General features: G+C 46.4%; 1 pseudogene; it reads left to right on the top strand.

Moving 5' to 3' along the window:
• Positions 1-27,880: 27,880 nt before the first annotated feature.
• On the top strand, positions 27,881-67,163 carry LOC141272655 (uncharacterized; annotated as a pseudogene).
• Positions 67,164-72,089: the final 4,926 nt, after the last annotated feature.

Below are 72,089 nucleotides of genomic sequence, written 5' to 3'. Positions count from 1 at the left end.
GATCCTTGGGTGATTACTGATTTGCAGCTTTTAAATCCCCCTCCTAGCAGAGGAATTTGAGTGCTGTCACAGTTTGCTTAATTAACTCTTCACTTGATGCAATTAAAGTGACCACAGCCAGTGGTCTTATGTCTCCGTTGGCTTTCTGCAGAGCTAGCGCAGAAAGCCAATGATTGCTAGAGCTACTGGAGACCTAAGGATGACCTTCGGTTCTGCCATAGATCAAAGCCTAGTATACCATGCCCGAGTTACTGTTTATTAGGCAGCCTATCGGTGTATAGTCTCAAGACGAGTGCTATCTATGATTTCCACGAATAGCGCTTGTTCTCATGATATTCTTTGTCTCTGTGCACATGTCCAATCTTCTCATCGGACCTAGTGGTCCATGGAAGAAATGAGACGCATACCAAAACATTACCTGTGCCCTCCCCAGTGCATTTAGTGGGAAGGACAGCCTAACCACAAACACGTGGACAAGTGAATGTGGCCAGGGATGGTCCATCTCACTGACGCCTTCACACTGGGTTAATATTGTGGAAGCCGGGACACAGTTGGACACTGGGATGCAACATGTCCTCCAGACATAGAGGATTGCGGGTCCTGGGTCAATCAGGCTTCAACACAAGGTTCAGAAGGTAGACAGCAGCAGTGGTCGGCCTACTACACAACGAGTGAATTATTCATGATCATGAGGCCATATATCTCCTTAGCTTCCTGTTCCTTGGAATGAAAGCGCATGTATGTAGTAGCGGCTAGGCCTGAGGTGGTCAACGTTTTGGCGCATATCCTACCTCCTCCGAGGATTGCTGGATGTTTTCCTGCTACTATCCCAGTTCTATGACTCCTGTTAAAACAAAGCATCAGGTGATAAATGATGGATGAGGTGGTGGCAAAGGAGAAAGAGCAGGAGGAACAGGGACCATTCACATCAATATCAGGCCAGTCAACCACATTTGTCTTGTAGGATATGTTTCTGTACCAAAAGGAGCGGTTCGGCTACACAGTTATAGGGCATACAGTGAGTGCAATGCCTACCAAAAATTTTGAGGCACTCCAATGCCCCTTGGAAGTGACATGGAGGTCAGAGGGCCTTAACTAAACCATTTTTTGCATTTATAGCAACTGGGTCTCCTGTACACTGTTGGCCTAAGCAGTGAATGGAAGTCTTTCCAAAAATTATCAGGAACTGCAATGCCCCTTGAAACAGACGTGGATTACAGTGTACTAAAAACCTTCTACCTATTATTGGGAAGTGGGTCTCCCTTAGTTTTCGCCTATGCATTGAAAAGCAAAAGCTGACTAAAATTAGGAGGAAATGCAATGCCCGTTGGAAGAGTCATGGAGGTTAGAGGTAATTAAAAACAACATTTTAATGCCCCTTGGAAGAGCTGTGGAGTTCAGAGTGGTTTAACCAGACGGTTTTAATGCCCCTTGCAAGAGACGTGGAGTTCACAGTAGCTTAACAAGACGGTTTTAATGCCCCTTGGAAGAGCTGTGGAGTTCAGAGTGGTTTAACCAGACGGTTTTAATGCCGCTTGGAAGAGACGTGGAGGTCGCAGTGAAATAAAAAGACAATATCAATGCCCCTTGGAAGAGCTGTGGAGTTCAGAGTGGTTTAACAAGACAGTTTTAATGCCCCTTGGAAGAGTGGTGGAGGTCGCAGTGGAATAAGAAGACAATATCAATGCCCCTTGGAAGAGTGGTGGAGGTTACAGTGGAATAAAAAGACAATATTAATGCCCCGTGGAAGAGACGTGGAGGTCACAGTAGCTTAACAAGACGGTTTTAATGTCCCTTGGAAGAGTGATGGAGGTCACAGTGGAATAAAAAGACTATCAATGCCCCATTGAAGAGACGTAGAGGTCACAGTAGCTTAACAAGACGGTTTTAATGCCCCTTGGAAGAGCCATGCAGTACAGCATATTAAAAACCTTATTCCTATTATTGGGGAGTGGGTCTCCCATAGTCTTTGCCTATGCCTTCCAAGCAAAAGCTGCCAAAAATTAGGACGAAGGAACTTGCAATGCTGGCAACATGGACCATGGTCACCCGGGTGGTATAGTGGTGGTGGAGGCTGAGGATAAGGAGAAGAGCAAAATACAGCCAAAATGAGGAAGCGTATACCCATGTGTGGATGTGAAGCGGTGCATGGGAATACACCTCCCGAAATAACACAGTGGATTTGACTTTATGTTACTCTGCTGTCATTTGGTGGTGATGAGAAGTCTGGCCCAATCCATCCCTTGTTCATTTTGACAAGGATCAGCTTGTCAGCATTGTCAGTTGACAGGCGAGTGCACTTATCAGTTATAATTCCCCCAGCGGCACTAAAAACACGCTCCGATAACACGCTAGCGGCAGGGCAGGCCAGGACCTCCAAGGCGTACAGAGCGAGTTCATTCCAAGTGTCCAGCTTGGATACCCATTAATTAAAAGGCACAGAGGAATCACGGAGGACTCTGGTACGGTCGGCAAGATACTCCCTCACCATCTTTTGAAACTTTCCACTCCTTGTGAGAGTACCCCGTGCCTCAGGGCCTGTAAGCTGGGCGGGTCTCAGAAAACTGTCCCACAATGTTGACAGTGTTCCCCTGCCTCTGCTGGATTGGAGTTGCATCTCTCTCGCCTGTACGCCTTGGTTGGGCAACGAACTGTGACCTCTGCCACTAGCGTGTTCAGATGGGAATTTTTTTTAACAGTTCTGCAGCAAGGGCCTTCTGGTACTGCCCCATTTTTGTAGACCTCTCCACCTCAGGAATAAAAGAGTGAAAGTTCTCTTTGTAGCGGGGGTCTAAAAGTGACACCAAACAGTAATGACTGTCACCCAACATTTTGACAATGCGAGGGTCACGGTTAAGGCAGCGTAACATAAAGTCAGCCATGCGTGCCAGACTGGTAACCGGCAAGACTTCCGAGTCCTCACCAAGATTACGACTGACCATGCTCTCCTCCTCCTCCTTCTCCTCCTCCTCCTCCTCCCCCCTGTCCTCAGGACACCCACGCTGAACCGACGGTATGACAGTTGTACAGGTACTACTGTCTACAGCGCATGATACCAGCTCCTGTTCTTCCTCCTCCTCCTCTCCCTCATTGTCCCCCAATGCATGTTGGGATGAGATGAGGCTGGGCTGTGTGTAATTGCCAGCTACAGCTTCTTGATCCATCTCATCATACTCTAGCTGCAATACCTCCTCTTTAATTCTCTGTAGAGAGTGTTGCAAAAGACAGACAAGTGGGATGCTCACGCTAATGATGGCGTCATCGCCACTCACCATATTGGTGGACTCCTCAAAGTTTGTCAAGATAGTACATATGTCAGACATCCAGGTCCACTCCTGAGGTCTTATGTGTGGAGTCTGACCTGAATATCGACGGCCTTGTTGTAGCTGGTACTCCACAACTGCTCTCTTCTGCTCACAAATCCTTTGCAACATGTGGAGGGTAGAGTTCCAACGTGTGGGAACATCACACACCAGTCGGTGTGCCGGAAGCTGCAAACGCTGCTGCAACACAGCAAGGGCAGCAGAAGCTGTAGCCGACTTCCAAAAATGAGCTGACAGGCGGCGTACCTTGACGAGCAGATCTGGCAACTTGGGGTACGATTTAAGAAGCCGATGAACCACGAGGTTAAGCACATGAGCCAGGCATGGTACGTGTGTGATCTCGCCTCGCCTCAGAGCCGCCACCAGGTTACGGCCATTGTCACACACGACCATGCCTGGATGTAGGTTCAGCGGTCTCAGCCACAGATCTGCCTTCTCTTTCACAGCTGTCCACAACTCACAAGCAGTGTGAGGTTTATCACCTAAGATTATGAGTTTCATCACAGCCTGTTGCCGCTTGGCGGAGGCAGTACTGCAGTGCTTCCAGCTTGTAACTGATGTGGTGATATCTGAGATGGAGGCTGAACATGAGGAGGAGGAGGATGCGCAGGAGCTGTACACTGTGGGGGCAACTCTGACTGACATAGGGCCCGCAATCCTCGGTGTGGGGAGGATGTGTTCCGTCCCAAGGTCCGACTGGGTCCTCGGCTTCCACGATGTTTGCCCAGTATGCCGTCAGGGAGATGTACCATCCCTGGCCACAAGCACTTGTCCACGTGTCCGTTGTCAGATGGACTCTCCCAGTAACTGCGTTGTTAAGGGCACGGCAGATGTTTTGGGACACGTTCTTGTGTAGTGCGGGGATGGCACACCGGGCAAAATAGTGTCGGCTGGGGACCGAGTACCGAGGGACGGCCACCGCCATAAGGTTGCAGAAGGATTCCATCTCCACCAGCCTAAAAGGCAGCATTTCCAATGTGTAACGGGTCCGGGAGGCGGAACCTCTGAGCTACTATACAAGGGGGCGGCCCTTGTAAGGGAGCGGGTGGCAGTCTCTGGGTGAACGGACAGGGAGTTACGGCAAGTGATCAGGGCAGTCTCTGGGTAAGGGGTAGGTACGACCTGTGATGGCAGAGCCTCCGGGTAGGCTAGCAGGCAGGTGGTAGATGTGTGCTCCCAGGTGAGCAAGCGAGAGTCTCTGGAATAGCTGATGGTCACCGCACGTGACAACGGGACCTCCGGGCTGGCAAGCAGGCAGGTAACGGAGATGCGCTCCCAGGTGAGCGGGCAAGAGTCTCTGGAATAGCTGATGGTCACCGCACGTGACAACGGGACCTCCGGGCTGGCAAGCAGGCAGGTAACGGAGATGCGCTCCCAGGTGAGCGGGCAGGCTGGTCCTTAGACAGACTGACAGGAGAAGTAAGGCAGACCGTCGGACCTCAGACTGGCAGACAGGTAACAAGTATTCAGGCAGGAATCAGGCAGGTAACTGGCAGGTACTGGCAGGTAACTAGCAGGAAACTGGCAGGTAACTGGCAACGGGACCTGAGGGCTGAAGCACAGGTGAGACACAGGTGCAAACAACATTGCTCGGGCACCTCCATTTTGGAGGAGGTGCCTTATATATGATGAAGTCCTCCGGCCATTGGCCGGGGACTCTTTAGGGCGGCGCGCGCGGCCCCTTTAAGAGGAGGGGAGCGCGCGCGCGCGCGCCCTAAGCACAGGGGCCGGGAAGGAGCGCGCGCTGAGAGCAGAGCGGGGGAAGGAAGCCGGGCACGGAGCAGAGCGGTGAGAGGAGCAGCGTCCCTGCCTAGCAGAGGGCAGGGACGCCGGCACTACAGTACCCCCCCCTTTAGGCCCCCCCTTTTTTAGGCCAGACAGAAATTTAGCTAGGATGAGAGGGGCATGGATGTTCTCCCGGGGCTCCCACGTTCTCTCCTCAGGACCAAACCCCTTCCAATCTACCAGGAAAAAGGTCTTTCCTCTTACCCTTTTGGTGGCAAGAATGTTCTCTACCTCAAACTCGTCCACAGCAGAAACCGGAGCAGGAGGCGTACCTGTAGACTTGGAAAAAGAGTTAAGTACCACAGGTTTGAGGAGAGACACATGGAAGGAGTTAGGGATCCGTAAGTTGGCCGGGAGTTTCAATTTATAGGCCACCGGGTTGATCTGACTGATGACCTCCAGTGGGCCGATGAACCGAGGCCCTAACTTATAGGAAGGGATCTTGAGCCGGACATATTTGGACGAGAGCCAGACTTTATCCCCAGGGCGGAATTGAGGAGGGTCCAGACGTTTTTTGTCAGCGTGTCTTTTCATACGCTCGGATGACAGAAGAAGTGCGGACCGGGTACTCTCCCATATGGAGGAAAATTTGTTAACAAGAGATTCCGCAGCCGGATTGTCCGCCGAGGTGGAGACGGGAAACGGGATCCGAGGATGCTGACCGTAGACTACAAAAAACGGGGATTTGGAGGAAGACTCGCTCTCGTGATTGTTGTACGAGAATTCGGCCCATGGCAGGAGATCCACCCAGTCAGAATGGTGGGCATTAACGAAGTGCCGAAGGTAACTGGTCAGGTTCTGATTGATCCGCTCCACTTGACCATTAGACTGTGGGTGGTAAGCGGAGGAGAAGTCCAGGGTGACGTCCAGCAATTTACAAGTGGCTCTCCAGAAACGGGAAGTGAACTGTACCCCACGATCCGACACGATGTGACGGGGCAGGCCATGAAGACGGAAGATGTGGCGGATAAAGTCTTTAGCCAGCTCGGGTGCAGACGGAAGACCTGGCAGTGGAATGAAGTGAGCCATCTTGGAGAAGCGGTCAGCGACCACCCAAATGACCGTACAACCGGCAGAGACAGGCAGATCAGTAATGAAGTCCATCGCTATATGCTGCCAGGGGGCAGCAGGTACTGGCAGAGGTAGGAGGCGGCCGGCCGGCAGGTGTCTCGGAACTTTGTTGCGGGCGCAGGACACACAGGCAGAAACAAAGTCTATTACATCCTTGTGCAGGTTAGGCCACCAGTAGTGCCGGGTAATAAGCTGGAGGGTCTTTTTCTGACCGGCGTGGCCAGCTAATTTAGACGAATGACCCCAGTGTAGAATCTTCTCCCGATCAGGTACTGGTACGAACGTCTTACCAGGAGGAAGACGATTTAGACTCACGGGAGCCACCTGCATTACTCTGGCGGGATCGATGATATGTTTCGGATCCTCCTCGAGATCAGACACCAGAAAGGATCGAGACAAGGCATCCGCCTTGACGTTTTTGTCAGCCGGGCGAAAATGAAGGACAAAATCAAAACGAGCAAAAAACAAGGACCACCGGGCTTGGCGCGGGTTAAGTCTCTGGGCATGCTGGAGGTAAGCCAAGTTCTTGTGGTCAGTGTAAATTATTACCGGGTGAAGAGCCCCCTCGAGCAGGTAACGCCACTCCTCCAATGCCAGTTTGATGGCCAATAACTCTCGGTCTCCTATGGAATAGTTGCGCTCAGAGGAGGAGAAGAGTTTAGAGAAGAAGCCACAAGTTACCATCCTCCCGGAAGATGATTTTTGAGTAAGTACCGCTCCGGCTCCAGAGGAGGAGGCGTCAACTTCCAGGAAGAACTGCTTGTTGCCATCTGGGCGATGCAGCACCGGGGCGGAAGAGAAGGCCTGTTTAAGGGAAAGAAAGGCCTCCTCTGCTTCGGGTGGCCACTCTTTGGGATTAGTACCTTTACGGGTGAGCGCAGAAATTGGGGCCGTCCGGGAAGAGAAGTGTGGTATGAAGAGGCGGTAGTAGTTGGCGAAGCCCAGGAAACGCTGAATGGCCTTCAACCCCTCCGGTCGGGGCCATTTCTCGATGGCAGACAGTTTCTCAGGATCCATTTGAAGGCCGGTCTGAGAGATAATGTAGCCCAGAAACGGAAGCGAGGTCTGCTCAAAGAGGCACTTCTCAAATTTAGCGTAGAGATGGTTCTGCCTTAGCCTGAGCAGGACCTGACGAACGTCCCTCCGGTGAGTCTGGAGATCCGGAGAGAAGACCAAGATGTCGTCCAGGTACACCACTACGCAGGAGTAGAGAAGGTCCCGGAAGATGTCATTGACCAACTCTTGAAAGACGGCAGGAGCGTTACAGAGACCAAAGGGCATTACCAGGTATTCATAGTGGCCGTCCCGGGTGTTGAATGCCGTCTTCCATTCATCCCCCTGACGAATACGAACCAGGTTGTACGCCCCACGAAGGTCCAGTTTGGTGAAGATCCTAGCCCCCCTCAGACGATCAAATAATTCTGGAATGAGCGGAAGGGGGTACTTATTCTTCACCGTGATCAGGTTTAGGCCTCTATAGTCTATACAGGGACGGAGAGAGCCGTCCTTCTTTTTGACGAAAAAGAAGCCTGCTCCCGCCGGGGAGGTAGATTTCCGGATGAATCCTCTGGCCAGATTCTCCTCAATATATTCGGACATTGACCGGGTCTCAGCAGCGGATAAAGGATAGATACGCCCACGGGGAGGAGTAGTACCGGGTAGCAGATCGATGGGACAGTCGTATGGTCTATGTGGTGGTAATGTCTCTGCCTCCTTTTTATTAAAGACATCTGCATAAGACCAATAAGGAATCGGAAGTCCAGGTAGATTAGCTGGGGTAGGAGAGGGACGAACGGGATGGACGGGAACCAGGCAGGTCTTATGACAGTCTTGTCCCCAGCGAAGGACCTCTCCGGTTTGCCAGTCTAGCACGGGTGCATGTCTCTGGAGCCAGGGCAGACCTAGCAAGAGGGCGTGAGAGAGTCCAGGCAGAACATGAAAGGAGATACTTTCAGAATGCAGCATTCCCACCTGCAGGGTAATGGATTCGGTGATGAGTTGAATGGGGCGAGGTAAGAGGCCCCCATCCACGGCAGCGACAGACAAGGGTACAGCCAGAGGTTTGGTGGGGATGCGGTATTTCTCAACCAGGGACTGTGAAATAAGGTTCCCGGCTGCTCCAGAGTCAAGTTGGGCTAGTTCGAAATAACGGTTCTCCCCGTAGATGATCGAAACTGACAACAGCAGGGATGGAGAGGATTTATTCTTGTCTAGGTGGACCTCTCTGAGCGAACCTAGACACAGGCGTTTCCCGACCTCTCCGGGCAGGCACGGATCCGGTGCTCCTTACTGCCACAGTAGAAGCAGCTCCCCTCGGCACGGCGTGAGTCCTGACGGGTTTTGACCATCTTGGTCTGGTCGACCTGCATAGGCTCAGGAGAGTGTACCTGGGGAGAGATGGAGGGAATGACGGATTTCTGGAAAGTAGGAGCTAAACGTGGAATCCTTCTCTCACGGGTGACCTCTTTGGCACGCTCCTGAAACCGTAGGTCAATTCGGGTGGCAAGAGTTATTAAGTCATCGAGAGTGGTAGGAATGTCCCGACCGGCAAGTTCATCTTTAATACGGCCGGACAGACCCTCCCAGAAGACGGAAACCAGAGCGTCGTTATCCCAGGCCAGCTCCGAGGCAAGGGTACGGAACCGTATGGCATATTGGCCCACGGTGAGACTCCCCTGACGGAGGCGTAGCAACGATGATGCAGATGAGGTCTTCCGTCCGGGTTCGTCGAAGACTTTCCGGAAAGCCGTGAGAAAAGCAGGCAAGTTGGACACCAGGGGGTCTCCTCTCTCCCATAGAGGATTCAGCCAGGCCAGGGCCTCCCCGGTGAGATGGGACATGATGAAGGCAATTTTGGCCCGGTCGGAGTTAAACTGGTAGGACAAAAGTTCAAAATGCAGGGTGCACTGATTCAAGAAGCCCCGAGCCTGGACGGGGTCGCCTCCGAAGCGAGGAGGTGCAGAAAGCCGGGGTCCGGGGTAGGATACCATAGTATTAGTGAGCAGCGGAGCCGCCGGATTGCAAGATATGGCACTAGCGGAGGTTGTTGGTGGATCAGACAGAGTGTTCAGGCGAGTATTAACATTCCGCAGGTGACCCAGGATGGCCTCCTGTTGGGACCTCTGACGGGACAGTTCAAGAGCGAGGTCCGAGAGCGAGGGAGCTTGGGTGCCACCGGGTTCCATGGCCCGAGCAAACTGTAACGGGTCCGGGAGGCGGAACCTCTGAGCTACTATACAAGGGGGCGGCCCTTGTAAGGGAGCGGGTGGCAGTCTCTGGGTGAACGGACAGGGAGTTACGGCAAGTGATCAGGGCAGTCTCTGGGTAAGGGGTAGGTACGACCTGTGATGGCAGAGCCTCCGGGTAGGCTAGCAGGCAGGTGGTAGATGTGTGCTCCCAGGTGAGCAAGCGAGAGTCTCTGGAATAGCTGATGGTCACCGCACGTGACAACGGGACCTCCGGGCTGGCAAGCAGGCAGGTAACGGAGATGCGCTCCCAGGTGAGCGGGCAAGAGTCTCTGGAATAGCTGATGGTCACCGCACGTGACAACGGGACCTCCGGGCTGGCAAGCAGGCAGGTAACGGAGATGCGCTCCCAGGTGAGCGGGCAGGCTGGTCCTTAGACAGACTGACAGGAGAAGTAAGGCAGACCGTCGGACCTCAGACTGGCAGACAGGTAACAAGTATTCAGGCAGGAATCAGGCAGGTAACTGGCAGGTACTGGCAGGTAACTAGCAGGAAACTGGCAGGTAACTGGCAACGGGACCTGAGGGCTGAAGCACAGGTGAGACACAGGTGCAAACAACATTGCTCGGGCACCTCCATTTTGGAGGAGGTGCCTTATATATGATGAAGTCCTCCGGCCATTGGCCGGGGACTCTTTAGGGCGGCGCGCGCGGCCCCTTTAAGAGGAGGGGAGCGCGCGCGCGCGCGCCCTAAGCACAGGGGCCGGGAAGGAGCGCGCGCTGAGAGCAGAGCGGGGGAAGGAAGCCGGGCACGGAGCAGAGCGGTGAGAGGAGCAGCGTCCCTGCCTAGCAGAGGGCAGGGACGCCGGCACTACACAATGCAAGTAGTCGTGAAATGTGCGCATTTAGGACTGTGGCCTAGACTTTTTTAAATAGATATATTTGTGCCTGAACAGTGAGCGAGACACTCAAACTGTTTTTTTATGCAAAAAAGGCCAAAAAGTGGATAATACAGAGATTTGGACCGTGGAACTGCAAAACCACAGTTATAGTTATCTGGCCTACACCAGAATCTTTTAAACAGATATATTTGTGTCTGAACAGTGAGGGAGACACTATTACTGTTTTTTTTATGGAAAAAAGGCCAAAAGCAGGATAATACAGAGATTTGAACCGTGGAACTGCAAAACCGCAGTTATAGTTATGTGGCCTACACCAGAATCTTTTAAACAGATATATTTTGTGTCTGAACATTCACAAACACACTTTTTTTTGGGGGGGGGATGGATATTAGTCCTGAGAAGGACTGTTTGTTTGATTTGGCAGGCTTTAGAGACCCTACACTACCTATTTCGCACTATATATCTCTCCCTAACTCAGCAGCACTCTCCCTACACTGTCTGATCCGGAGCTACTGTGTCCAAGATGGCGGCGCCCGGTTTTAAATACTCGAGGTGACGCTGTGCGTCCGCCAATCATTGTAATGCCCACAACCTACATGGCTGCGGCATTACAGTGACTGGATGGCAATCCCTGCATGTTCATTGTCTCTGTAAAGAGCGCCAAATATGCAGGGCGGAGACCCGAGTTACCGCCCAAGTAACCCGGGAATGCTCGGTGCTCACCGAACATCCCGAGTAGCGAGATGCTCGGGCGAGTACCGGGCAGTGTCGAGCATGCTCGCTCAACACTAATTGTGACAAATTAATTCACCGGGAAATGTCATTTTAACATTTTACAAGCTTATCTGGCCATGTGGTGTGTGAGACATCATCAGACACATCCTATTTCATTTATGAAGGAGGGACTCTGAAAGTCACAAAGCCTATTTTTATAGGGCCATCTGGCAGCCTTTACTATTCTTAAAGGGCCAGCAGTCGGCCCTCACTATTCTTAGCCATCAGCCGGGTATGCTTTGCTGTTCCCATTATTAAAGAGTGGGTCTCCTATACTGTTATTGTGTATGCAGTGAGTGGCAGGCCTGCCAAAAATTTGGACGCACCCCAATACCCCTTTGAAAATTTGAACGCACCCCAATACCCCTTTGAAGAGACTTAGAGGAGGGCCTACTGAAAACAATGTTCCCATTATTAGAAGGTGAGTCTCCCATTGTGTTTGCCTATGCAGTGAATGCAAGGGTTGCCAAAAATGAGGAGGCACTCCAATGCCCCTTGGAAGAGACGTGGAGGTCAGAGGGCCTCCTGAAAACAATGTTCCCATTATTAGGAAGTGGGTCTCCCATTGTGTTTGCCTATGCAGTGAATGCAAGGGTTGCCAAAAATTTGGAGGCACTCCAATACCCCTTGGAAGAGACATGAAGGTCAGAGGGCCTCCTGAAAATAATGTTCCCATTATTAGGAAGTGGGTCTCCCATAGTGTTGGCCTATGCAGTGAATGCAAGGATTGCCAAAAATTTGGAGGCACTCCAATGCCCCTTGGAAGAGACGTGGAGGTCAGAGAGCCTCCTGAAAACAATGTTCCCATTATTAGGAAGTGGGTCTTCCATTGTGTTTGCCTATGCAGTGAATACTAGGGCTGCCAACAATTGTGAGGCACTCCAATGCCCCTTGGAAGAGACGTAGAGGGCCTCATGAAAACATGTTCCCATTATTAGGAAACGGGTCTTCCATAGTGTTGGCCTATGCAGTGAATGCAAGGGCTGCCAAAAATTGGGAGACACTCCAATGCCCCTTGGAAGAGACGTAGAAGGTCTCATGAAAAAATGTTCCCATTATTAGGAAGTGGGTCTCCCATGGTGTTGGCCTATGCAGTGAATGCAAGGGCTGCCAAAAATTGGAAGGCAAACATTTACACCTGGGTACATGAACATACTGTATAAAAAATTTTTTTTACAGGCATCATAAACACCCTTTAAAAAAATTATGTGGGTGTTGCGTCACGGACCACGGTCACCCTGGTAATATGGTGGTGGAGGATGAGGAGAAGGAGGAGGACAATAGCCAAAATCAAGAAGCGTATACCCATGTGTGGGTGTGAAAAGGTGCATGGGAATACACCGCCTTAAAAAAATAGTTTTGTTTATGTTATGCTGCTATCATTCGGTGGTGTTGTGAAGTCTTGCCCAATCCAGCCCTTGTTCATTTTTATAAGAGTCAGCCTGTCAGCATTTTCAATTGACAGGCAGATGCGCTTATCAGTTATAATTCCACCAGCGGCAGGGCAGGCCAGGACCTCCAAGGCGTAGAGAGCCAGTTCATTCCACGTATCCAGCTTGGATACCCAATAATTATAAGGCACAGAGGAATCACAGAGGACGTTGGTAAGGTCAGCAAGGTACTCCCTCAGCATCTTCCCAAACTTTGCACTCCTTGTGAGAGTACCCTGCGCCTCAGGGCCTGTGCGATGGGAGGGGCTGAGAAAACTCTCCCGGAATTTTGACAGTGTTCCCCTGCCTCTGCTGGATTGGAGTTGTGTCTCTCTCGCCTGTAGTCCTTGGTTGTCCAATGAACTGTGACCTCTGCCGCCAGCGTTTTCAGATGGGAATTTTTTTAATAGTTCCGCAACAAGGGCCTTCTGGTACTGCCCCATTTTTGTAGATCCATCCGCCTCTGGAATAAGAGATAGAAAGTTTTCCTTGTAGCGTGGGTCTAGAAGTGTCACCAACCAGTAATGACTGTCACCCAAAATTTTGAGAACGCGAGGGTCACAGGAAACATAAACTCAGCCAGACTGCTAACAGGCAAGACTTTCGTGTCCTCACCAAGAGGACGATTGACCATGCTCTCCATCTCCTCCTCCCTGTCCTCAGGCCATCCACACTGAACGAACGGTATGACAGTTGTGCAGGTAGTACCATCTATAGCGCATGAAACTAGCTCCTGTTCTTCCTCCTCCTCCTCCTCCTCCTCTTATTCATTGTCACCCAATCCACATTGGGACGAGATGAGGCTGGGCTGTGTGTAATCACCCTGTATGGTTCCTTGCTCCATCTCATCGTGCTCCGCCTGCAATGCCTCCTCTTTGATTGTGAGCAGAAAGCGTTTCAGAAGACAGAGAAGCGGGATGGTGATGCTAATTATGGCGTCATCGCCGCTCACCATCTTGGTGGAGTCCTCAATGTTTTGGGGGATGGTACATATGTCTGACATCGATGTTCACTCCTGAAGTCTTATGTGTGGAATCTGAACTGAATACTGATGGCCTTGTTGATGCTGGTAGTCAACAAATGCCCTCTTCTGCTCACAAATCCTTCCCAACATCTGCAGTGTAGAGTTCCAACGCGTGGGGACATCACACACCAGTCGATGAGCCGGAAGCTGCAAACGCTGCTGAAGCACGGAAAGGGCGGTGGAAAATGGGCACACAGGCGGCATACTTTAACAAGCAGATCCGGCAGCTCCAGGTAGGTTTTGAGAAACTGCTGAACCACGAGGTTAAACATATGGGCCAGGCATGGTACATGCGTGAGCTTGCCTCGCCTCAGAGCCGCTACCAGGTTCCTGCCATTGTCACATACGACCATGCCTGGCTGTAGGTTCAGCAGTGTCAGCCACAGATCTGCCTGCTCCTTCAGAGCTGTCCACAACTCTTAAGCATTGTGCGTTTTGTCACCTAAGCATATTAGATTTAGCACAGCCTGTTGCCGCTTGGTTGAGGCAGAGCTGCAGTGTTTCCAGCTTGTGACTGATGTGATCATTTCGGAAATGGAGGCTGAAGAGGAGGAGGAGGAGGATGAGGTGCAGGAGCTGTAGACTGTGGAGGCAACCCTGATTGACCTAGGGCCCGCAATCCTTGGCATCAAATGTGTTCCGTCCCAAGGTCCGACTAGGTCCCGGCTTCTACTACATTAACTCAGTGTGCCGTCAGCTAGATGTATCATCCCTGCCCACAAACACTTGTCCACATATCCGTGGTTAGGTGGACTTTCCCAGTAACTGCATTGTTGAGGGCACGGCTAATGTTGTGGGACACGTGCTTGTGTAATGCGGGGATGGCACACCGGGAGAAATAGTGGCGGTTGGCGACCGAGTACCGGGGGACGGCCGCCCCCATCAGGTTGCGGAAAGCTTCTGTCTCCACGAGCCTAAAAGGCAACATTTTGAGCGCAAGCAGTCGCGAAATGTGAGAATTTAATAGTGTGGCCTGTGGGGCTTGACTGCATATTTGCGCTTGCTTTCCAAGGACTGGAGTATGGACAACTGAACGCTGTGCTGGAAAAGGATGTGCCCGATGATGGTGCTAGTTGAGAGTGTGCAACGACAGGTGCAGGGCAGGAGGCATCTTTGCATGCACCATGGACAGGGGATTGGCTTGCATGCACAACAGCGGAAGAAGCAGTGTTGTCACCCGCAGACACTGTTCCTGGACCCTGGGGTTCGGCCCACAAGGTCAAGTGCTTTGCTGCCATGTGCCTTATCATGCTGGTGGTGATCAGGATGGTAGTTTTGCTACCCCTGCTGATGCTGGCCTGGCAGGTGGTACAAATGGCCTTTTTGGGATTATCGGCAGTGTCTTTAAAAAACAACCAGACCTAACAGTTGTACTGGCAAATCCATTGTGTTGGTGTTGGTGTTATGGGGAATAATTGCCTGCCTTCTGTCTGCGGCCACCATACTGCTTCTTCCTGCCTGTTGGGGTGCTCTGCCTCCCTCCCCCTGTGTTCTGCTCTCCTCGCTCTGCATGTCCTCCTGCCAGGTTGGGTCAGTTACTATATCATCCACCACCTCATCTTCCACTTCCGCACCCTGGTCCTCTGCCTGACTTTCTGGCAATTGTGTCTCATCATTGTCCACCTCTTGTGAGACTTTCTCACCGTCGCCTTCATGTGACCGTGGCTGCTCAAATATTTGGGCATCGCTACATGTGATCTCCTCTTTCCCCGCTTCAAGTGGACCGGGCGAGAGACCCAAATCTATAAATGGAAAAGTGAACAGCTCTTCGAAGTGTCCCAAGTGTGGGATCAGTTGTCTCTGGGTACTCGGCATGGGGGGAGGAAGGAGGATCAGGGTGAGGAATATGCAGTCCAGACTCATGGCTACTGAGACTTGACCGTTAAATATCTGGCCTGTAGGTAACTATTTTTAACAGCAACCTCGTGTAATAAGTTTGCTGACACACTGCAACAAAATTTCAATGGAGGCCAGAAATGGCAGAATTTTCAGCGCAATTATATGTGATCCATGTGAAGGACAAACCACAGTTTTAAATAGCTGGATTTTTAGCGCTGTAATATGGAAAGGACCTGGCTGTATTCTCCAGTGCCAACAAGAAAATGGCGTAGAAAAACAGTGTTCTCTGGATTGCTTTTTAAGCAGATAATTAGGATTAAGATAAAAAAATATATATTACTGGCCCCTGATACCTGGGCCTATTTCTACAAATATCTGTAAAAGCACCAGCAGACAGAACTGGAATGGACTCTCTTGCTATGTGCACTGCAGTCTGCTATCTACCCTGCCTGCCGGCCCAGCACTGACATCTCTGCAGCTGGATTAGTCCTCAGAAGGACTGTTAGTTGAGATGGATATGTGTAGAGAATCTTGTAGAATACCTACACTAACTAATAAACAACCAAATCTCTCCCTAGCTCAGCAGCACCTATCCCTACACTGCCTGATTGCGGCGAAGACTGACGATCACAGTGGCGCCAGGTCTGATATAGACCTGATGACGCTGTGCGGCCAGCCAATCACTGTAATGCCACAACCAACATGGCTGTGGAATTACAGTGTGTGGCAGACAATGTTGATTGGGAGGGGACCCGAGTATCCGCCCGAGCATCTCGGAAGTACTCGGCGAGCTCCGAGCATCTTGAGTACTGAGATGCCCGGGTGAGTACCGAGTACTTGCGAGTACGCTTGCTCATCACTAGTAATAATTAAACAATTCATAAGCAAAATTGAAACAATTGTTAGTTGTCAAGGATAATTACTGTATGTATCTGAAGTATATTGGTTCATTGAGTACATCTTATCAATACAACAGCATCTTACAGAACATTCTAACAATATGTACACGCTCAGCCTTGGTTTCTTTTAGCTGAAAAAAACACGTTTTAAAAAACAAATGGCAAATAATGGATTATAATTGCTGTATTTGTTCTTTTCTTTATCATTACCATGTGTGCTCGGAAAACACTGCAAAGCTCAAAAAGAAGCAATTTGGCTTTTGGAGCGAATATTTTGTGAATATTGGAATGAATGTTTTTGGGGTTTCACTGTCACATTTGCAGAGCACCTGAGTAGTGATAACCTGGCATGCTCGTTACTCGAGAATTACGAGCATGCTCAGGTGTTTTCCAAGTATCTTCAGTGTGTTCGGGTGTTATGTTTTAGTCACTCCATGCTCATGATTTGCGACTGTTTGACAGCTTTAATACATGTGAGGAATACCTGTTTCTTTGACAGCTTTAATACATGTGAGGAATGCCTAACAGTCGCAAATCATGAGCACGGAGTGACTAAAACATAACACCCGAGCATGCTCCCCGAAAGGATTAACAACATGCTCGCTCATCACTACATCTGAGGTATCAGTACAGTGAAAATTTGTCAGAATTTACCCCATTTTAGAAACAAGCCATTTATCTAAGGGTGTAGTGGGGTGAGAAGAAGGTGCCGTGTCCAGAGGGAGTTGAATTTTATAGTAATGTACAGTCATGTTTTATTGTTATATGCCTTGTATATAAATCTGAATTTTATCCTTATGGCTTATGGTTTCCTGGAGGTTTACCTCAAGGCCGTCCACAGGGAGTCGGGGAAGGCTGTCCATAGGGGAACCAGTGGAAGGCATAGGGATACATTAGGCAGCAGTCAGGTAAGATATAGTTAAAATATTGGGAATAGCCTACAGATTGGGAGGGGTTAGATCAGATAAAAAGGGGAAGCACTTCCTGGTTGGGGAAGTCTCAGACAGTGACAGTGAGTGAAAGGTTCAAGTTCAGTGAATGCATAAACGGCAAAGGTTCCTGTCCGTTTCAAGTCCCTAAAAGAGTATGAGGACACATACTGAAGTTTCGCGCAGAGCCCAGGGCACTCTTGGGCCTAGGGCCCAGAAGCGGCATCAGATTCCATGGCTCTTTCTCACCTGAGTGGAAGAGGCCGGTTGGGTCACAGCGAGAGGGAAAGATGGTGGGCCTCAGAAGCTGTAATACCAAATACAAAGTCCCTGGTACCAAGAGGAGCTGTTGAGGTGGGGGAAGTTTGGTCAGAAAGGAGGCAAGAGCTGATAGAGTACTGGGCAAAGGGAACACCAACCAGTGGGGACTCTGTCTCATTCTGTATGCCGCCACCGCATGTATCTGAATTGCACAGTAAAGCTGAACCTCTTGAACAGGACCTAATGTCTCCTGTTATGTGTTCAGCTGTATCCGGTCCCAAGGATTGGAAGGTAACAATGACTCCCGAAATATAAGCGAGTACAGAACGAATCTCACAGCACAACACACATATGTCAGGTTCCTGTTTAGAAGATGGGTTTCAGGGTGAAGAGAAGCCAGTACCAGCCACTGGCCCTGACTACAACCTTCATACGTCATAATGTCTTCTTAGCAGTGAATGTGCCAAATATATCGGTAGGCAAAGTCAGATGAAAACAGGTGAGGGCTCTGGGGAGGCAAGTATAATTTTTTATATTTTTTAACCTCTATCTATTATGCTCCAGGCTTTGGAAAGACCTCAGTACATGATAAAGGACATTTGATTTTCAATTAATAAATCTGTCACAAATGGAATTTCCAGGTCAAATTTGAGTGAATCTGCCATATTTGAGCTTCATCTGATTTGCTCATCAGTACTCACAACCACTGAGACTCTGAGGAGAAATAATAGAAACAAAGAATTTTCCCCAATGTGAAAGCATTCACAAGGCAGGTAAATGACATATTAATTTTATTGATTGGGCCAATATGGACACAGCAAGAACTTAACTTTTTTTTTTAATATTTGTTTTCATTTTACTTTTTTTTTATTTTTTTACTTATTCTCACTTAGGAACTTGAACATACAATAATGTCCTGATTATGAAAATACTTCTGTATTGCAGTGTGCTACATCTGTCAGATATGCACTAACATTCAGCTTATTAGACCAGCCAAAAATCCCTTGTTAGGCTTTGTGGTAGATCAGCCCACTCGGCTTCTCACAGTGGTAGACACAGGAACGCTTTCCATTTAAGTTTTCCACTGGTTTATTAAAAAACATTCTGCATGAACCAATTCAAAAGTAAATAAATAAACACGGCCCTTCTGGCATAACGGGAAAACAAAATCGCATACAGTACAGTCTGTGTAGGTGCAGGGATCCACCCGCTCAGGGTAAAAACACAAGGTTCATCCTTCTTTAACAAGAGCACAGCTGTGGAGCTCTGCCCTTGCCTCCCTATGTTCAGAGTACTGCAAAAAGACTGCTTTGAGCTGGGAATCCAATTATTGGGGTTTTTGTGAACGCCGTAGGTCCTACAGTATTGGGAGACATGTATTTCGTGTTGTGACAAGGTGACGAACATAACACATTTATTTGCATCAATGTGAGGCCTGCGCATAAGCCCCAAATTAATATATCCCGCAGGGAACCTCCAGGGGTGAAGATAACCTGAAAGTTGGGGACCCCATGATTTTTGTGAAGATCTGAGATTGTGGGTTTTAAAAATCAGCTAGGCAGGTTAATGATGCAACAATATTTTATTCCTTACATCCATGGTAATACAGAAATTTCAGGTAAATGTCCAAAATAGAATTGTCTCAGTCCACAAGATCCCTCCCTGGGTGGTAGTTCCACTGCCTTTATGCCAGGGGATACTCACTGTCCCCCAACTTTTGGTTGGCCACAGATTTTGTATCTCCAGCCAGTCTGTAGTCACAATCCACGATCCTCCATGTGACAGATAAAACAATAGAAACAAAGGTATCCAGTAGCAACAGTCCTTTAATAAAGTTTATCAAATCCAGACGACAGATCCCAAAACTGTAGCACGTTTATCCAGCCCAGTCAGCAGCCGATCTCTACTCCATATCCCATCGATCCATCCATGGTCCAGGTCCTCAGACTAAATCCTATCCCTTCCACATCATGCTAACAACTGTCTGACTAAACATGTGACTTCTCTTTTCTCCCTCCTTGGACAATCACTTTTAGCTGTAAGAAAAATCTTTCAGTCGCCCATCACTGGTGACCCATGTGGTGATGGCTTCTCTGAGAGAACAATGGTTTAAGGCTCGTGAGATAACTTCATTGAATGGAAGCATTGATTCCTGAAGCTGAATTGATGAAGTAACAAATTACTAATGAGATAACTGGAATGCTGGACACTGTACACGTGAAATTAGTGCACACTCTATAAAACATAACAATTAAATCACTAATAAAACAATAATATCGACGGAAACGGAGCTCCGTGCTGGAAAAGTCTCGTAGTCTTTAGCAAGTGGGCAGCTCCTCACATACCTCCCCCACTTTTTGAGCACATACACGAACATAAGAGGTTTCACCTTTATGAGAACAAAACTTTGTATCATCCAGTTCCCTCAAAGCATATTCCATGTCATCCTTGCGAATAAACTCCACAGTCCCCATTCCACCCTGAGATACATCAGCATAGTAGACATCTCCAGCTTCTCTCAAATGATCTTTCAGATTCTGCCAACTTCCCCATGGGGGAAGCCCGGAGACGAGGACTCTGTATTTAGTTTGCTGGGACAGGGGTCTGTCCCTCCTACGGAGTCTTCCATATCCTTCCCCTGATCCCTGGTTTGTCCTGGAAGCTCCACACGTGCCCGAGGAGAACCAAACCTCAGAGTGCTGAACCCCAGCTAGGGGGATGGTCACTTGGCAGCCAGGTAAATAGTGTTCTGGGGGGACAATATCTGGACTTACCAGAGTGATGGTAGAACAAGTGTCCCGGAGTCCCTGGGCCTCCTCCTTGATGTAATTTACCTCCCCAGGTCACATTCCTTGATGGTAACAGTAATTGCATTTTGTATATTATTCACCGCTGGCGGTGGGTTAGTCTTCGGCATGTTGAGATTGCTCCTTTCCCTCTCGGCTGATGCAGTGTGAACTGGTCCTTGGCTTTGGGTTATGACATTGGCCCAGTGGCACACCAATGCTGCTCCATGGGTCTCATTGGCCTCCCTTTAAGCTCTTGTTTCCGACTCGCTGAGGCTCTACTTCCACAGAGCCCCGGTCAATTAGCAGAACAATCATCAGCCAATCTTGCTGCCTCATTCAGGCTGAATGGTTTTCTATACACCACCCATTATTTTAAGTTACCTGGAAGCTTGGACATAAATTGTTCCAGCATGAATATATCCAAGACTTGTTCTGCTTCCCGAGCCCTTAGTCCTTCTATCCACCAAGTGCATGCCATACGTAGTGTGTTGGCAAACTCCCGATGTGTGTGTGTGTAGCGGACTTGTCAGTCTCCCAAAACTTCCTCCGGTAGGTTTCAGGCGTGACGTTATACTTCTCTAGTAATGCACTGTAAATGTTATAGTAACATCTCTGATCCCCAGAAGACAATTTATTAAAAGCTTCTCTTGCTTTTCCAGTCAGGCCAGTGTTCAAAAATCTGGGCCAGTCACTGACTGACACCTCATGTAGCAGGCAGTGGTCTCAAGGAACCGGAGATGTTCATCAATATCCAAGGTGTCCTCATTGAACTCTGGTATATCTCGGTACCTTAAAGATATGGGCCCCTCTCTCCTGTTAATCCACTGTCCGCTGGGGCGGGTGGGGGTACCCCTACATGCACACCGAGATATTTGTTTAACACTGCCGCCCGCTCTATCTCTGTGGCCTGCTCCCCTAGAGCATCCAGAATCCGCCTCCACTCAATCAGTCGATCCTTCGCCATTTGGATGACAGTCTGGGCTGTTGTCCCTCATCCTCATGTGATTTGACCTCCTCATGTGGTTGGTCACGGTTCTAATCGTCTAAGTGTTGCATTAGGGTCACCCGATTGTCCTCCGGCAACCATTTTAGTTCTCTCTCAGAGCATAGGTTTCTCAGCTACTCCATCTTGAGCCTCTTGTAAATGGAGTCTGCCATCACTTCTGCCAAGTCACCTCTCAGTTACTTTCCCTGTTGATCCCACCGCTTGCCACTACAATTGTCTCAGTCCATAAGATCTCCTCCCCGGATGGTAGGTCCACTGCCTTTGTGCCAGGCGATACTCACTGTCCCCCCACCTTTTGGTTGGCCCACAGATATCCAGCCCAGTCGGCAGCCGATCTCTACTCCATATCCCATCGATCCATCCATGGTCCAGGTCCTCAGACTATATCCTATCCCTTCCTTCATTCTAACAACTGCATGATTAAACATGTGGCTTCTCTTTCCTCCCTCCCTGGGATGAACCCCCTCCCTCTTAGACATTTGCTTTTAGCTGTAAGAATGAAAAATCTTTCAGAGGCCCATCACTGGTGACCCCTGTGGTGATGGCTCCTCTGAGAGAACAATGATTTAAGACTCCTGAGATATGGTCATTGAATGGAAGCATTGATTCCTGAAGCTGAACTGATGAGCAAACAAATCACTGATGAGATTACTGGAATGCTGGACACTGTACAAGTGAAATTAGTGCACATACTGACAAGCAAGCAGAATTCTATAAAAGATATCAAGTATATCACTAATAAAGCATAATAATAATATCGATGGAAATGGAACTCCGTGCTGGAAAAGTCTCATAGTCCTTAGTAAGTGGGCAGCTCCTCACAATTTTCTAAAGACCTAGCCACATCTAATGACCAGTCTCCATATGAGCTTGCCAAGGGTATGTATGTGGGCATGTTTTTTTGTCTAATAAAAGCAGATTTTGAATTATTTTCTTTGTCAGTACTTGAAGGCACAGTTCGCTCTGTCTCTGTACCATTTCTCTAAAAAGAGTGCTTCCCTCCACTATGATCTGCACCATTTCTGTGACACAGGTTTAGTACTTTTCTTTTGTTATTCCTTTTTAATTTATGTGATTGTATATTCCATATTGTTTTGTTTGTTTCATAACATCTTTTGTACATTTTTATAAACACTGCCTACCTTCGGATTAAATATATAAAATTAATTCCTCTTGTTCTATAAACCGCATTCCGAAAGCCATACGCTACCTGTAATGGGTGTCCAATCGGCCTGTATAAACGATTGGTGGTGCAGCCAGTTCCTTTTGTTGTTGTGGAGTTTGGCAGTGACCATACTGGTGTAGATATATTCCATGGTTGGAATTGCATGTGTATATACTGTATGTTCACTGTGAGTTTCCCAATAACTGGCCGACTAGTGAAAACAGCCACGACCTCTTCCATCATTCGTCGGTCAATTGTGTAATTGCCTTGCTGATTGGAGGCGGTGGAGTGTTGGTTCTTGACAATTGGTACCAGCTGAGAAATCTGTGGGATCCACTGGCTCTGTTCTTCCTGACAAGCAGTATTTGCAATTTCCCACCACTGATCTGAATACAGCTCAGCACTGCATGTGCTTCTGACTCGCCCCCTGGGCCGTGGGGCACTCGGATCCGGGCAATAGGGGGAACGATGGGAGTAGTAGTGGCAACCCGTTTCCGTGGCTCAGGGTGGTCAGGCCAGTGGTAGTCCGTTACGTGTTGTTGATTATGTCCGACTACGCCAGCCGTGGATTTGCGGTCATTAGGAACCGCCGCTGCAAGGCAGACCGCTGGGGCTGATGATATGTGCAGCTGGGATGGTGTGACTCCCCACGGGAAGAGTGCGGCCCCAGGGCAGTGTAGTGGATGGTGGGAGTGATGGTGGTGAGAGTCCCAGTACCGGTAGTGCTGGAGGCGCGAAGGAGCACACAGACAATAGGTTGCAGTCCAGGGTCTTTACTGAAACAGGTAAACTGACCCATAAACAGTCCCAGCTAGGAGGGGACCTGGATGTCTGAGAGCAACGGGGAAATTGGCCCTGGTCAGGGTGAGGGTGTAGGCCTACCGTGCTTTCTGTGCTCCTTCTGGCTATTTCCTCGTTATAGGGTAACAGCCCACGTTTCCGAGCTTTCCGTGTATTCTCGCCTGTATGGCCTGCGACTTGGGTTCCTTTCTGCTCTCAGCCTGGTACGGCTTTACTGGTCCCTTCGGTTGTGGCAGGGCCTCCAGGCTTCTTAGGCCAAGGAATATACAGTCCCTTGCGGACTGGTTATCTGCTGGAGGATGTAGAATCCTCTCAGCCTCAGACACCAAAGTCTGGTAAATTAAGTCCTCTTTCTGCCAAGACAGGCTCTCTTCGCCTCTTGTCTCTGGCTTGTGGCTCTCCTCCTGCCACACTTCCTCTTAGGTGCAGTGCAACTGTCTGTCCCTGCTCTGCTCTGGGACAAGTCTCAGTGCTGAGACAGGCCATCAAGTTCTCTCTAACCCTGCCCCCAGCACCAGCTTTTATAGGGGCAGCCTGCTCCCCCTACTGGCCTGAGACAGGAGGTAATGCATGCTAATGTTCCCCTGACTAGAGAACCTCCCCCTTGCTCTCAGACACAGCTTTATTACATTTTGTGGCATCCAGGCCAGGGTGACACACTTCCACAGTGGTTATTACAAGATATATTGTGGAGAAAAGTGCAGAACTGTTGATTAGTGATGAGTGAACCCAAACTGTAAAATTTGGGGGTTCATACAGGACACTCCGAACATGGATTTCTCTATCAGAAACCCCCATTACTAACCCCACATTAAAAAATTAAAATACACTCACAGGAAAAAAAAGTTTATTTGAATAAAAACTCCTCCACACATTCCCTGGTTTACCCATTTATTACTAAAAGATAATCCCAACAGCTCCAACGTAATCCATCGAGATCCCACGACGTCCAGCGATTCTCTCCTGCATCCTATGGAGCATTGTTCTGAGAATGACTTTCCATAGGTTACTTCGGTCATGTCTCACGAGCGATGACATCAGTTACGTCATCGCCAGTGAGACATGATCAACAGTTACCTATGGAGCATTGTTCTCAGAATGACTCTCCATAGGTTGCAGGAGTGAATGTGCCATGGAGTCTTTATTCAAATAAACTTTTTTTTTCTTGTGTGTGTGTCCTTTTATTTTTAAATACAGGGTTAGTAATGGGGGTGTCTGATAGACACCTCTCCATTACTAACCCATAGACTTGCTGCCAGCTGGCATTACACAGCTACATCAACTCCAAAAACTATTACCTTGATTGTCACCGCACCAGGGCAATTGGAAAGAGTCATGGCAAAGAGCCAGAATTGGCGCGTCTAATGGATGTGCCATTTCTGGGGTGGCTGAGGGCTGGTCTTATTGGGCTGGTAAGGAGCCAATATCCATGGACTGTCCCAGCTTATTAGTATCAGCCCCCAGCTGTCTGCTTTGCGTTAGCTGTTTATTAAAAATAGAGGGGACCCCATGCCTTTTTTTTTGGGGTCACCCCATTTTTAATAACCAGCAAAGGCAAAGCAGACAGCTGGGGGCTGATACTAATAGGCCGGTAAGGTCCATGGATATAGACCCTTTCCCAGCATAATAAGACTAGCTCACAGCTGTCTTCTTTCCCTCAGCTGGATATTAAAAATAGGAGGGACCCCACACAATTTTTTTTCATTTATTTATTCTTTAACAAATACAGTAACCTACACACACAAGACACTGCTCTACTCCTCCACTTGGACCTCTGCCTCCTGCTTCAAGATTATTTTTTATATTTTTTTATTCTGTGTTAGTTTAAGTAATTTCCTTGTCCACATTTGTTTGCAGGGCAATTTTCCTGCTCTTACCCCCATTTCACTTCCTATTGGAGCCTCCTAACCCTTACTACAAAAATTTTACAGCACCAAAGTTCAGGTCCCCATTGACTTATATAGGGTTCGGATCCGGAATCAAGTTTAGGTCAAGTTTTAGTACCCGAACTGAACTTTGGACTAAAGTTTGTCCGGACCCGAACTTCCACGGGTCCACTCATCCCTGCTGTTCATTTCTGCTGGAAAACAGCTAACAAAGCTATCATGTAAAAAATCACATGCAGTTATGCTGATGTTATGAGCAAAAGAAAAAATGGGTTTAAAAGTAAAGTTTACAGAACCAAACAGTGCATAGATGAAAAGAGTGTATTCTAAATGAAGAATGCAATATGTCAGTGGTAAAGGCATAGCAGAGCTGTGCTGGAGACAGCTGGAAGAGATTGCAGTCAGCGTGCATGCACAGACAGGAGCAGTTCAACTGCTACATGTACATTACACACACAACTCTGCTTCATCCACATTACACACACAGCTCTACTACATGCACGTGACACACCTTTGCTACATAACATTATTTATTTTTAGTGCACCATTGATTCCATGGTGCTGTACATGTAAAAAGGGGTTGCATATAAAATACAAATAAACTATCCATGAACTATTGAAATAGACTGGAGAAGGCTCTGCCCTTCCAGGCTTACAGTCTACAGGATAATGAGACTGGAGACAGTATGTTGGGGGGTTGCAGTAGCTCCGGTGGTGGTGAGGTGGCAGCGGGGTTATTGCATGCTGAAAGCTTTCTTGAAGAGATGGGTTTCCAGGTTCCATCTGAAAATTTTGAATGTGGTGGATAATTGGACGTGTTGAGGCACAGAATTCCAGAGGATGGGAGGATACTCAGGAGAAGTCTTGGAGGAGATTGGTTGAGGAACAAATGAATGTGAAGGAGAGAAGAAGGCCTTGGGAGGACCGGAGATTACGTGTTGGGAGATATTGGGAGATTAGTTCAGAGATATAGGGAGAAGACAGATTATGGATGGCTTTGTAGGTCAATGTTAGTAGTTTGAACTGGATATTTTGGGGAATTGGGGGCCAGTGAAGGGATTTGCAGAGGGAAGAAAAAGGAGTAGCGTGAAGAGAGTTGGCAGCAGGATGGAGGACGGACTGGAGAGGTGCTAGACTGTTAGTTGGGAGGCCAGAGAGGCGGATATTGAAAAAGTCAAGCCGGGAGATGATGAGGGCATGCGACAATTTACCAGATTCAGGGTTGAGGAAGGGAAATATTTGTGAGTTGGAGGCGGCAGAATATTGTAAGGGCTTGGATGTGTGGTTGAAAGGACAGGGCAGAGTCGAGGGTTACTACGAGGCAACAGACTTCCGGTACACGGGAAAGTGTGATGTAATTTATTGTGATAGAAAGATGGGGTAGTGCGGTTAGGTGGGATGGAGGAAAGATGATAAGTTCAGATTTGCACATTGAGCTCTAGGAAGCGAGAGGAGAAGGAGGATATGGCTGATGGACACTCAGGGATTCTGGACAGCAGAAAGGTAGATCTGATTATTATCAGTGTACATGGTACTGTAAGCCATGGGACTTTATGACTTGTCACAGGCCAAATATATTAATGGAGAGCAGTAAGGATTGCAAGACTGAGCCTTGAGAAACACCAACAGAGGGAGGACGGGATGAGGGGGTAGTGTGGGAATGGGAGACACTAAATGTGCGGTTAGTGAAGTATGAGGAAATTCAGGAAAGGGCAAGGTCTTTGACGGCAAGTGAAGAGAGGGAGACGACAGATCTACAAGGAGGAGCACAGAGTAATGTAGAAGGCAGAGGACAGGTCTAGGAGGAGTATAGAAAATTGTCTGTCTTTTAGCTTTGGCGGTAAGTCATTAGTAATTTTAGTTAGGGCAGTTTCAGTGGAGTGGTGGGGACAGAAACCAGACTGTAGGTTGTCAAAGTTCCAATTAGATAAGAGGAAAATTGAGTATGGACATGTTGTTCTAGCAGCTTGGAGGCAAACGGGAGGAGCGATATGGAATGATAGCTGGATGTAGAGGTCAGGGCGAGGGATGGCTTCTTCAGGATAGGTGTGATTGTGGCATGTTTAAAAGCAGAAGGGAGGGTATCAGAAGTAAATGATAGATTAAAGGGGTGGGTTAGTATAAACGCAGTGGTGAGGTTAGAGAAGAGGTGGGATGGGATTGGGTGACGTGCACAATGGTGAGGTGCTATTTGGAGAGGAGAAGCTCTCCTTCAGTGATGGTGGAAGGAAGGTTATGGGGTGAGGGCAGTGGTCTGTTATACATAGGGGTTGCGGTGGTTGAGCTGTAAAAACTTGCCTTGTTTAGTTGATCTTATTTTTGAAGTATGCGGAGGGGCAGTGGAGGGCGGAGGAAGGAGTTAAAAGTTTTGAATAACTGTTGTTTGGGGTTGTAGGATAAGAAAGGTATGAGGGTTGTGAAGTCGTCCTGTTTAGCAGAGGTGAGGGCCGACTTGATTGTGGAGAAGTCTTCCTGCGAGTGCGTTTTCTTCTAGCGTAGCTCAGCAGCCTTGGACACTTTCCGAAGCTTTTTAGTGAGGCTGTTGTGCCAGGGTTGTCTATTGACTCGTCTCACTCTGCCATGAAGGAGAGGGGTGACCGAGTCAATAGCTGATTAGATTGTGGCGTTGTAGGAAATGATGGCGCTGTCTGTGTCGTGGAGTGAAGATATGGAGGACAGCAGTAGAATTGAGTCAGAGAATGTGTTGAAGTCACCCATGACGGTGATAGGAATGTCAGAAGAGAGAAGACACTGAACAGAGAAACGTGGAGCGAAGACCCCTGATCATATGACTCCTCCCCCCCATGTGACTGATCACATGACGGTGACATCACACAGGTCCTGTAAGCACACGGCGGTGCCGGCTCTGCAGGTGGAGGGAGGTGTGTATATGTTCTCCATCACTGTGGGCAGATTATGACTTTGTCTCTGACACGTTTCCTCCGCTTCTCTTCGTCTCTGCTCTTTTGAGATGTGTTGGGGTCTCGGGAGCTGATACGTTATACAGCCACAATGTGCATCTGACACCCGCCACCAGAGCTGAGCTCAGATCGCTGCTGTTTACTCCCGACAATCACTGGCACTTACATGGGGTGTTTGCTGGTGTCGCGATCATTGGATCTCACAGGTCCCAGCTGGGAAGAACAAAATAAAAGCTCAGAAATGGAAAATGGCCATGACAGGAAGGGGTTAATGGCAGGAAAATTGGCAAAAATATATATTAAGAGCCCAAAATGTATGTGAAGCATCACCCATGTGTCAGGGAGATCAGCGCTTCAGTTCTATCACAGGGCAAGGAGATGGGGAGTCATTCCTGGCAGTGACCGGTGCAAGTACTGCCAAATACGAGGCTACGATTGTGTATCATGGAGACTGTCATTGCTGTATATGCAGGTGTCAATGTCTCCATTTTTGCAGAATATTTAAGAAATGGTTAAAAACCTCAGGGAGATGGACACTGACTATTGTCTTTGTAGGATGTATGTGCCACCTCCTGCCACAGAACAGAAGATGCTGTGGGGTTTCTAGTAGAGAATAAAGATGTAGCAGTCATTGTGGTGCTGTTACCCCTTAGTAGGGTTGCCCGGACATTTAATACTGATGACCCATACATGGGATAATCTGTTCCATTATGCACCAAATAAATAAGTGATAGGCTCAGTGATGTCTACAATCAAGCATGGGAGGGCTCGGTGATGTCTACAGTGAAGCATGGGGGGCTCGGTGATGTCTACAGTGAAGCATGGGGGGCTCGGTGATAGCTACAGTGCAGGATGGCAGGGGCTCAGTGATGTCTACAGTGAAGCATGGCAGGGGTTCGGTGATGTCTACAGTGAAGCACAGTGGGGGCTCAGTAATGGCTACAGTGAAGCACGGTGGGGGCTCGGTGATGGCTACAGTGCAGGATGGCACAGGGGTTCGGTGATGCCTGCAATGAAATACAACGGGGTCTTGGTGATACATATGTAGCGCCCCGAGGGTTCGGTTGCTACAGGGGTATTGCACCTCAACCAGAGGTGTGATATTCCACTCCCAGGTAAGGATGGGACCAGGGCTCAGTTAGCTGCATACACACACTCACCCCATTTCCGGGGGACAGCTCGACAGTGCTCCCATTTATATATATGCAGGCACAACTGACCATGTCCCTGGCTGGAGTGGGGAGGGGGGAGAGAACCCTGTGATGTAGGAGCAGAAGGGGACGGTTTCTGGAGCATAGGAAGGAGCTCATTGGGTGCAGGTCACCTGAGCTCAGACACAGAGAAGCAGATAAAAGGTGGGGGCCATCTTAGGAGGGAGTTCGTTCAGTCAGAGCAGGAGAGAGGGCTGACAGGGAGCCAAGGCTCAGTCTGAGCTCAGCTCCATGAGGCAGGCCTAGGGTGAAGGCCGGAGCCAGAAGGGAGAAGAGGAGAAGGAGAAGGAAGGAAGAAAGGTGGAGAGAAAGAGGAGTAGAAAGGCTCCAGAAACAAGAAGGCAGGAGGGACCCTAAGAACCCACGATATATCGGGTGAAGGGTCAGGCAGAATAAGGGTACCGGATTCCCAAGTTGGTGGAGGTAAATCATCCCTCAGCCAAAGACCGGAGGTCATGATCATCTATTGGTGCGACCCCCTGCTAAACCTGCTAGGAAGGCACCATATAGGATAGCGGGAAACGGGGCCCACGTTTGCCCGCATAGATCCGTGACAGCTGGACAGAAGTTTGGTCACTGGTGGATCGTGAGAGGCCAGAGAAAGGACAGAAGGGGGTCCTGTGCCATACTCCTAAATTGCCTGGGGGTTGACCGAGCCCCTCACCTGGTGGACGCAGCACGGCTTGGGCAGTGACATGGATAACAACTGTGAGTAAAAACCCTGGACTGCATCATTGGATTCTGTGTTATTTATGCTGCGCCTGCACCATCACCCCCAGCATCCTATTACCTGCCCTGAGGCTACAGTCTTCCCGTGGGGAGTTATACTATCTCAGCTGCACACACTATCAGCCTCAGTGGACGGCCTTGCAGCGGCGGTTCATAATAGCCGCAATCCATGAGTGGCGTAGTCGGACATTCCTAAATCTAAAAATAGACTGCCACAGCATTTGGTCTGACCACCCTGAGCCACGGGATCGGGTTGCCACTACTACCCCAACATTGCACTGAAGTCCGGTTCCGCGTGCCCCACGGCTCAGGGGGCGAGTCACATACAGTCAAGCATGGTGGGGGCTCAGTGATGGCTAGGGTGCAGCATGGTGGGAGCTCGGTGCAGCCTATGGTGTAGCACAGCGGGGGTCAGTGATGCCTACAGTGTTTCACTGTCTATTCCAATTGGAGAAATTTAAAAAAATAATTAATATTTTTAAAAGTCCAGAGTTACACTGTTTATTACATATGTTTAAACATATTTTTTCATATAAAACATTTAGAAACCTCACAGCACTCAAGTTTTTAAATGGCATATTTGTTTTTTTGGCCCTGTATTTATGAGATGAGATGCTTTTCTCTGAAATGTCATCCTAACTTAAACCCTGACTAAATTATTTTAGTCTTTTAATATAGCTGCTATAGGTATAAGCAGTACAAATGATGTTATAGAGGTTGTCCACGATCCTAAGGATAGGGCATCAATGTAAAAGTAGTGGACAATCTCTTTATGCTATCGCTAGTTTTATTCTTTTAAGATGATTGATATTTAATAGCATCAAACATCTCAATCCTTTCTTATTTGTGAGACCTGTCATCATCATAGTAGATCTAACCCCTACTGTGTGGGTAATATTCACTAATTAATGTGCAGGGATAAGATGTTTTGTTAAATAGAGCTTATCACTGGCTACCTATCTAGCACCTGTGCTGGAGATTAGCCTTACACATTTCTTCAATAGTTAATTCCTGCCATGAATGATCAGGGTCTGGCAGTCTGTATATAAGTATAAACATTTCTAGATATAACACATGGTGTCATTCTTTGACTCTATGCAGTTGCTGAGCTCCCAGGTAAAACACTTACCTGCTCGTTATATACAGACCAAGCAGACTCACAGTTTAGCACAGACTCTGGAAGTCTCTGTGCTCTAGGGACTGGACCCTGCCTTGTGCAGCTTGCCCTTGCAGAGAGCACACTTCTCTCCCTTGCACAGAGAACTCCATGATGGTGCTTCTTCTTCCTCACACTACAACTAACACTACTGAAGCACCTCCTCCCATCTCTGAAGGATTGTGCACAACTTCCTGGCTTGGATAAAAGTGCACAATCCTCCAGTAAGGGATCGGGTAACAATGTGTGTATGTAAAGAGAACTTACCCTCACCATAACTGGCAATACATATGAACCACATTACACATGCAGGCATTTTGTGGCGCTATAGACACGGCCGCCACATTCCCCCCTAGTGAAGAGTAGCACGTCCTCGGGCTACTTAGCTGAGAGACAGTCCATAATAAAACAAAATTAACATTAACATAAACTTATATAAATATTTGTATTAATCTGGTTGTGGATTACAGCCCAAAACCACTCCTAATCGTCCTCGAGTGCAGCTGCGGGGCACACAGACCATAATATAGAATTCACTGCACTGGCTGTTTTGGATGTCTCCTTGACAAAGGTACGATGTACCAGGCTCCTTTCAGTTCGTAAGTCCTTACAAGAGTTCTTGTAGTAAAAGAAAGCGTAATGGTTGCTGAAATCTCACAATAGTCCATGTGGGCACATCTTTTTTTTCAACATTTTCAATAGCGTTACATAAAACATAGTTCAACATAAATACAAATCAAATCTACTTATTGGTCTTCTTAGCTCTATGAATCATTCCTATAGCGAGAAGGGGTTTGTCCCTGTGTACTACGCAGTGATTTGCGCAAAATAGGAATGCTAGGCAATTTTCTACCACTCTTTGAACTTACCACAGCTGACAGCTAGCAGGGGGCAAGTTTTCTGGTCTTTGAGTATGATCAGGGGCTGATTTCAGCTGCTGCTCTCCTTCACAAGGGTCTGGTGTTTCTGGTAAGGACCATTGTGGAAACAACATCACTGGGACTACTACCGCATTGTCGACTTGCAGCCAAGAATGGGCAAATTCACCTAGGATGGTGCGAATCTTTGTACCTGTCTCTTCTATTTGCTGAGGGACTTACCTAGTTTCAATTCTTTTACACAATTGGGCTGGACATATTTTCAGATTGTCCCGGTATACAGTAGTACATGTTTTTCCTCCATCTTTGGAGATGGTACACACTTTGCTGTTGTCATAGTTAAATGGTAGAATAGTGTAAGGCTGGGCCTCCCATTGGTCGTCTAACTTGTGGTTTCTTCTCTTTTTCTTCAACACTTGTTCACCTGGTGATAGGGGGGTTGCCAGCGCGTGCCGATTAAAGTCTCTCTTCTGTCTTTGTCAAGCTTGGGCAAGACTCTGTTGTACACATTGCTGAACCTTTTGATACTGCAGTTGCCTTTCTGTGCTCCAATCAGTGTCTAATTGGCTGGATATAGTTTCAGGAGTTAGGACTCCCATTTCCAGGTCAATGGGGAGTTTACCTGGCCGTGAACGCATCAGATAAGCTGGGACATATCCTGTTGAGCTAGTTGGGATATGATTGTACATTTCTATCAAATCAGGCAATTTCTCAGGCCATTGGTTCCTTTCTTCCAACGGTAGGACCTGTAATAAATTGATGACCAGATGATTCAATTTTTCGCAAAATACGTTGCCTTGTGGGTGGTATGGCGTGATTCTGATCTTTTTACACCCATATATGGAGCAAAATTCCTAGGAAACTTCTGCCTCGAAGGCTGGACCTCTGTCTGTTAGCACTTGATCTGGGTAACCATGGGGTCTACAGAAATACTCTTGGAATGCCTTTGCAGCCGTCCTTGCCATTTGGTCCTTCACTGGAACGACCACTATGAAGCTGGAATAATGGTTGACTATGGTTAGAGCATAGTTATACCCTGATCAGCTTGGGGATAGTTGCACATGGTCTAGGGCCACTAGCTCCAGAGGTTGCTTAGTGATTATGGGCTGCAAGGGGGCTTTTTGACTGGTGGGATTCTTCCTTCTAAGATTACATGGGCCACACTCTCTGCACCACTGTCAAATGAACCATCTCATGCCTATCCAGAAGAATCTGTCGTGGATGAGAACTAGCTTTTTCCACCCAGAGTGTCCAGCTTGATTGTGATAAGCTTCTAGGACCATGGGCACATCTCTTCTTGGGACCACAGTCTGCCATACCAGCTCATGCGTACGTGGGTTAATGGCTCTTGGGACCAATTTGCCTTCATAAGTAAACAGCTTCTTTCTCTTTTTCCACAATTGTTGGGCATCTGTGGGTGTATGGGGAGCGGGAGATGAATTTGCTGCACCAAGGAGCTCTTTGACAATGCATATAGGCGGGTCACTGCTCTGCTTCTCTTCCCAACCATAGTGGGGTAGCGGTTTAAGGGACACTTCTTTGATGGCTAGACTCCTGATTACCCCTGCTCGTTTCAATTCTTTTAGCATACTTTTTCCACACTGATAATGAGTGGGACGTATGGGACAATATCTTTCTTTGATAGGTGGATGATCTGCTGTGGGGATATTATGTTGGAAACCCTTTACCTGTCCAAAATCCAAGGGGTGCTTACTGATAACCCACTCGTACTCTTGGACCACTCAATACACCCCATTTTTCTGATGTGAAGGAGTAGAGTCAATGCCAACATGCATCTTTTGAACCCAGTCCTGCAACGGAATTAAGGAGCCGTTGCCCTTCGTCGACTCAGAGGGAGCCAAGGGTCCTGCAGCCTGAATATCATTGTTGCTGACTGTAAACAGTTTGGCTACGGTTGCATAACGGGGCAAGAATGCCTCCTCTTCCCCACAGTTCAGGACATGTACTGGAACCCTGCCCTTTTAAACATCAATAATCCTCATGGCTGTCATAACAGTTGGTCAGCTGTCCGAATAGACTGGTTCTAATAGAGCTTGGTAATCCTGGCCCCTGATACCTATGGCTGCTCTACACCAGATGAGTCTCACTCCTGGGGGGGAAGCATAATGGAGTTGGGATCGCTCACCCTTACGCTACCTATCTCTCCACCAGCTATCTCCACCTGCTGTTGCTGCACGAGAGCCTTGATTTCTTTATTGAGGGCATACTTCTCTTCGGAAGGAGCTGAATCTGCTATGTATTGCAAAATGGCGATGACCTCACTTAAATAATTTTCTATCACATTTGTGCCCAGGGTTATGGTAGGAGTACACTCCCCTCTTTCCACATCTACTACCACAAGGACATGAGATGTTAGCTCCACCCTCCCCACTTTAATAACAACCTCTTTGTACCCCACCTGTGTCAATGGCTGACCATTACTTGCTATTAATGACAAGTCTCCATCAGGGCATCGGATTAAATCAGTATCAGCCTAATATCTCTGGTACAGTGTGTGGGGTATTGTGGTTACCTGCAAACCAGTGTCCAGAAAGGCGGTGAAGGGGATACCATAAATTACAACCGGTATGAATGGACATCCACCAACATACTTGCTCCTCCAGTTCCTTGGACCAGACTGTCTTACTCCCAGGGGTTGGTACGTTCCCCCAGGGGTCGCTTGTTTAAAGTATACTCTCTTTCAATATGACCAACCTTGTCGCATTGTCTGCAGATGGGTCGTCCTGTGGGGTCAAATTGATCAGAAGATCCCCTGCCAGTGCGGGTCAGCCGTCGCTGCCATGGTGGGATCCTCCTCTGCTGTTGCCGTGTAAGATCATCTGGTTTGGAGGCTAATTGGATCCTCTCTTTGGGGGAACAAGCCTGGAGAGTCTGCACAGTTTTACATAAAGCAGCCACACTCTTAGTCAGTTCCTGTACTTGTAGCCGTAAATCTGCAGAAGGATCATCAACTTTCGCCTGGGTATACTGTGCCTCAGGCACTTGGGAGGAGGACACATCCCCTGGTGGTACATAACTGCTGGGTGTTTAACTGGCTCACTGCAGACCTAGGTGGATTCTCGTAATATACGGATTGATCTGTCCTTAAACTGAGCAAAGTCCATATCGGAGCAACATCATGCGCAGCTGGGCCTTAGTGATGGGCGAGCACCAAAATGCTCGGGTGCTCGATGCTCAGGTCGAGCACATTAGAATACTCGGGTGCTAGACCCAAGCAACGAGCCCAATGTAAGTCTATGGGAAACGCGAGCATTTTTCAGGCGGTTCCCCCCCGGCGGTCTGCAGAGGGCCTAAAAATTGCCCAAATCAATGGGAACAGTGCTCAAATGACATGGGAATAGCATGGGGAAGACCCCTGGAAGCATTTCGGACTCACAGGTCAATGCTGTCAACAACGTTGTCAAAGGTATTATGCCACTTTTACAGACTCTCAATAAAACATACAAAAACGAAACCAAAATGGATTTTCCTGGGAAATATGTTAAGGAACATCCTTTCCAGGGTAATGACTTGTATATAAGGCAAAATAAATATACAAAAGCAAATCTGCTCCTCCACTCCTTGAGCTATGTTCACACGTAGCGTTTTTGATGCAATTTTAGTTACACTTTAGCATTGCTTTCAACCAAGACAAATGCATTCACTGGAAAATGTCATTTTAACATTTTACAACCCTATCTGGCCATGTGGTGTGTGACACATCATCAGACACATGCATAAAGTGCTGAAAAGACATGGGAACAGCATAGGGAAGACCCCTGGAAGCATCTCTGACTCCCAGGTCACTGCCTAAAAGTGTGCCCATCATAAGTGATCCTTGCACATGTCGTTGCAGACTTGCAACAATCACCGTCCACGTCCTTGTCCCAGTGCAGCGTTCAGTTGTCCCTACCTTATTCTTTGGAATGCAAGCACAAGTATGCAGCTAGCCACCCGCCCACAGGCTGCAATACTATACCGCCAAATTTTTGACAGTTGCTTGCACTTGAAATGTGGCCTTTTAGGCTCGTGGAGGCGGAAGCTGTCCACAACCTTATGGTGGCGGCGACCGGGTATCCATACTCGGTCCCCAGCTGTCACTATTTGCCCCGTTGTAGTCTCCGTCTTCCACAAGCACGGGGCCCACAACATTACCCGTGCCATCCCCAGTTTACTTACTGTGAAGAACCACCTAACCACAAACGCGTGGACAAGTGAATGTGGCCAGGGACGGTACGGAGCCAGTCCACAGCTTGTCGGTGAGTTGTATTTCACCACAGCCATATTTTTTAGCTTGGTAAAAGGACTTGGGAAACGGTATCTACTCCAGCTGTCATTTCTCCCAGGAAGTCCTCTAAAGCTGCTTGCACTAGAAATGTCACTGTTACGGGTCCGGGGGGTGGAACCTCTGTGCTATGGTGCAAGGAGGGACCCAGAGGGGCGTAACTAAGTATCAACCCGGACCGACCCTGGTCGTACAGTGGCTAACGACTCCGTGACCAGGGAGGGACCGAGTCGAGGGACCAGGTGCTACTCTGGGGACGACCTTGTAAGGGAGCAGGTGACTCCCACGGTACAGATGGCGGGGACTGACCGGAATAACCGGTAGGCACAGCAGGCAGGCTGGCGAGCAGAAGCCTCCAGGTAGGCTATCAGGTAGACAGTGACGGCAGTAGTCTCTAGGTAGGCAGGCAGGTGGTCACGGCAAGTGACAGCAGGAGTCTCTAGGTAGACTGGCAGGTGGTCACGGCAAGTGACGGTTGGAGCCTCCGGGTAGGCTCGGCAGGTAACTGGCAGGTAACAGGCAGGTGCTTCCAGGTAAGCGGGCTGGCAGGCACGGCAGGTAACAGGCAGGACTAGTCAGGCTAGCAGTGGGACCTGAGGGCTGAAGCATAGATAAGTATACTGTGCGACAACTGTTGCTCGGGCACCTCCATTTTGGAGGAGGTGCCTTATATATGGGAGGTCCTCCGGCAATTGGCCGGGGATTCCATAGGACGGCGCACGCGGCCCCTTTAAGAGAGAGGGAGCGCGCGCACCCTAAGCACAGTGCCCGGGAAGCTGCGCGCGCCGGCAGCAGCAGGAAGAGGAGCGCTGGAGGACGCTAAGCGGGGAGCGTGGGGAGCGAGGAGGTGAGAGGGACGGCGTCTCTGCCTGGCAGGGGGCAGAGACGCCGATGCTACAGTCGCCTTTTAGGGTCGTGGAGGTGGAAGCTTTTCACAACATCATGCCGGCGGCGGCCAGGTGTCCATACTCGGTCACCAACTGCCACTATTTCTCCCGGTATCGTCTCCGCCTTCCACAAGCGCGGGTCCAACAACATTACCCGTGCCCTCCCCAGTGCACTTACTGGGAAGGACCGCCTAACCACAAACACGTGGACAGGTGAATGTGGCCAGGGTTGGTACGGAGCCAGTCCACATTAAAAATGCAGCCATACAGTGTCCGGGAACTTCCAACACGCTTTTCTTAGCCAGTGCTGCTTCTCAGCAGTGTTGGACGGGCCCACCAGAGAATCCTCGGGTGGGTCCTGGCTTCCCTATCAGGAGAGTTTATGATAGGCGCAAACTTTGCATCTGCTATGGGACTCTTGAGCGGGGGAGAAAGGTGGGCCCTCAGAATCAAATCCTCTGGTGGGCCCAATGTTTTTCAGTCTGACACTGCTTCTCAGTGAGAGTTGTATTTCACCACAGCCATATTCTTTAGCTCGGTGAAATGACTGGCATAGAGGGAAACCGTATCTACTCTGGGTGTCATTTCTCCCAGGAAGTCCTCTAATGCAGCTTGTTGCAGAAGCAATGGCAGCCCGTCCAACATCAGCTCGCATTTGTCGGAGGTGCTTCGACACACAAATATCTTTCTTTGCGCCTTTAATTTCATGACTACAGAGTTGGGCAATGGCCTGATCTTCAATGCGGTTTGAGAAATAACATGCATAAGCACGTCCAATCCACATTAAAAAAGCAGCCCATAGAGTGTCCGGGAACCTTCCCAAACACTTTTCTTAGCCAGGGCTGCTTCTCGGCAGGGTTGGACTGGCCCACCAGAGAACCGGAGTTCATAGTGCCGAGGTGAGGCAATGATGATGATAGAGGCCACCATCTGCTTAGTTTTCTGTTACTTGGAATGCAAGCGCAAGTATGCAGCCAGCCACCCACCCACCGGCCGCAAAATTAAACTGCCAGTTTTCTGGCCAGCTGCTTGCACTTGAAATGTGGCCTTTTGGGCTCATGGAGGTGGAAGCTGTCCACAACCTCATGGCAGCGGCCAGGTGTCCATACTCGGTTCCCAGCTGCCACTGTTTCTCCTGGTATCGTCTCCGCCTTCTACAAGCGCAGGTCCCTGAACATTACTGTGGGACTCTGTTTGCCTCCTACCAGCTTGGAATATTTCCAGTAAACTATGGTACAACACCATGTTATTAGCACTGCCCCCAGTACCAGTAGAGAAGCCATCCCCAATTTCCTTCTCAGGAATTTTATTTGGTAGACTGAGTGGCTGCCCAAATACATTAGTTTCTCTCAAAGGAGCTGAAGATAGAGTGGCAGTAGGTGTAAGTTTCTCCAGCCTGTTAGATATCAGTGGGTGAACGGCAGCACATTGGATCAGCCGTTAGCACTGAAGCCTTGCAGCACTTGGATCCTGGGTTCAAATCCCAGCAAGGACAACATCTGCAAGGACTTTGTATGTTCTCCCCGTGTTTGCGTGGGTTTCTACCTCAGTAAAAAAGCAGCCATAGAGTGTCTGGGAACCTGCCCACACACTTTTCTTAGCCAGGGCTGCTTCTCGGCAGGGTTGGACGGTCCCACCAGAGAATCCTCTGGTGTGCCTTGGCTTCTTCCTCAGGAGAGTTCATGATAGTGCAAACTTTGCAGCTGCTATGGGGCTCTTGAACGGGGGAGAAAAGTTAGCCCTCAGAATCAAATCCTCTGGTGGGCACAATGTTTTTCAATCTGAAACAGCTTCTCAGTGGGATCACCACAGCCATATTCTTTAGCTCGGTGAAAGAACTGGCATAGAGGGAAACCGTATCTAATCCGGCTCGTTATACAATCCCGGTCACTACCTCACATCATATAAAGATTTTGTTAATAAAAAAACAATAATAAAAAATCTTTAAAATTATTAATCTTCTCAGTGAAACAAGTGTGAAATCAAACTCTTGAATCTCCAAGCTTTTGTATATACCCAGCTAGGAGTCAATGGATCGGGTGTTGCGATAAAGAAAGTTATTGTCTGTGAAATGGAATCATTCAGCTGTAATGTTAGCGACATTTCTAATAATTCTCTATATTATCTCTGTTTAAATTTTCTATCATATAGGATGAAGGAAAGGGACAAGACCAAGATGGCGGAGAAGATATTAAACCTCACCCTTGAGATAATTTTTCAGCTTACTGGAGAGGTGAGAGGTTGTGATGTCATCACATGACATCATTATCTATGGGAATAACAGGTGATATGACCGGAGAGGTGAGAGGTTGTGATGTCATCACATGACATCATTATCTATGGGAATAACAGGTGATATGACCGGAGAGGTGATGGACTCTGGAAATGTCTGTAGTGATATTATTAATGTCTCCACACTCAGGATTACACAGTAGTGAAGAAGACCTCTAGTGATCGCTGTCAGGCCCCTGTGTCTGAAGCACGGGGAGGAACCCTGAGCCCAATCCCGGGGCCTCCACCTCACCCCCGGATACATGAGGACATCAATGACCAGAAGATCCTAGAACTCACCAGCAAGATGATTGAGCTGCTGACTGGAGAGGTGACACTGCTGGGAATGCTGGGACATTATACAGGACGGCACTGGAGGATTCTGGGTGATGACGGTATCATTGTGTGTGTCAGGTTCCTATAAGGTGTCAGGACGTCACCGTCTATTTCTCCATGGAGGAGTGGGAGTATCTAGAAGGACACAAGGATCGGTACAAGGAGGTGATGATGGAGGAGCACCGGCCCCGCACATCACCAGGTAATAGACAGGACTAAATCCACACGGCCTATAATTCTCTGTATGTAATAATGATGCCAGTCCTGTCTGTGTCTCCTGCAGGTCTCTCCAGTAAGAGGACAACCCCAGAGAGATGTCCCGCTCCTCCTCCTGCACAGGACCATCAGGTAGATGGAGATCTCCCCTATGATGTGTAGACGACTGTGACCTCCTTGTGTTCAGTCTTGTCTTCTCCTCCAGTATTAGATGTTTTATACTTGTGTAATGAGAGCGGTGGAGACGGCAGGATCACAGCTGACCACAGACATGGCCGGATCTTCTCACCATTATTCCCGGTGACTTCTCCAATCATCGGGGACTTTTACAATATTTGTTTTGCAGCTTTTGGATCTGGATAAAGATCTGAACAATATTAATGCTCCAGAGAGAAATGTGAGGGGCGATCAGCGGTGTAAAGAGGAGACCCCTACAGATAACCGCCCAGGTGAGGAGCTTTAGATGAATATTCACTGTTCAGCCACAATCTGAATTGATAATAATGTGATCCTGTTATATGTGATGTCACAGGTCGTGCATTTATAATATGGAGGATAATATACAGCGGGATATGAATTCTGTCTAAAAAAATAAATAAAAATGGTAATCATGTAGAGCTGCCTCGAAAGGGTTAAACTAAAAAATCGTGACTCATCCTAAAACAAAACAATTAAACAATGAAATGTGGAATTTCTGAGGATCAGTTGTAGGACCGATAATAAACTAATGATATCTGTATATATTTGGTATCGCTGTAATCGTAACAACCTGATGTTACAGAAAGTGGTCCGAAAATCAATGGCGTTTCTACCCCCATGAAGAGTTAATATGTACAGGTGCATTTCACAAAATTAGAATATCATGAAAAAGTTAATTTATTTCAGTTCTTCAATACAAAAAGTGAAGCTCATATATTATATAGAGTCATTACACACAGAGGGATCTATTATATAGAGTCATTACACACAGAGGGATCTATTATATAGAGTCATTACACACAGAGGGATCTATTATATAGAGTCATTACACACAGAGGGATCTATTATATAGAGTCATTACACACAGAGGGATCTATTATATAGAGTCATTACACACAGAGGGATCTATTTCACGTGTTTATTTCTGTTAATGTTGATGATTATGGCTTACAGCCAATGAAAACACAAAAGTCATTATCTCAGTAAACTAGAATAATTAACAAAAAACACCTGCAAAGGCTTCTTAAGCGTTCAAAAAGGTCCCTTAGTCTGTTTCAGTAGGCTCCACAATCATGGGGAAGACTGCTGACGTGACAGATGTCCAGAAGGCAGTCATTGACTCCGCAAGGTCCCAGGGTCTGGAGGAAGAGTGGAGAGGCCAGAATCCAAGCTGCTGGAGGTCTAGTGTGAAGTTTCCACAATCAGTGATGGTTTGGGGAGCCATGTCATCTGCTGGTGGAGGTCCACTGTGTTTTATCAAGACCAAAGTCAGCGCAGCCGTCTACCAGGACATTTTACAGCACTTCATGCTTCCCTCTGCCGACAAGCTTTTTGGAGATGGAAATGTCATTCTCCAGCAGGACTTGGCCCCTGTCCACACTGCCAAAAGTACCAATACCTGGTTTACACACAACAGTATCACTGTGCTTGATTGGCAGCAAACTCGCCTGACCTTAACCCTATAGAGGATCTATCATGGAGAATCTATGGGGTATTGTCAAGAGGAAGATGAGAGACCCCAGACCCAACAATGCAGACGAGCTGAAGGCGGCTATCAAACCCACCTGGGCTTCCATAACCCCTCAGCAGTGCCACAGGCTGATCCCTCCATGCCACATTGCCACATTGATGCAGTAATTGATGCAAAAGGAGCCCGACCAAGTATTGAGGCATTTACTGAACATACATTTCCAATTTTAAAATCATTTTTCAAGCTGTTGTTATAAAGTATTCTAATTTACTGAGATAATGACTTTTGTGTTTTCATTGGCTGTAAGCGATAATCATCAACTTTAACAGAAATAAACACGTGAAATAGATCCCTCTGTGTGTAATGACTCTATATAATAGATCCCTCTGTGTGTAATGACTCTATATAATAGATCCCTGTGTGTAATGACTCTATATAATAGATCCCTCTGTGTGTAATGACTCTATATAATAAATCCCTCTGTGTGTAATGACTCTATATAATAGATCCCTCTGTGTGTAATGACTCTATATAATAGATCCCTCTGTGTGTAATGACTCTATATAATAGATCCCTCTGTGTGTAATGACTCAATATAATAGATCACTCTGTGTGTAATGACTCTATATAATAGTGTGGCGCCCTGCTACTCATTGGTACCACAGATCCCAGAGGGGTGCATGGACGGATTTCTCCACAAGAGGCCCTCACAGCATGCATACACCTCCACCCTGCCACCTCAGACCACCAGAGGGAGCCCGGATAGGGACATATATATACGGAGGGTGGAGTTAGGCAGTCAGTTCTTCTAGGAAGAGAGTCTAGAGAACGCAGTTAAGAGTACAGCAGTGGAGCACGAGGCTCCTGCAAGTCTAGACTCAGGGAGCTCAGAATAGTGAGCCTAAGGCGTGCCGACGCCATAAGAGCGGTGAAGCACGGCAAGCCTGCTGCTAGTATGTAGCCTAGTGAGGGTCTCGAGCGAGGCCGAAGGCTAGTGGAGTGAGTAACCTAGGGGGCAGAGGAGCTTTACAAGCTCACCCCAAAAGCATCTACCGGACACCGGGTCCGCGTCTACAGGATCCTATACCCCCTGCAGAGACAACCGGAACCCCTGGAAGACTTCAGGTCCCAGGATCACCCAAGAGCTGATACGTACCAGAGCCAGGAGTCACGGAGGCCCCGCAAGCAGGGAGAGTGATCTCCAACCAAAGGCCCTACCACAAGATCAGCCGCTGCAGGACAGAAACCAAGTTAGGCCTAGCTCCAAGCAGGTCAGAGACTTACCAAACAAAGGCAAGAGACAGGAGGCCCTACACCCGCTCACTGGGGAGAGTCCTGATATGCACCCCTCACCCTACAGTGCTCCGGATTGTGCCTTGAATACCACCAGTAAAAGGTACTGAAGTGACTATCGTGTGTGTCCCTGTTCTTACTCTGACCCAGCTGGGTCCCCTCTGTCCTGCATTCCTTATACCTACGCTGCCCTGAGGCCCAGTTCCACCTGTGGGGAGCTACGCCATCTTAGCTGCCAGAACACTGGTCTCAGAGGACTGCTGCAGTGCTGGTGGTCCTCACCAGAAACCACAGGTGGCGTCACGAACTTTGATTATTTCCTTTCTTTTAAAAGAGACCCCAGGGTACGGGCCCGGGAGCCGACTACCGCGATATCCCCCAAGACCAGGCATCAAGGCCCGGGCGCCGAGTCATCCCCATCCCCTGGGCGCTACAATAGATCCCTCTGTGTGTAATGACTCTATATAATAGATCACTCTGTGTGTAATGACTATATAATAGATCGCCCTGTGTGTAATGACTCTATATAATAGATCACTCTGTGTAATGACTCTATATAATAGATCCCTCTGTCTGTAATGACTATATAATAGATCACTCTGTGTAATGACTCTATATAATAGATCCCTCTGTGTGTAATGACTCTATATAATAGATCACTCTGTGTGTAATGACTATATAATAGATCACTCTGTGTGTAATGACTCTATACAATAGATCCCTCTGTGTGTAATGACTCTATATAATAGATCACTCTGTATTGACACTATATAATAGATCCCTCTGTGTGTAATGACTATATAATAGATCACTCTGTATTGACTCTATATAATAGATCCCTCTGTGTGTAATGGCTCTATATAATAGATCACTCTGTGTGTAATGACTCTATACAATAGATCCCTCTGTGTGTAATGACTCTATATAATAGATCACTCTGTATTGACTCTATATAATAGATCACTCTGTGTATAATGACTCTATATAATAGATCCCTGTGTGTGTAATGACTCTACATAATAGATCCCTCTGTGTGTAATGACTCTATATAATAGATCCCTGTGTGTAATGACTCTATATAATAGATCACTCTGTGTGTAATGACTCTATATAATAGATCCCTCTGTGTGTAATGACTCTATATAATAGATCACTCCGTGTGTAATGACTCTATATAATAGATCACTCCGTGTGTAATGACTCTATATAATAGATCACTCTGTGTGTAATGACTCTATATAATAGATCCCTCTGTGTGTAATGACTCTATATAATAGATCCCTCTGTGTGTAATGACTCTATATAATAGATCGCTCTGTGTGTAATGACTCTATATAATAGATCACTCCGTGTGTAATGACTCTATATAATAGATCCCTCTGTGTGTAATGACTCTATATAATAGATCCCTCTGTGTGTAATGACTCTATATAATAGATCCCTCTGTGTGTAATGACTCTATATAATAGATCGCTCTGTGTGTAATGACTCTATATAATAGATCACTCCGTGTGTAATGACTCTATATAATAGATCCCTCTGTGTGTAATGACTCTATATAATAGATCCCTCTGTGTGTAATGACTCTATATAATAGATCGCTCTGTGTGTAATGACTCTATATAATAGATCACTCCGTGTGTAATGACTCTATATAATAGATCCCTCTGTGTGTAATGACTCTATATAATAGATCCCTCTGTGTGTAATGACTCTATATAATAGATCCCTCTGTGTGTAATGACTCTATATAATAGATCCCTCTGTGTGTAATGACTCTATATAATAGATCCCTCTGCGTGTAATGACTATGTAATAGATCCCTCTGCGTGTAATGACTCTATATAATAGATCCCTCTGTGTGTAATGACTCTATATAATAGATCCCTCTGTGTGTAATGACTCTATATAATAGATCCCTCTGTGTGTAATGCCTCTATATAATAGATCCCTCTGTGTGTAATGACTCTATATAATAGATCCCTCTGTGTGTAATGACTCTATATAATAGATCCCTCTGTGTGTAATGACTCTATATAATATATGAGTTTCACTTTTTGTATTGAAGAACTGAAATAAATTAACTTTTTGATGATATTCTAATTTTGTGAGATGCACTTGTAAGTTATGGCCCCTGAACACAGCGGTGCAACAAAACAAACAAAAAAAACTTTTTGCACTGTTTTTTTTTCCTCCCTTCCATCCAAGAGCCATAACTTTTTTTATTTTTCCCTCAATATGGCCATATGAGGGCTTGTTTTTTTTGCAGGATGAGTTGTACTTTTGAATGACACTATTGATTTTACCATATAGTATACTGGAAAGCAGGAAAAAATTCCCAAGTGTGGTTAAATTTGAAAATAAAAAAAAAAAAAAAAATAGTAAGTGTATATATATATATATATTTTTTTTTTTATTTACCATGTTCACTATATGGTAAAACTGACCTTGGAATATGATTCCCCATGTCCGTGCGAGTACGTAGATACCAAACATGTATAAGTTCTTTTTATTTAAGTCATGAAAAATATTTTTCGTTGCCATTTTCTGAGACCTGTACTCGGCGATACCAAATATTTGTATTTTTATTTTATTGTTTTATTTTCAATGTGGTAAAGGGGGATTGATTTGAACGTTGTGTTTTTTCTTTTGTTTGTTTTTTTTTTTTCACACTTTTTACTGTATTTGTTAGTGCCATTAGGAGATTTGAAGCTGCGATCGTGCGATCTGTGAAATACATAGCATAGCAGTCATTTTCTTTTAATATTGTTCCATATGTAAAATGACCTGGCTGACCTCCACTCAGTGTGAATACGGTGATACCAAACTTTGATTGTGTCACCATTATTTGAGCCTCATAACTTCTTTATTTTTCCAGCCATGGAGATGTGTGAGGACTTGTGTCTGTGTGGTGAGATGTAGTTTATGTTGGCGCCACTTTGGAGACACTTACTCTCTTTTTATTCCACTTTTTTTTTGAGAAATTAGATGACTCCAAGAACAACAATTCAGGTGTTCATATTTAATTATTATTTAATTATTGATTTATTTTTAAACTCTATGGTGATTGCTTTACGGCTAAGTTCATTTTATATTTTATAGACTGGAGTTTTACTGAGATTGAAAGATCAAATGTGATTATTTTCTTAAATTTTAAAATTTCTTCCTTTTAGGGAAAAGATGGAAGGATTTGAACAATTGTGTGTGTAATATATATACAGTATATCTACATATGTGTATACATATGTACGTGTGTGTGTTGTAGCATAGCTGGGAAGGCCCCTGAAGGTGGCCCTTTCTTCCTGAACCCGGCTGCTCCTAGCATTTAAGTGCCATAAACCACAGGAAAAGGGTATGTAGAACTTACCGGAAACCCAGAAGTTGCAGGCAATGATGACTTCCAGAACACCATACCAGATCATGTGACCTTGTCAGGCAATGTCCGAGTAGAGCCCGGGTGATGGGAAAAGCCACCGAGTGGGGACAACAGCAGGGCCGGTGCAAGAAGCACCTTGCCAGTGAACATATAGCCCTTGAGGAGCGCAGTCCGCCAGCATGGCCAGGATGCATCCAACCTGTAGAGATGTGGCTGGCCAAAAGGCGATGGAGTAGCGGTTAATTGAGATTAAGTCTAATGCGTGCCCAAACTCTACGGCACAAATGACCTCTCCTCTACCTGGCCCTGCAACCAGGACTCTGAAGATTAATGTTATGTTCTGCAACTTAGAACTAAGGAATAGGAGGGAAAAGTTGTCCCTGCACTGAGACTCAGCTTAACCCTACGCTGGGGTGGGTGCCATATTCCTTGTGAATAGCCCCACAGAATCGCCTGCACTGAACTCAAACGAAGACCTGAAGGAAGGGGAAAGGGGTCACTAAAAGATCTAAGGACTGGGAGCAAAAACAGGAAACCTCCTAACAAAAAAGTTAGTTGCAGAAACGAAGATCAAAGGGAGCAAAACTGGTGGAACAATAAGTCCCAGGATAACAATTGTACAAAGCACAAAGAACTTAACAAGGCAACTTAGCCAGAGCACAAGCGTAGCAACACTGATGTCCAGCGGGGAATGGGAGACAGGTGCTGAGTAATAAAGAGTGAAGAGATCACGTGACCAAGACACCCAGCACCAGAGGAAAAGACTAGAAGCCAGCAAACCACAACAAGATGGCCGATAGTAAAACAACATAGATTCTAACAATGAAAGGTTCTTAGGTTTTTCAGCCAGATCTTGAATCACTTGAGTCAGATTTGCCATGGGATCCATGCTGGTGAAAAATAGTAAAGGTCAGTTGTCATGTGACGCTGAGTCACTACTCACGGAAATCATACCAATTAGAATCCTGGCACTCATGTGAAATAATTAGTCGTTTATTGATGCTTTTTTTCAATAATAAAACGGCTAATTATTTCACATGTGAGTGCCGGGTCAGTCCGGGTAGGCACTTAGTAACGCCACTCTGGTCCCTCCTTGGTCCACCACCCGGACCCGTAACAGTTTGCAAAGTCAATGGAATCCGGTGGCTCCCAGGCTCCCTCGCTCTCAGACCTGTACCAAGAGGTCTCCCGCCAGAGATCTCAACAGGATACAATCCTGTCTTATCTGTGGACTGTTAACTCCCGCTGGGATGCACTGTCCACCCTGGCTGTGTCTGCCTCAAACCAAGCGGCATCCGCTCCAGTGGCACCTCGACCCTGTGGCGGTGTGGCACCCAGCTTTGGACCCCGACTATTGGCTCCACCACGCTTTGGCGGTGATCCCGCTATATATCGTGGTTTCATCAACCAGTGCATGCTGTACTTTGAACTCCTGGCTCATCAGTTCGCTTCCGACTTGGCTAAGGTGGCATTCATTATGTCTTATCTTACTGGAGAGGCATTGGTGTGGCTCAATCCTCTATGGGAAATAGAGGATCCTCTGGTGTCCAACCTCCAGGCCTTCTTCGCGACCTTTCAGAGGGTTTTCAATGAGCTCGGCCGCAGATCCTCGACTGCCTCCTCTCTTCTTCATCTACGCCAAGGGAACCTCACAGTGGGCCACTACGCTGTGCGTTTCTGCACCCTCGCTTCAGAACTTGCCTGCAACAATGAGGCCCTGGTGTCTACCTTTTGGGAGGGCCTTTCTGGGCGGATCAAGGATGAACTAGCTGGTCGTGACATTCCCACCTCTTTGGATGACCTGGTGTCTTTGGCCACACGGATCGACATTGGGTTCTAGGAGCGTTCAAAGGAGGTGATCCGTAAGAAAAAAATCTCTGCACCTTGCACCAACCTTTCAAAGGCCAGTCTCACAACAAGCCTCTGCCTCGGCAGCCACCCCAGAATCTATGCAGGTAGACCAGGTAAAGATGGTCAAGTCTCGTCAGGAGGTCCGCCGTGCTGAGGGAAGTTGTTTTTACTGCGGCAGTTCGAAGCATCTAATCCGCTCCTGTCCAGACTGGGAAACTCCTGTGCCTAGGATCGCTTGGAGAGGTCATCCTGGGCAAAAATTCTTCCTCTCCATCCCTGACTCGGTCTGTATCGATAACCTGTGGTAAGATACATTTTTTTGAGACTGCTTACCTGGATTCCGCTGCCACTGGGAATGGAATCTCATCCAATAGGCCATTGTGGAGCAGTATCAGACCCCTATTCAAAGTCTTTCGGATCCATTAGCGGTTTCTTCGGTGGATGGGAGGCCCCTTTAAGAGTTCATCTTGTTCGTCACCGAGCCTGTAGTTCTTCAGATAGGAATGCTACACTCGGTGAAAATCTCCTTTTATGTGCTATCCGGCCTCTCTCATTCTTTGCTGCTTGGACTACCCTGGCTTCAGACATACGAGCCAGTTTTGAATTGGAGTTCGGAAGAAGTGCTCCGCTGGGGCCAGGAGTGTCACAAGACCTGCTTGGTTCCAGTCCGTCCTGCTCGACCTCCGTCTACTCCAGCTAATTTGCTCAGCTTGCCGGCACCCTACTGGTCATACACTGACGTCTTTGACAAGAAGGAGGCTGAGATACTTCCTCCTCATAGGCCGTATGACTGTCCAATCAATCTCATTCCTGGTGCCTTGCCACCCCGAGGTCGAGTTTACCCCATTGTTGGCCAAGACTCATGCCATGTCCGAATGCTTCGAAGAGAATCTTGCTAGGAGATTTATCCAGAAATCCACCTCTCTGGCTGGAGCAGGATTCTTCTTTGTCAAGAAGGATGGCTCTACTCGCCCTTGTATTGACTATAGGGGTCTAAATCAGATTACCATCAAAAACAAGTATTCTCTGCCTCTCATCTCCGAGTTGTTTGATCGCCTCAAGGGCGCCAAGGTCTTTACTAAGCTCGATCTCTGTGGTGCATACATTCTGATTCGGATTCGCCAGGGTGATGAATGGAAGACTTCATTCAACACTCGGGATGGCCATTATGAGTACCCTTCAGACTCTGCAACGCACCAGCAGTTTTCCAAGAACTGGTGAATGACATCTTCCGTGATCTTCTATATTCATGCGTGGTAGTGTAGATGGATGCTATCCTAGTGTTCTCTTCTGATCTGCCCTCACATCGAGGAGACGTTCGATGAAATTTGAGAAATGTGTTTTTGAAGAGACTTCTCTTCCCTTCCTGGGATACATAATCTTGGAAACCGGGCTCATGATGGATCCCGAGAAGATGTCTGCTATCCTAAAGTGGCCCCGACCTGAGGGACTCAAGGCTAAACGGCGGTTTCTAGGATTCGCTAATTATTATCGCCTGTTCATTCCTCATTTTTCCTCTCGGACTGCTCCCATCTCTGCCCTGACCCGCAAAGGGGCCAGTCCCAAGGAATGGACTCTAGAAATGGAAGATGTCTTCGTGTCCTTGAAACAAGCCTTCTCTTTTGCTTCGGTGCTTCATCGTCCTGACTGTAACAAGCAATTCTTCCTGGAGGTTGATGTCTCTTCCTCGTGGGCCGGGGTAGGTCTCACCCAGAAATCCTCGTCTGGACGAATGGTGACCTGCGGCTTCTTTTCCAAGGTCTTGGAAACGCAATTATTCCATTGAAGATCGGGAACTGCTGACCATCAAACTGGCGCTGTAAGAGTGGCGGTTCGTACTGGAGGGGGCCCTGCATCCAGTGGTCATCTACACTGACCACAAGAATCTCACCTACTTGCAGTCCGCTCAATGACTTAATCCTCATCAGGCAAGATGGTCACTGTATTTTGCCCATTTCAATTTCACCCTCCACTTCCGTCCAGCAGATAAGAATATCAAGGCAGACGCGTTCTCCCGTTCATTCCTGTCTTCCGACCAAGAGGAGGAGTCTCAGCAAATTGTTGACCCCTCCACAATAATTACTGTTGCCCCATTTGATCTGTCTCACCTTCCTCCTGACAAGACTTTTGTGGCGGCTCCGGATAGGAAGAGGGTCCTACTCTGGGGCCATTCTTCTAAACTGGCAGGCCATGCCAGCCAGAGGAAAATGCTTCTGCTAATTTCCCAACATTATTGGTGGCCTACCCTGTGCAAGGACGTTGCTGATTTTGTCTATGCTTGCTCTTCCTGTGTCCAAAACCATATGCCTAGGCAAGTTCCGACTGGTCGACTTCTTCTACCACTGCCTTCCGCTCCATGGCAACATATTGCGATGGATTTTGTCATGGATCTTCCGGTATCAGCCGGTTGTACTGTCATTTGGGTGGTCGCTGACCGTTTCTCCAAGATGGCTCCCTTCATTCCCTTGCCAGGTCTTCCCTCTGTGTCGGTGCTGGCGAAAGACTTCATCCTTCATATTTTCCGTCTCCACGGTCTACCTCTTCATATTGTTTCGGATAGAGGAGTCCAGTTTACTTCACGCTTCTGGAGAGCCACGTGTAAGCTGCTGGATGTCGCATTGGATTTCTCATTGGCCTATCATCAACAGTCCAATGGCCAGGTTGAACGTATCAATCAGATCCTCACTAGCTTTCTTCGGCACTTCGTCAACGCTCACCATAATGACTGGGTGCAACTTCTGCCTTGGGTTGAATTTTCCTACAATAATCATGTGAGTGAATCCTCTGACAAATCTCCGTTCTTTGTGGTGTACGGACAACATCTCAATATTCAGTTTCTTATTTCTACTTCTGTTGACAATCCTGCTGCGGAATCTCTTGTCAAAAACTTTTCTGTGATTTGGGAGAACACAGTCTGCGATGTTGCAGTCTTCTGAGCGGATGAAGAGAAACGCCGACAAGAGACGTCTGGACCCGCATCTATTCCGTCTGGGGGACAAGGTCTGGCTATCCTCCAAGTATGTTTGTCTCAAGATACCTTCTCCGCGGTTCATCGGTCCTTTTGAGATTCTTACTCAAATTAATCCAGTGGCGTACAAGGTGAAACTCCCAGCCTCTTTACGGATCCCCAATTCCTTTCAGGTGTCTCTCCTCAAGCCTATAGTCCTCAATTCCTTCTCTGATGATCCTGGTACCACACAAGCTCCAGTCTCTGCTGAGGACATTTTTGAAGTAGAAAGCATTCTGGCTACTAAAAGGGTAAGAGGGAAGACATTCTTTCTTGTGGATTGGAAGGGGTTTGGTTCTGAGGAGAGGTCATGGGAGGCCAGGGAGAACATTCATGCTCTTCTTCTTCTGGAAAAATTTCTTGCAGGCCTGAAGAAGAGGGGGCATAAAGGAGGGTACTTTAGCGTTGGCGTCTCTGCCTCCTGCCCAGCAGAGACGCTGATCTCCTCACCGCCGCGGTCCCGGTCCGGCATTCTCCGCTCCCTCTTCCTGTTCCCACAGCATGTCTGCCCGGGGTGCGCGCAGATCCCCAGGCACTGTTCTTAGGGCACGCGCGCGCTTCCTGATTCCTAAAGGGGCCGTGATCGTTGTTCTAAAATGTCCCCGGTCAATGGCCGGAGGACATTTGCTATATAAGGCACCTCCTCCAAAATGGAGGTACCTGTGCAAGGTTGTTGTTAGTGTTCTTACACTCTCTCTAGCCCTCAGGTTCCAGTGCTGCCCACCAGCCTGTCTGTCAGCTGTGCCCGCCAGCCTGTCTTTCAGCCGTGACTATCTGCCAGTCTGCCAGCCGAGCCTGCCTGCCTACCAGCCGAACTCATCTGCCGGCTCATCTGCCGTGCCTGTCTGGTTCGGCTGTCAGTCCCGTGGGAGTCACTTGCTCTCACACGAGGTTGGTCCCAGAGTGGCACCTGGTCCACCTGCCCAGTTCCTCCTTGGTTTATGGAGTTGAGTAAGCCGCCGTGTAACCAGGGTAGGTCCAGGTAGGCACTTAGTAGTGCTCCTCTGGTTCCTCCTTGTACCACGGCATAGTGGTTCCACCACCCAGACGCGTAACAGAAGGCAGGTGGTGCTGCATTCCCATACTGGGGTATTCAGAGGGAGCCCAAGTCTCAAAAGAGGGGTAGTAGAGGCATCAATGGGAGAAGTCTGAGGTCCTAAGGGGTCAATGAGGGGTTGCCAAAAGCCACTGGGAAAGACTTGCTCCGCTGGAGATGTCACAGTCCTGGACACATAGCCGCCCATTGTCCTATGTCCTCTAAACAAATGGACTGCAGCATGGGGAGGCGATGTTCATATTGTGCCTATCCTGCCTGCAGTGAGGACTATCAACCCAGTGAGGGGCCACAGGCATGTCCCGTGACAATAAATGGAGTGTTGATGTCTGGATTCTTGGACTCTGGGAGCTTGGTGACCCTGATAAGGGCCACACCCTCCTACCAGTTGATCCCAGGGAAACATGGGCGCCCACTGTATCCACGGGGATGCCAAAGACTATCCCATCGCCAGAGTGAATATCAAAGTGAACTGTGGCACTGAGTCCCATGAGGTCAAGGTAGTCAAAGACTTGCTACACCAAGTGATAATCGGGCGGGACTTCAGCATGTTCTGTGATTTATTGTGAAAGGCGGGGGTGCCCACTAACTCAGACAGGTGCCAGTCCACCCAAGAAAAATCCCCATTACAGTTGGGGGCGGATGAGTTCCCCGTGTGTCCTTGCTGGCGACGAAAATGAGACAGTGATCCAGGAGGAGGAGATTCCTGAATTAAGGGTTTCTGGGGGAATTGTGGAACTGCTCAAATGGAAGACCTTATGTTGAAAGGGGTATGGGACAATGTGGCACCAATGTGACCGCAGGCTGACATCAAGTTTCCTTTTTTTGCAGTTAATGAGGAATTGCTATATCAGGTCACTAAACAATGAGGGGAAGTATTAGAGCAGCTTTTAGTACCAGGACCCTATAGGCGTAGGGTACTAGACCTAGCCTATTCTCATGTCTTGGGGAGGCTTCTGGATGTAGACAAAACCCAAGAGCGGGTCCTTCAAATGTTCTAGTGGCCTGGGTGCCACAGGGAGGATGTTAATTATTGTCAGTCCTGTCCTACGTGTCAGTTAACTGGTCCCGTGTCCCACTTCTGCAGTCCCCTGGTCCCGTTACCCATTATAGAGGTCCCAATTGATCGAATTGCCATGGACCTTGTAGGGCTCTTAGTTAAGTCCAACAGGGAACACCAATACATAATGGTGGTGTTGGACTATGCAACACGGTACCCAGAAGGGGTACCACTGAGAAACTCATCAAGGAGTATAGCGCAAGAGCTAGTCCATATCTTCTCCCGAATGGGCCTGCCGAAAGAGATCCTGACAGATCAAGGGACTCCTTTTATGTCCAAAGTAATGAGGGAATTGTGTAAGACTCTCCAAATAACCCAACTCCAGACGTCTGTGTACAATCCACAGATGGACGGCCTAGTAGCGAGGTTCAATAAGACCCTGAAGTCTATGCTTAAGAAGGTCGTGGAGAAGGATGGCTGAGACTGGGACTGCCTACCACATACCTACTGTTCTCCATTATAAAAGTCCCACAGGTCTCTACGGGGCTCCCACCCTTTTAGCTGCTATACGGACGGCACCCTCGGAGACTGGACAATGCAAAGGAGACCTGAGAAGTGGTGGTAACACCCCACCGAAGCGTCATCGAACATGAGGCCCAGATGCAAGACCGGATCACAAGAGTGATGCCAATTGTGAGGGGGAGAGCCTCCTTCAGGCACAAGAGGCCCAAGCAAGGGTCTACAATCGGTTGGCAAGACTGAGACAGTTTAGCCCTGGAGACCGGATGTTGGTGTTGATCTCAACGGTGGACAGTAAATTCCTGGCCAAGTGGTAAGGGCCATACGAGGTGGTCGAAAAGTTGAGTGATGTCAACTACAAGGTTAAACAACCAGGGAGAAGAAAGCCGTATCTGGTGTACCACATTAACTTGCTCAAACTTGGCAAGACAGGGAACCGGTGGAAGCTGTGTGCCCATCCTGTAGGCCGAGTAGAGGATGTCACAGTGGCAGAGACACAGTCACCGGAACAGAAGCAACAGTGCAGAAAGCTGCTTTAGTGGAATCTGGGACCTGTTTTCGGAGCAGCCAGGTTGTACACAGGTGGTCAAGCATGAAATCCTGATGGAAACACATGTGAGGGTGACCCAAAAGCCATATCAGATTCCCAAAGCCGGCCGCTAGGTGATCTCCAATGAGGTGAGGAGAATGTTGATCCTGGGCGTCATTGAGAAGTCAAAGAGCAGCTGGTCCAGTCCCACTGTCCTGGCGTCAAAGCCGGATGGAGAATGGTGTTTCTGTAAAGACTACAGATAGCTAAATGAGATGTCCAAGTTTGATACATATCCGATGTCCCGATGAGCTTATTGAGAGGCTAGGGGTCCCCCATATATATCACCACCCTGGACCTAACGAAAGGGTACTGACAAATTCTCCTGTCTCCAAGGGCCAAGGAGAAGACTGCCTTATCTACACCTGCCCGTATTGGGGGAAGTCACCTGCAGAAGGTCCAAGAAGTACTGTATGCACTGAGAAAGACAGGGTTTACCATAAACCCAAAGAAGTGCACCTTGGGGAAAAAAGAGGCTACATCATCGGCAGGGGCGAAATAAAGCCTTAAGTAAATAAGATGGAGGCAATCCAAAATTGGCCACAACCAGTCTTCAAAAAGCAAGTTTGGGAATTTCTGGGAATTGTGGGATACTATCGGCGATTTATCCTGAATTTCACCATTATAGATAGAATCATAGAATCATAGAATGGTAGAGTTGGAAGGGACCTCCTGGGTCATCTGGTCCAACCCCCTGCTCAAAGCAGGATTCACTAAATCATCTCAGACAGATGTCTGTCCAGCCTCTGTTTGAAGACGTCCATTGAAGGGGAACTCACCACCTCTCGTGGCAGCCTGTTCCACTCATTAATCACCCTAACTGTCAAAAAGTTTTTTCTAATATCTAATCTGTGTCTCCTCCCATTTAGTTTCATCCCGTTGCTTCTAGTCTTTCCCTGTGCAAATGAGAATAAAGATGATCCTTCTACAATGTGACAGCCCTTGACATATTTGTAGACAGCTATTAAGTCTCCTCTCAGTCTTCTTTTTTGCAAGCTAAACATTCCCAAATCCTGCAACCGTTCCTCATAGGACATGGTTTGCAGACCAGTCACCATTCTGGTCGCTCTTCTCTGAACTTGTTCCAGTTTGTCTATGTCTTTTTTAAAATGTGGTGCCCAAAACTGTACACAGTATTCCAGATGAGGTCTGACCAAAGAGGAGTAAAGACCGATAATGACTTCACGTGATCTAGACTGTATGCTTCTGTTAATACATCCCAGAATTGTATTTGCCTTTTTTGCTGCTGCATCACACTGTTGACTCATGTTCAGTCTATGATCTATTAGTATACCTAAGTCTTTTTCACATGTACTGTTGCTTAGCTCTATTCCTCCCATTCTGTATATGCTTTTTTCATTTTTATTGCCCAGATGTAGTACTTTGCATTTTTCCCTGTTAAAAACCATTCTGTTGGTTGCTGCCCACTGCTCCAGTTTATTTAGGTCTTTTTGAATCCTCTCTCTCTCTTCTCTAGTATTAGCTATCCCTCCTAGCTTTGTGTCATCAGCAAATTTAATCAGTTTACCCTCAATTCCTTCATCTAAATCATTGATGAAGATGTTGAACAATACAGGTCCCAGGACAGAGCCCTGTGGTATCCCACTTGAGACATTCATCCAGCTGGATGTGAAGCCATTTACAACCACCCTTTGAGTCCGATCACTAAGCCAGTTATGAATCCACCTAACAGTTGCCTGGTCCATTGCATACTTGGTCATTTTTTCAATAAGGATGGTGTGAGATACTTTGTCAAATGCTTTGCTGAAGTCAAGATATACTATATCTACAGCATTTCCCTGATCCACCCAGTCAGTGATTCTGTCATAGAAGGAAATTAAGTTAGTCTGACATGACTTGTTAGTTACAAACCCATGCTGACTCTGGTTAATCACTTCATTCTTATCCAGGTACTTACATACATGATGTTTAATAATTTGTTCAAAGATCTTTCCTGGTATAGAAGTCAGACTCACCGGCCTATAGATGATCTGTCTGATCATCTTAAGGGTACAAAGACGTCGATGGCCAAATGGTCCTCTGACGTGGAGATGGCATTCCAGCAGTTGAAACTCGCCCTATGTAAACAGCCAGTCTTGGTCGCACCTGACTTTACTAAGGAATTCTTGGTTCAGACAGATGCCTCCGAGGTCGGTTTGGGAGCTGTGTTGTTCCAGGTAATAGATGGGGATAAACAATTCAATTCTATTCCTTAGTAGGAAACTCTCCTGTGAAAAGAATTATGCCATAGTAGAGAAAGAGTGCTTGGCCATCAACTGGGCAATTGACACACTGAGGTACTTACCTGTTAGGCTGCAAGTTCAGGCTAGAGTAAGATCATGCGTCCCTGAGATGGATGAGGGAAAGGAAGGGGGAAGAATGACTGAGTGACTAGGTGGATTCTAGCGCTCTAGGACTAGTTTTCATGGGGAGCACAGGCCCGGGAATGCAGATGCCCTGTCCAAACTTCCCTGTTTAGCAAGTGAAGGTGCCAAAAAAAACAACTTTGGGCAGAGGAGGGGGATATGTGACAAGTCACTGGCAAAGTGCTGGAGGGGAGGTATGTTTCACTGAGGCAATTAGCTTCAGTGATTTGAAACCCAGTAGCTTTCTCCAGAAAACTAAGTGGTGCAAGGGGTTAAGCTGCCATTTTAAAAGAGCTGGGTTTTTGTGAATGACCATAGAGTGGGTGGGAGGTCGTTCACCATATCTCCACCCTAGGGTGTGGCCTGGGGTTTAAATAGACTGCCTGCTGAGGCATTAGTTGTTCAGGTGTCTGGAGAGGATATCTCCAGAGAGGAGCTAATTTTCTTGCATGCTAAACTGAACCGTATGGTTTTTGCTAACTCAGAGAGGGTGGATCCCCACAGACGTTGAGACTGTGCTATCCATTTTTCTTTTGTTTGTCCATTATGCCAAGAAATGCCTTTTTTATGGACTTTACAGTGGTTTATGCCGTGCTTTAAATAAATCACTGAGAAATTTAAAGAAACAGCGTTCCTGTGTCTACCTCCGAGTGCATTTGAGTGAGCCAATCTACCACACTCCCCTAAAGTATGATGTGTGATCGAAGTGTTGGGATCCCTTTACCTAGTGGTTCAGCAAGAATTTGTGCTTGGGGTGAGGTGGGTCTTGGAGGCACAACTCCTGGGGGTTATATTTAAAGAGGAAAGAAAAGGTTTGAACCCTCTTCCTGGATGTTCCTAAGCCCCATAAGCTCCATGATAAGAAACATATCTTAGCCATTATAAAGCGGGTTAAGGGAATACAGCTAAATGTGTCTCATTTTCAAGGAGAGGGGATTCCTGGCCTGGGACCCACATGACCCATGTACATGAAATTTAAACCACTTGACTATAGTGATAGGAAATAATTCAAAGCACAGTGTCATAGAAAATACTAAGAATTTCTCTCCCTCTGAAATCCCTCTCACTTATCCCTCCTCCCCTAAACCATTTGTCAAAGGAGCAAGAGCTCCCAATCTAGCCAGTTGCTTCTATGCAACTGTCAGTACAAAAGGAGCCACTAACTGAATTATCTAGGCTAATTAGCGTACCAAACAGAGAGACATGGGTGATGAATAGGCAGCTGGGTAAACAGGAAACAGCTTGTTTAAGCTTCAAAGAAATTCTGTCACACTATTCAAAATAGCCAGGACAGTCTCAGCTGCAATCTCCAGACTTTTAGACACCAACATGAAATATGGAATATCAGAAGTTCTATAATTCCGATTGTGAGGGGACACATTTTTAGTGGCGGGGTTAGCTAAGGAACAATAGGCATATTTTTCCACATCTGTGAGCCGGGGGGTAAGCTATAATGCAAAAGTACAAAAATAACGGCCATCAGCCATGTCATGTTTGGTCTTTAACGAAAGGTAAATTCGTAATAAAAAATATGGTATCACTTGCGAACTTATGCAATCAACCAGCAAGAAGTTATCGCAGAAGTTAGAGATTTTCATAAAAACATGAATGATGGAGTCCAGCCCACGTGAGGTCATCACATGGGTGTGTGTGGGAAGGGCCCTCCTTCAGCATAAAAGATCCAGCTGAAGATGTGTCTGGACTCATGCCGGGAGTTCCATATTTTGTAAGCAGGGGTCCCATTCCATAACGGCCAGAATTGGAGTGCCTCCCCTCCAGCTAAACTGAATCGTCTCTCCGATCTGTCTAGTAAGTTCTTCTATTAATCCCTTTTATTTTGGTGTAACTGTATATGTATTGTCTGTCCCCCTTTGTAAAACCTTTTGTATATTTTTCATAAGAACTGCCTCCCTTTGGATTAAATATAAAATTTAATAGTCTGTTTCTTTTGCTATGTAATCGTTCCTCCCCGAAGATACAACCCCTGGCAAAAATTATGAAATCACCGGGCTCGGAGGATGTTCATTCAGTTGTTTAATGTTGTTGAAACAAAAGCAGATCACAGACATGGCACAAAACTAAAATCATTTCAAATGGCAACTTTATGGCTTTAAGAAACACTAAAAGAAATGAAGATAAAAAATGTGATACTCAGTAAGGGTCATTTTTTTCAGACCAAGCAGAGGGAAAAAATTATGGAATCACTCAATTCTGAGGAAAAAAATATGGAATCATGAAAAACAAACACACAAAAGAACTCTCCTCTGGCTTTAATAACAGCTTGCAGTCTCCGAGGCATGGACTTAATGAGTCACAAACAGTATTCTTCAGCAATCTGGCTCCAACTTTCTCTGATTGCTGTTGCCAGATCAGCTCTGCAGGTTGGAGTCTTGTCATGGACCACTTTCTTCAACTTCCACCAAAGATTTTCAATTGGATTGAGATCCGGACTATTTGCAGGCCATGACATTGACCTCATGTGTCTTCTTTCAAGGAATGTTTTCACTGTTTTTGCTCTATGGCAGGATGCATTACCATCTTGAAAAATGATGTCATCATCCCCAAACATCCTTTAAATTGATGGGATAAGAAAACTGTCCAAAATATCAATGTAAACTTGGGCATTTATTGAAGATGTAATGACAGCCATCTCCCCAGTGCCTTTACCTGACATGCTGCCCCATATCATCAATGACTGTGGAAATTTGCATGTTCTCTTCATGCAGTCATCTTTATAAATCTCATTGGAACGGTACCAAACAAAAGTTCCAGCATGATCACTTTGCCCAATGCAGATTCGTGATTCATCACTGAATATGACTTTCATCCAGTCATCCACAGTCCACGATTGCTTTTCCTTAGCCCATTGTAACCTTGTTTTTTTCTGTTTAGGTGTTAATGATGGCTTTTGTTTAGCTTTTCTGTATGTAAATCCCATTTCCTTTAGGCGGTTTCTTACAGTTCGGTCACAGACATTGACTCCAGTTTCCTCCCATTCGTTCCTCATTTGTTTTGTTGTGCATTTCCTGTTTTTGAGACATATTGCTTTAAGTTTCCAGTCTTGACGCTTTGATGTTTTCCTTGGTCTACCAGTATGCTTGCCTTTAACAACCTTCCCATGTTGTTGTATTTGGTCCAGATTTTAGACACAGCTGACTGTGAACAACCAACATCTTTTGCAACACTGAGTGATGATTTACCTTCTTTTAAGTGTTTGATAATCCTCTCCTTTGTTTCAGTTGACATCTCTCGTGTTTGAGCCATGATTCATGTCAGTCCACTTGGTGCAACTGCTCTCCAAGGTGTGATCACTCCTTTTTAGATGCAGACTAACGAGCAGATCTAATTTGATGCAGGTGTTAGTTTTAGAAATTAAAATTTACAGAGTGATTCCAGAATTTTTTCCCTCTGCTTGGTCTGAAAAAAAAATACCCTTACAGAGTACCACATTTTTAATCTTGATTTCTTTTAGTGTTTCTTAAAGCACTAAAGTTGTCATTTGAAATGACTTTAGTTTTGTGCCATGTCTGTGATCTGCTTTTTTTCAACAACATTAAACAATTGAATGAACATCGTCCGAGCCCAGTGATTCCATAATTTTTGCCAGGGGTTGTATACGCTACCAGAAAGCAGGCGCCCAGTCTAGCTTGCCTCTAAAACCGATTGGTGGTGGCAGCAAATAATCTTTCTTGGGTTATCGTCATGCTATCAGTGATAGTACAAGGGCATATACACATAATCGGGATCGTGTCTGTGTGTGCATATGTATCCCTGACAAATTTGTGGCAGCCGTGGGATTCTGCAGGATCTCTCTGGTGTCATTCCTTACACACAGTGTATGCAGAACAATCAACAATGCAAGAGACATATACAACATTAAACATGTCAGGCTCAACTGGAGCCATAGAACAAAGTTCTGTAGTTGAATCTAAACTCACGAAGCAGAGCCATCAGATAGAAAAGGTCCCATGCTTGTGGCGCAAACATTAGAAGAGTCCGTACGAATGCATCAAAGCAGTCACCGCACAGACTGTATTTCCTGCCACTACACCCTCCGTCTTTTGGTCAACCAGTCATCAGCCTCGGTAGGGGTGATGAAGAAATGGACCCGGGCACCGTCAACCACTCGTAGCCGAGGCGGGTATCTGGAGATCTCTCAGGTAACATTTAATGTTGATGAGTGTGACTCTGTCTTGGCTTCTGTAGTTCAGCGGAAGTCCGGGAAGATGGAAACAATAGTACATCTAGCCAAGTGGAGGGCTGTGTCTCGGTCCTGGCAATTTAGGAATCTGGGCAAGAATGGTCTGGGGGGTGCCCCCGAAGGGGGCGATTTGGCTGACACCATATGAGTATGTTCTACAGCAGAGGACAAGGAGAAGAGTTCATCAGAAAATAATACCTTGAGCCATTTCTCAACAAAGTTGTCAGGTCGCTGAACCTCTGCTCCTTCAGGAACTCTGATAATGCAGAGATTGTTTCGGCAGAGACGATTCTCCAAGTCATCTGCCAAAGCTCTGATCTCCCAGTGAGGTCTCATATAACATTAGGCATCCTTGCTTTGAGGTAATCTAGAGCCGATACCCGATCCTACACCTCAGACATCCTTCTACCTATTGTGTCTGAATAGGCCAACGTCCATTTTGAGTTTTTCCAGTTTCCCAGGACTAGATGCAATAGCAGATAGGAGTTTATTGGATACCTGTTTCAGAGTCGGTTCGACCTCCTCCATCTGTTCCTCTGGAGGTGCCTGGTCTTGTTCCTCCATGGTTGTTTTATTCATGTAACTATTTTTATTATAGATTTTTAGTATTACCAGTGGACTTGCAGAAATAATAATATAAAGAAATTAAAAGGAGTACAAAGGTGATGGTAGCTAGGCTTTCACTGGGCATCCGGCTTCCATGGTAATTCATCGGCACTCCACGATCTTGTCGTGCACAGATATCAGAACCATATAATTTCCAGTGGCACCTAAATAGTTAAACATAAGTCAGTATAAGGCACTCCTGTCTTTTTGGTGCTTAAGTAGGGTCCCACCACTTATCTAGCAAGCAAAGAACTTGGCACCTATTATCGATGAAAATTAGTGGTTTTATTTAACCCCTTTCTGATGTGATCAGTAATAGTACGTTCCTGGTACCTGGGCCTATTGGACCAGGTAAATACTATTATGCATCACGCCATTGCGCCCGCACACAAGCTGTGTGGGGCGATCGCCACCAGGTGTCTGCTGATTCTCACCCGGTGCTGACACCAGATGCTATGAGCCTGGAGCGGTCAAGCACATTAACCCCCGAAATGCTGCTATCGACTTTCGCAGCATTCCCGGAGCAAGGGGAGCTGACTTACCTTGTCTCCAGCGTCCCGCACTGTCTGTGTTGGGTCCCGGTAGTTGCTATGGTAACCTGATGTCGTCATGATGACATCCGGGTCACCAGGCATAAAGAACTTACTTTGATCATGCACAGTGCACAATCAAAGTAACTTCTGCCTGTGCAGCGCTGGCAGGCTGTATAGTATAGAGATGCTGCTGCTGCATCTCTATGCTATATAAGCAAGCAGTGGGACATAGTGTACAAGTAAAAATGTGTCAGAAAGTGTAAAAAAAAAAAAATTGTAAAAATCTGTCATGGAGATATTAAGAAAATATTAACAATTTCTCCCAAACCCCTCATTCCCTCCTCCCTTATAGTAATTGTCAAAAGAGAAGCTGACACTTGGCCAGTGGCATCTATGCAAATTAACACACACATGAGAAATGCCTTGTAAGCAGATGCCAGCCAAGAGGTGCTACCAACCCAATTAAAATGCAAGTGTATTTCCCCCTGGCAGAGGCAGGGGATAATTAGACACAGGCTTGCGGTAAATCTACATCTAGCTGAGAAACTTTATTCCCAGGACGTCAAAGGGATTTTAACAGAGGTCTGGTAGCCGGACTGGAGCCGATACGAAATATGGAATATCTGAAGTTCTATACTTCTGACAATCATGGGACCAATATTTATAGTGACAGGGTCAGCTAAGGGACAACATGGATATTTTCCCGACTGCAACTATGGCATGTGTGGTCTCTAAATGAAGGTAAATTTATAACGGAAAATATGGTACCACTTTTTGGCCTCTATGATCATCCAACAATAAGTTACCACAAAAAAACAGATATCTTATTAAAAATGTGGAGGCTGGAGTCCGGTCCACATGATGTCAGCACAGGGGGTGTGTGGGCTGGTCTCCCCTTAGGCATAAAAGAATCCACGGAGGATGGATGAGTATTCATTGCAGGGAAAATATCTTTTATAAGCAATGGATCCCGTTTGGTAACGGTCAAAGGAGAACTCCTCTCCAGCTATACTGAGTCGTCCCTGCGAATTGTATAGTGTAAGTTTCTTCCATGCATTGGAATCCGGAGGTGTGACGATATACGCATTCTGCGCGTTTGCCGATACCTACGTAGTGAGTAGTCAGGATCGTGTACTCGCGAATCCCTGATGAAATCCTGACAGAGTGACGGCAACAGTGAGATATTGTGTGATCTCCCCAGTGTGGTCTCTCTGACGTCCCTGACAAAATCTAAAAAAAAAAAATGAAAAAATAATCCCCAAAAAATAAAAATATACTGTACCCATAAATAACCTGGAGGGTTCGCCACACATCTAGATAAGTTCCCTGAGGGGTCTAGCTTCTAAAATGGTGTCACTTGAGGGGGTTTCCACTGCTTAGGCACATCAGTGGCTCCCCAAACTCGACATGGCATCCGCTAATTATTCAAACAAATACTCGACATGGCATCCGCTAATTATTCAAGCACATTTTACATTCAAAAAGTCAAATGGCGCTCCTTCCCTTCCGAGCCCTGCCGTGCGCCCAAACAGTGGTTTTCCCCACATATGGGGTATCTCCGTGCCCAGGAGAAATTGCAAAACAAATTTTGGGATTAATTTTTTCCTGTTACCATTGCAAAAATAAAAAAATTTGGTTCTAATGTAACATTTTTGTGAAAAAAAATGTTAATTTTTTTCTTCCACATTCCAAAAATTCTTGTGAAGCACCTGAAGGATTAATAAACTACTTGAATGTGGTTTTGAGCACCATGATGGGTACAGTTTTTAGAATGGTGTCATTTTTGGGTATTTCCTGCCATAAAGGCCCCTCAAAGTCACTTCAAATGTGATGTGGGCTCTAAAAAAAATGGTTTTGTAAATTGTGTTGGAAAAAAAATCGCTGGTCAACTTTCAACATTTATAACTTCCTAACAAAAAAAAATTGGTTCCAAAATTGTGCTGATGTAAAGTAGACATGTGGGAAATGTTATTTCTTAACTATTTTGTGTGACAGATCTCTCTGATTTAAGGGCATGAAAATTCAAATTTAGAAAATTGCAAAATTTTCACCAAATTTTCGATTTTTTCACAAATAAACGCAAGTCATATTGAAGAAGTTTTACCACTATCATGAAGTACAATATGTCCCGTGGAAGCGTTCAAGAGTTATTATCTCAAAGTGACAGTGGTCAGTATTGTGAAATTTGGCCTGGTCGCTAACGTGCAAACCACCCTCGGGGGTAAAGGGGTTAAACTGCATTGTCTTGCAGAATATGAATGATGTTTGAGTCATATAAACCTTCTTCGGATGCACATACCGTACTTACTAATGGCGCCATCACACAGCTGTGGTCCGCAGTGCCACTAGAGCTTGTTCTTCTCTTGATCTTTGTCTCTCCACAGAATTACGCGCCTCTGAGGAAGGTCTATATGACTGAAACACGTCATGTATATTCTGTGAGAGAATACTGTATAAATAAATCCTTCATGAGAAGTATATTCACTGCACTTGTAAAGGACATATTGATATTCATGCTATAGCAACTCCATTTTGTCTGTTTGTTTCAAAATCATGTTATTATCACTCCTTGCATAACATACTTCTTTCCTTCTTTTCTCATGCTTTACATGGAACTTTCTCACACTAATTTTTTCTCACAAGAACATTTTGTCAGACACCCTGCTTCTGTTATCTAACTAGTCCAGGCCAGGATTGACCTTGTAAATTTCCATCGTGCTTCGAGCTAACGATGATAATATGACCATATATGTGTTTCCGTAATAATTGCACTAACATTGGCTCAAGCCTGTAGTACTGTAGTACGGCTGTAGTTGATTGGCTATTGATAAACTCAAAACAATACAAAATGCTAAGCAAAATAAACGGGATCAGAGATTCGTTGAATCCTCCCATACAGAGCACTGTCTCCGTCTGGTTCCCTGTTGGATTGCGCAATCAACATAATAATTTGACACTCACTTGGTCAACCGTGAAGGGCCATTGCCCTCCCTCAACACACTCAGCACATCAATCTTCATCCAAGATTTCTATTTCTTTACAGTGCATACAGGAAATATATGGGAGACAAATGTGCAGATAACACCTGTTTCACGTCCTCGGACGCTTTCTCAGAGCATCTTTTTTTCTTGTGGTGTACTGTTTAAATAAAACCACCACAAATTTTCCTCTAGAAAGGGGGCCAAGTTCTAAATGGTTAAACAGCAGCTAATGGAGCTTGCTCTGGTCACTGCTGGTAAAGGCAGGAGCCAGTTGTATAATAAATGTATAATTTTAGTGCACCCTCTTCTAGATTAAGTAAAGGAAAAAGAAATGGAAAAAGTAGAAATCTTCAGGCTTCTTTGTATATGACCATACTTCATCCCTTTTCTATACTCTGTGCTAAAGTACATGAAGCAGACATGACAGGGACTGTGTGAGATGGACAGCACCTAACAACTTTCACATACAGGTTCACTTATGATTCTCCACTGCGCAATTTGTGATAAAAGAGCTGTGACTGATTTATGAAACATGAAGATGACTTCAACGCAGAAGTGGAAAACCGCAACAGAAAAGCCTAGCATAACATTATGATCTTGTGGTCCTTGCTCTGAGATTAATTTTGCTATATATTAATTATAATGTCATAACGCGTCAATATAATTATTGTGTTTATATTACTTATAGACAATGTAATCAATTTTATTTTTTGCAGATGACTGTACTGGGAGTTCAGAGGGACATGCAAAATCTTCACATGTTAATGCAGATGACTGTACTGGGAGTTCAGAGGGACATGCAAAATCTTTACATGTTAATGCTGATGATTGTAGGATCATTCAATATGGATATGAGATAAATGCCAATATTGAAGATATACCCTCCACCCCTCATATCCAAAATGTACCATCTGATCCTGTTCAACAGATCCTATCTCCTGATTCATCACAGACTGTAAAGCAAAATAGAAAAGACAGACTGGGTCTCAAATGTCAAAAAGCTCCCACTGGGGAAAAGCCATATTTATGTTCAGAATGTGACAAATTTTTCACCCATAAAGCAGATTTATTTAGACATCATAGAATTCACACAGCGGAGAAGCCATTTTCATGTCAGGAATGTGGAAGATGCTTTAGTAATAAAGCAAGTCTTGTTAGACATCATAGAATTCACACAGGGGTGAAGCCATATTCATGTCAGGAATGTGAAAAATGCTTTACTACTAAAGCATGTCTTATTAGACATGAGAGAATTCACACAGAAGAAAAGCCGTACTCATGTTCAGAATGTGGGAAATGTTTTCATCGGAAGTGCCATTTGGCTCTACATCATAGAAAACACACAGGGGAGAAATCATTTTCTTGTTCAGAATGTGGGAAAGGTTTTAACCAAAAGCTAAGTCTTATTATACATCAAAGAATTCACACAGGGGAGAAGCCATTTTCATGTTCACAATGTGGGAAATGCTTTAACTGGAAACATGTTCTTATTACACATCAAAGAATTCACACAGGGGAGAAGCCATTTTCATGTTCACAATGTGGGAAATGTTTTAACCGGAAACATGTTCTTATTACACATCAAAGAATTCACACAGGGGAGAAGCCATTTTCATGCCCAAAATGTGGAAAATGCTTTACCCGTAAATCAGCTCTTGTTAGACATGAAAGATCTCACACAGAGGGAAGCCAGCTTCATGTTTAGAACGTGGGAAATGTTTCTCTGTTAGATCAGATCTTGTTAAACGTCAGAAAATTTACACAGGAAAAAACACTTTCAAGTTTAGAACGTGGAAAATGTTATAACTTTAATTCAAGTCTGATTGAACATCAGAGAACTCACACAGGGTTGAAGCAATTTTTATGTTTTACATTTCCCTTCCTGTTTAAAAACAGCATCTGTGACCCCATGCGGTCCTGTCTGTATACTCTTTTGCATTCTCCTCTGCCCAGGAGCTGTAGTATGATCAGACTTTGTTCCTACACAATAATACACAGCCATTACACAGTACACAGCAGGGGAACATTTATAAGATTATACATGGTTACATAGGTTGAAAAAAGACCTCACTCCATCAATTATACTCTAAATTATCTATAAACCACAATGTTATGTGTACTGAGGAAAACATCCAGCCCCTTATATGTTTTTTTTTTCCTTTTTAATACATATCTAATAAAATTAGTGTTTTATCCTTAATGAAGAGATTTTTATTGACACTAGTGAGCACCTTAGAATTTTTCCCTCATATAGGCTATGTGCCCACGATGCAGAAATGCTCCAGATTTTTCCTGAGCGTTTCTGCATCTCCCCTGGCAGAAAAAACACATGCGGATTGTACATGCGGATTGTGCATGTGGATTGTACATGCGGATTGTGCATGTGGATTGTACATGCGGATTGTGCATGTGGATTGTACATGCGGATTGTACATGCGGATTGTACATGCGTTTTTCCTGCCAGGGACATGCGGATGTGAAGCGTTCTTCACATGCATTTCCGCATGCGGGTTGACAAGTCCTTTCCAAGCGATTTTAGCATCACTTGGAAAAGTGCTTGACAACTTGGTCACACTATATAAATCCATGCAACCGGCAACCAGCATGGATTTATATAGTGTGACTCCAAAGAATGGTTAAAAATAAAAAAATAAATCTATACTTACCTTCCGATGGCCCCGGTATCTTTATTCGATGCGTCTCGGCTTGCCGGCAGCTCGCGGTAGACTAAAGGACCTGCCGACGTCAGCGGTCGCGTGACCCGTCACATGACTAAATGACGTCACGGCAGGTCCTTTTCAGACCATCGCGAGCTGCCGGCAAGACAGGACGCATCGGATAAAGACACCAGGGGCCATCAGAAGGTAAGTATAATATTTATTTTTTATTTTATTCTTTTTTTTACAGGTACTATGGTACCCGGGTCCGGAGGAGAGTCTCCTGTCCTCCACACCCAGGTACCATCCGCACATTGAAACGCTTGGATTCCGAATCTGCAGATGCAGTGATGCGGAATCCATGCGTTCCAATGCAAGTCAATGGCGGCGAAAACGCCGCGTTTATGCAAAATAATTGGTAGTGCTGCGGATTTTTCCGCAATGATAATCCGCAGCAGAAATTTCCGCAGCATGTACACAGCACATGCGGATTATCATTGGGGAACATGGCAGACCTTCTACCATGCGTTTTTTAAGAGTTTCTGCAGTGGAATTGCCACTGCGGAAACGCTTCAAAAACGCATAGTGGGCACACAGCCATATACTTTCATACATTAACTATTTGCCTCTTTCATGTAATTAGTATGGCGGGTTTCTTTTCAGGTTCTATTAATTTTAATTCATAGTCGATTAAGGCCGAACAGGTTTTTTCCGCGAATGCATCTCACGCTGTAGCTGGTGATCCCTCCTTCTCTCTTAAAACATTATTCAAGGAATTATTTGATTGCTACAAAGAGAACTTGAGTAGGTAGGAAACCAAGGGACTTGAAAATTATTTTAAACAAAATATAGTTCCCAGGGGCTTACGCATCAACATTTCACGCTCACTCAGACTACAGAACCCCCAATTGCTAACAGTCTGGAAGAAAGAATTCATAGCGTCCTGTTAGGTTCATGTCCGTTATCTTGGAGGAGGAGAAAAAGATTTTCATTGACTCAACCAAAAGATTAGACGAATTAATAACTAAGTCCTTACAATTTAAAACTGAACCAGATTTCAATAAAAGAGAAGCACTTCTACAGACCTTAGTTGAAAAGTATCAGAATTCACTCAAAAAATAGAAAACACAAACAATTTTTGAGAGATTTGAGTGATTTCAAAGAGGAAAAGGCAAAAACTTTGAAATTGAAAATAGAAACAAAAGTGTCTTTGACATCTCTTCCTCAGATAAAGACTCTTTGGAAACTGAAAGATCTCACACCAGAGGAAGCTGAAGATTTAGGGGGGCTCTATGGAGCATACAACTAGAGATGGCGGGGCCAGAGAGACACTCACCGAGTCCATCACACAGGAATTCCATATGATGGGGCGAGAGAACACGAATACTAGACACCCATACTGGTCCATCCTTATCACGACCCTCACCATCCTCTTCTTCCTCTTTTTTAGAGGAGGGGTTTCATAAGGACCTACCCTCTCAGAAATCGAAAGTAAGTGAAAATGATATCTCCCATAAAGGCCAAATTATTAATCTCTCTTCCTTGACTCTGACATGCTTTCCATATTACATAAGGGCCTCACCTTTGTTCCCACAGTCCCCTTTCAATTGGGTAAAAGACATTCACATTTGTGAGTAGTATCCATGGAGTAAGGTTTCTCCTTTCAGAGAGTGACATGTTAAGCATGCCAAGTTGAGGAGACTTTTAAGCAGCAAAGCTCCTTTGACGACTGTCACCCAGCCAAATCAGAACTCACACTTTGCACTGATGAGGGTCAATACCCCAAAACACACTGTCTGCAAATTGAGTTTCTGGTTCTGGCTTTTATCCTAAGTCATGTGACAAGGCTCGTTAAAGGGTTGATACTGACTTTTAGGATTGCTACTTCCTATAGGTGGCACTGGAGTTCTAGTTCTCTTCCTCTCTGAGGAGACAATTTGCATACCTTCTTGTGAGGAAACTTAAGTGACACAAATTTTTCAAAAACACTAATAAGGCACAAGGCGCCAAATTGGGGATATCCATGGATGATTATGAATGGGTGAGGATACTCTCTGACCTACTCACTGAGGGGGAACAAGACAGGGCCCTAGGCCCATATACGGAATTGAAAGCTACAAGTAAAAGGATGCCCCTTACAGGCAACTTGACAAGTATTGACATCTTTATTACTGTGGTTGAGAGTGACTTAAAGAGAATACAGGGTGGACAGGACAGAAATCTGAATCTCTCCCAGCAAGAGAGAATAGCTCTGGCATGGTGGACCCCCAACATTTTGTACTGGGGTAGGTACACAGATGACCTCTTTATCCTTTGGTTTGGGTCTGTCGGTGAATTCAACCATTTTGTGGAGATTCTGAACACCAATAATTTAGGCCTGATTTTCACTATGGAGATACACGCTGCATACTTACCATTCTTGGATATATTGTTTAAAAAGGGTCAGGGGGGCTCTCACAACCTGCACACATAGGAAACCTACCTCCTTAAATAACCTCTTAAAATGGGATAGTTTTCACTCAATGTCTCTGAAGAAAGGGATTCCCAAGGGGCAATATTTGAGGATGAGCAGGAACTGTTCTGGGAACCAGGATTACCATATCCAATATAGAGACCTCAAGAATAGAATCCTTCAGACGAGATATCCATTGGGCGCCCTACAGAATGCATTCTCACATGCTTCTGAAAGAAAGAGAGACTCCCTCTTTGTGGCTAGAAATAGAATTTACAATGGAAGGGGTCCCACGAGGATTGTTGGCACCTACGATAATCAGGCCGATGGGGTGTCCAGTATTCTCAATAGACACTGGGGGATTCACCTAGCAGACCCGGACCTACAGGATATTGTAACACCAAACTCTCGGATTACATACAGGAAGGGCAGATCATTGTGAGACCAATTAGCACACAGTTTCTACAGTAGGCCTGTATAAACAGGTACGTAGCTTGACAGGAGGCCCCTTGGTACCTTTAGGTGTGGTAATTGCCATTTTTGCAGTTGGATCTGTCAATCAAAGTAATTTACCAGTGCCTCCTTGGAGGGGCAATACTATATGTGGGACTTTGCCAACTGCAAGACCACTGGGGTTGTGTGCTTAGACACCGGCTCTTGCCCACTTAATTATATAGGAAAAACTAAACGGGGACTTAGAAGACGAATAGGTAAACATCTGGGCGACATAAAACATAAGAGAGATACTCCAATTGACGACCATATAAGGGACTTCCATCAAGGTTATCATAGAGCTATATCCTTTAAGGTCATTAAAGTTAGAAGACCGAACCATAGGAAGGGAGATTGCAATGATAAAATTTTACGAAAGGAATGCTAGTGGATCTTCTGGATGGAGTCTCAGAGTCCAAAGGTTTTAAATGAACAGTTGACTTTTGAACCTTTTTTTTATAGCATATTGGACAATGAGACAAAATATTGACATGGGTGTGTCAGATGTAACAGACAGTCGCTCTGCAGCTGGCTGCAGAAGGTCAGTTTGTTTGGCATTGCAGATGCCTTCTTAATTCTTCTTAATTTAAGACCAAGCGGCAACCTCCCTCCTGCTCTGATTGACACCCTGGTCTGGGTGTTTTAATAATTTCAGTTTGCTGCAGGGAGTCGCAAGTGATATTTGCCATTTCCCTTGTGAAGGCTTGGAGCTTTAGCAGTCTGTTTACTTCCTCTTTAGTGCCTTGGAGAACATTTGGTGAAATTTCTCTGAAGTCTGCTCAAACTAAGTTTCTCCCCGTGTTTTTCTCCCTTGTCTTTAGTTTATAGTGGGGACTGACCAGTGCTCATCCCCCATTCCCTATTCAGGGCCTAGCTCTAGGAATATGCAGGGCTTAGGTTTACTGTTCGGCGATTGGTGTGGAACCAATATAGGGACGGTAGGGTAGGCAGGGTATTATTAGATCTGCCTAGGGGTCACTTCTCCCCCTTTCCTTAGTATCTGGGCTTCCTTCCCCTCATCCCTTTGTGTTGCACTTAGTCTTTCCCACACTGTGTGTGGCACCTATTGCCCATAATGTCCGACCACCACTTCCGTATGTATTCTCAATCACATTATACCTCATTTAGATCTGGACACTGTGGGTTTGATGCTGCATAAACACGCAGCTTCAAACCCGCAGCGGCTCCTGATCATGGCTACGTACCCAAACTAACCCCCATTATGTCAATTTCTGTAGTGGAGACGCTAGTCTCCGCTGCAGATTTTGACCAATTGAAATGTCATTATATGCAGTGGATCCGCGTGTATTGACAACAAAATTGCGGCAATAGAACACAGCGTTTTGGGCGCAGCAAAAACACGCGTCCAAAGCGCTGCTTGTTGCTGTTCGTGAGGACATAGCGGCTAACAAAACAGCTGTGAGATGTTATTAATAGCCAAGGAACATGTTTGACCAATGGCACCTTCCCAGACTAAAAATAGCA

Source organism: Phyllobates terribilis, unplaced genomic scaffold (assembly GCF_046119375.1).
Source record: "Phyllobates terribilis strain yellow unplaced genomic scaffold, ASM4611937v1 Scaffold_1__5_contigs__length_1240528914, whole genome shotgun sequence".
Taxonomy (NCBI): Eukaryota; Metazoa; Chordata; class Amphibia; order Anura; family Dendrobatidae; genus Phyllobates; species Phyllobates terribilis.
The sequence above is the reverse complement of the archived record's forward strand: the minus strand, read 5'-3'. Positions and strand labels throughout refer to the sequence as shown.